Below are 72,089 nucleotides of genomic sequence, written 5' to 3'. Positions count from 1 at the left end.
CAGATAACAAATTATAGTATTCTTATTTGAAAGATTAACTGCAGTCAGTAATCTATTAAATTCAGCCTGGTAAGCCTTAACACTACTAGTTTACCTGAGGTTTTTCAATGCTTCTATTAGATCCTCAAATCCATCCCAAAACCTCTCATTCAAGGCTAAAACATACTCAGTCCATAAGATATCATTAAAGGAGGGCCGAGAATTCATATATATTCTATGCCAAGCAATAACATCACCATCTAATAATGAATTGAGGCTACTTTAACCCTTTATTCAAAGAGAATTTCTTCCATAGGAAAAACTTGATCAACTTTATACAACTAAGTACGTAAATCACACCCAGAAAAATGAGGTAATTCCAGCTTAGAATATCGAGTAAATAATTGTTCATTACCTCCAATTGGATTGCCAATTCCATGGAATTCCTTATTCCTTTCTTCTGGCTGCATACCTACTGGGCAACTTCTGATGGTTGAAGATTCAGCTCTTCCTTGATCCTTATCTTATTCCTTCGATACCATGGATCTAAGGGTTTTCTTGATCCCTAAAAGCTCCTTATCAGCTTGGATGTTTCTCTCATAAATGCTCGACATTCCCTCTATTAACTTCTGCAATTGATCCTGGATCATAGAAAGCTTGCCTTCCATTTCGTCATTCGATTTATCTAGTTTTTTTTATCGCGAACTACCATGATTGATTGAGCCAAGAACCTGGCTTTGATACCAATTGGTACAATAGCAAGTAATTGAAGTGAGACTTGTTAATCTAGGAGTAAAATACTCGAAGAAGATGAAAGTTGAAATCAGGGCTTTAGCCGAGAAAAATCAGAGAAGAAGAATTTAGGGAGAAATTGAATGAATTGTATTATCTGAATGAATGTTACAAATGAATACATCACATTTATAGTGCTCATTTAGCTTAGATCAGTTACACTTAACAGCTTAATAACTAACTGTCTAACAACTAAGTAACTAACTTTGTGAGCAGAATAGTAGTAACTAATTTTTTAACTGCATAGTAATAACTGATTTTCAATTTCTCTGCACTGCTGCAACTGCTTCTTGTTACTCTATCACTCTTTTCTTCTCATCATTGTATCACACAAAATTTAAGGCCGCTGGTGACTGAGGATTAAGTATTGTTAAAATTTCTCATAATTAAAAACATAAAATTTAATAAATATAAAATATAGAAAGTACCCATAGTATTTTCTTCGTGCACCTTCAGTTTGCTTTTAGGTTTAAGAGCCTAAATAGAAAAAGAATTAAAGTGAGAATATATTTAGAGCTTCAGGGATGAATCCTAGGAGGTATCATATAGTACCACATTATGAACAGAAATTGGGAATATTTGTATAAATTTTATGTGTTCTTTTTTGATGGAACTGTAGACTCAAATGATTTCTATTTTAAAAAGAGCTGCATGCATAATACAAGGACAAAATATAAGAAGTGTCCACCAAGAAAAATTTGTATACACTATAACTATTTAATTTAGGAAAAAATGGAAACAATAAAAATAAAGAACTGAAAGAGTTGAACTTTTTTAGAGTTAAGAACCGTATAAAGTAATTTAAAGCTAAGAATTGTAGTACGTACAGGAATCAAGTCACATAAAAGAATTACAACAGTAAAAACTAAAATTATATGATAATATGTGAAAAAAATATTGAATCATCTTTCATTTTTGATAAATAAATAATTTTATTTCCAAAAGTGAACATTTCAAGTACAAACTTTGTTAAAATCTGAAAGTTGAACAAAATCTCTAATTTCTAATATGTTAAAAACTAATCAATAATCTATATCTATATTTATAATCTATATTTATAATTTATGATTTATAATTATAATATAGTAAAAGTATGAAGGACATATTTCCCAAAACATAGTTTTTGGTGGCATAGGTTCATGGATATGTATGCTCGAAAATAACACTAATTTTGGCATGATGACAAGGTAAAATGCAGGAAAAATCCATCGTCAGACCCCTTAAGTATGCACGATCTTTCATTTAGGCACCTCAAGTGGACGTCGCTTACTTTTGGCACCTCAAGTGGTCATAAAGTGTGTCATTTTGACACCTTTTGCTGAATCAGCAATGGATGTGTGACACACGCATTGAAAGCGCGTTTGAGAGGCATTTTCATAATTTTTTTTTATCTTTCTTCTCTTTTCTTCTTCTTCTTCTTTCAATCCATTAACTTTCCACCATTTTTTTCCTTTTCTTAACACATCCTTATGCTAAAATGGTTAAATCAAAAAATAAGAATGCTTAATTTTTTCTTGTATTGATTTTAACCAATTCTTGTTTCTTAAAATGAAGATGATTGAGATAATGATGATGTTAGCTGATGTTAGTGGTGTTATTGTTGGCTTGAAAAAAACGTGCTTGAAAAGATTAATGGTGTTAACTGGTGTTATTAATGGTGTTATTATTTGCTTGAAAAAAAATGTTATTAATGGTGTACAAAAATGGAGGGGTAGCAAGGGTGTTTTGGAGAAGATGAATTTGTACGTGGGGTGGAAAGGTTGTAGTTTTTGGAGAAGATGAATTTGGTGCCTGCCATGAATCATCACAATGAGGAGACGATAAATTTTGTGTGTGTTTAGTGAAGGTCCATTATTGACTTCCTTGTTGAAATTTGAAATTTCAAGAATTTAGAATTTTAGAGGGTGGAGGTGGGTTAGAGAAACAATGTTGGGGGTGGGGTATGGAGGTGGGAGGGGAGCCACTTCTTCCTTTAGAAGATGATTTTGGGGAGGGTGGGGGTTAGGGGGTAGGGGCGGCATTGTTGCAGGACATTTTGGAAAAGATGATGTTGGGGTGGGGGAGGGAAGGGGGGAGGGGTGATTATTGATTTTTTTAAAAAAATTAAATTAATGATTTAAAAATTACTTTTTAGAAAAATTACACATGTCGGCATATTATTTGTCACTTTTCACATCATCAGGCGTGTGTAATACACGTACACAATATAAATTTATTGATTCAACAAAAGGTGACAAAATAACACACTTTATGACCACTTGAGGTGCCAAAAGTGAGCGATGTCCACTTGAGGTGCCTAAGTGAAAGATCGTGCTTACTTAAGGGGTCTGGCAATGGATTTTGCCTACAATATATAGGTGAATCTGGGGGTTTTGTCGGCTTTCAACTCGAACTACATTATTTGGAATGGTCATGCTCATTCTAAACTTAGTGAATTTAAAGTCCGAATTTGCATTTTTTATTGTGTAAACTAAAATTTTCACCCTTCTCAAATTTTATCCAACTAATTTAGGGTACATGTGTTGCATGTGAATTTTAAATTTATAAAACAATATACATAAAAAATAAAAATAAATTAAGTGTATTATCAATTGACATTGAGATAGATGCAATAAAAAAATATAAATATTATGATACTACATTGACGTATTTTGTAGCGTTTTGTGCACAATTGAACAGGACAAACTTACACAAGGAATAAGTTCTGTTGGATTTTTGTTTAAATTAAATTAATAATTATAATATTTGTTATTTTAATGAGGTGTCTTTTAATGAAAAGGTGTGTCCTTTCAATTTTATGCCTGTTGAAAGAAAGGGTGTGTCCTTTCATTGTATGGTTTTCATCTATTCTATTTAAATCCAACCTCCTCCTATTTTTAACTTAACTATGCTGAGAAACTTTTTACAAAGAAAGCTTTACAACATTCTTCGTAAAAAATCTATTTTCTTTACAAAAGATCAAGTTCAATAGATCTTGCTTTCCAGAAGAATCTTTTCACTATTTGTTTAGTGCAGAATTCAATAGGCTTGTCATATTCAGGGGCGGATCAATAGTGTCCAGTGGGGGTTTCGGAGTACCCCCACCCGCTATCGTAGATCCCATAAATATATTTAAAAATAATAAAAGTCAAGAATATTTATAGATGGGAACTCACACACAAATTAAAGGTTGGATTGACGTCGTAGAAGGGGCCCTTGAATTGCTTATGTTACCTTGTGAACATGGGAACGATCCTTGATGGGGGAGGGGTGTCATTTTATTATTATTCATAGTATCTTATTTTATCAGGAACCCACTAGTTTAAAATTTTAGATCTGCCTCTTGTTATATCCACTAAAACTGTTTACATATAATCTCATTGTAATCTCACAAAGGAGAGGGAGAAAATATCATTTCTAGAAAAGCGTTTCTTGCATGTTTCAAGTCATTTACTCTGTTTTTGTGTTCAGATTATTAAGTCTTCATCTTTATATTCTTCTTCATATATTTTGTATGTGTTCATGGAACATATTTTTCATCAATCTAAAAGTGAGATTTGTTATTAATGGAATTGTGATGAAGATTTTTTAAAGATTGACTTATGATTGAAGAAAAAAAAATGGAAGTTGTGGTCCTAGTGAGCCATTATGGCCGTAGAGAGAGAAAGACCCACCTCTCTCTAATTCACTATAATGCCCCAAGATCCCATCCCGAGATGTCACACAGTGCTTATGACTCTGAAGGGCCACAAGCTAACCCTTTACTGATATCTGTACCTGTATGCTGCATAATATTTGAAATAAATGTGGAAACTAGCCATAAGGTTCAGCACATCTATGAATACTCATAATACAGAAAAGCTGAATACTAATACATCCGTCTAAAAAGCCTCTAAACTATCTGAACTATAGAGTTGAAGGGACAGGTCCCCAACTAACTCCCTCAACTGAAAAGAAACAAAGTTTGAAGCAATAATAGTAAACTGAGATTCGTCTTCAAAAGAAAAAGACTCACTGCTACTGCTGCTGACTAGGACTAAACTGCTGAGGATACTCTGGATCCTGTTCCTCTGAACTTATGGTGTCAAATAAAACACCATAGCGCAAATGCATCAGTACAGGAATGTACCGAGTATGTAGACGAGGTAGGCTAATGCAAGGGCTCATGCATTCACAATATCTAAACTGAATAATCATAAAGATGCCTCACGAGAGCACATAAATGAATACAGAGACCATGAACACAATCACTGTAACTCTAGCTACTAAAACTCGGATACCACTTTACTGCAGACTGAACTCACTACTAACACTGAGCTACTGAATCATTGACTCATTTGATACTGATAACTGAGATTCTAGATTTACTTACATCAAGGACTGAATTCTGAGCTTACTGCTTTTGACTGACAGAATTAGAGATCAACTTTTTTAACAAATTATTCTGAAAGCGATTATCAATGATAAGAAGTATAATCAAGTCCAAATATGATAACAAGAATAATCAATAGAATCTGAGATGGAGATCACGCCTATCTGACAAGAGATCTCTAAATATGATAATAAGAATACTAAACATGGTCTGAGATTGAGATCAAGCCTCTCTGATGGGAGATCTATAGATATAATAATAAGAATCTGTATAAGAGACCAAGCCTATCTGGCGGGATGGTCCATGAATCAATGGAACTATCTGAATTCCTCACTGAGATAGACGTCTGCACCACACAATCCTAATTTTTGAAGATTGATACTGAAACTGCAACTGTGGGAAGTAGTTACTTAATCGATATTCCCCAACCTACTACAGGTGAGGTCTAACCTGTACCCCAGCTAGAAGGGTGTCAATACCGTGCCACGGGTAAAGACCTATATGACCGGATGGCCCTCGCAGGAAGTCGGCCTAAGGAAATATAATAGTCAAACCTCTCTGACGGTGCCAGCCTCTACTGATGGGGACTCCTGCATCCTGCGCTGGCTACGCAGTTCTGGAGTTCAGGGATTGCTCCTAGCGACTCAGCCTCTCTGACAGGAGAGCCGTCATCCCATCCCTAGCTTCCATTCCCAACTGAAAGACTCTGAACTGAATTCTCAATTAAACACAACTGAACTGAATCTGATACTGATCATGTTTCTCAAAAGATCTGGCTGAGTTATACTGAGATTACTTAGTTCTGTATCTGACAAAAAAGGTATCGAATCATGGTATATGAATGAAGATACAGAGCTTGAATAGATTACTCGAATTGCTTTTGAGATTAGAATTGAATCACTTGAATAATATTAGATCTGAGCTGATTACAGGGCTGAGGCTAGATTACTAGCGATACAGAGATTATAGAGATAACTGAGATTATTGAGCTTTCTTAAGTTCTGCACTTGTCTAAGGATACAGAGTTCTATAGTTCACCTGAGTTCTGAGAATCATAGCTCAACTGGAATTATCGAGAAACTGACATAGGATCTAGACAACAGCTCTATTTTGGGGTATAAATACCCCTAAGACTCGATAGCATAAAGGAAAAGCATAATCATTCATTCATCATCATGATCGTTCATATATCATCATAATCATTGAGGCATCATCATAATAATTCATTCATCATCATAATTATTCAAGACATCACCTCAAGCATTTAACTATCAAAAACATCTTATTCATCATTACAGTTGCCAAGGGGTCACTTTAAGCATCTCAGAAACATAACCATATAATAACATAGGGGAAATCTGCTACTCGATTGTACTCCATTCAACAATGTTTTACCTCAACTATTTCATAACTATATCAATCTTGACATGCGTTTGGATATCACATGGCTTGAGGAAACTTCATACTATCATGGAATAATTCATTCGCTTAGGCATTTTATCAAACACGAAGCACGCATAAACTAACTCACAATTTGGGGTTTCATCTTCAACATGCTACAATGGCCCTTATGCTTCACCTAAGCTCTTTATTAAACCTAGGGGAAACATTCTTCGCTTATTCAACCATTTCTACACCCATTTGACATGAACACATTACATAGAAAGCAACATAAGGAAAATTCATCACAAATATCACATGGATTCCACCTACTAGGGTTAAGGCTCATGAATCTTGTAAAAAAACATGAATCAAAACTCAAAAACACATTGAACATTAATTTTAACTCATACAAATCATTAACATCTCATAAACATAAAAATCTTTGAGTTTTGAAAAGGGTTATTGAGCTTCTTGGATGAAAGGGAACCAAGAATCAACATCTATATACATTTATCTTTGAAATTGGATGAATTTTAATGCTTGAGACTCTATACGCTCTTGTAATAAATAATTCTTAAAGACCACACTATGAGGAACTTGATTCTTGAAGAAATCCTAAAGAATTAAGGATGATTTTTGGAAGTTTAGGATTATTGAATGAAACCGTAGTTATATCTTTTTATGAGAATTGAGAGAGATGATGGAGAAATTAGGGTTTAGAGGTGGATGCTCAAATTTATAGAGACCTCTAAAAGTTGAGAAATGACCAAAATACCCTTGCAAAAATATCCTTAAATTGCTAAAAAAATTAGCCGACGACATCCGTGACAAGACGTCAAGTTGGTGATAGGCTATCACGAATTGTCGTCACAAAAAGGTGAAATTTTGAGTTTCTAGTTAAGGTTGATAACATTGATGATAGGCCATCACAGGCGTGATGGCTTGTCACAAATGCCTTCACTAGGGTCAAAAATCTGCCCAAGTCTGACGACATTGGTGATAGGCCGTCACGGGGGTGACGGCTTGTCACAATTGTCTTCACCAATTTCTCAGCCAGACATGCTGGAGTAAAATGGGCATAAATATTTGCTCCAATATCGGTTTTTGACGAAATTGGTATCGTTGGAAGATAATTCAAAGTGATTTCATTTAATATATAGTAGGTCCTCTAATTTGATATACACAAGGAGTTATGGTTGATTGAAGTTGACCTAAATTTTGATGGTCACTAAAACTTGAACGATAGGAAAGATTTCAACTCGTCCTTGAGTTAGGGGACCTCTATGATCTTAATCCATGCTCAAATAGATTCCCACAATATTCAAAGTATTTCATACTTGGAAAGATATTTCTAAAATATTTAGACTCAGATTTTTGCTTTACCAAATATGATCTAAGGCTCAGACTAGAAGAGGATTTTGCGGGGCATTACGTTATCTCCTCCTTGGGAGAATTCGTCCTTGAATATTGCTTGATAGACTGAAAATATGGATCAATAGAACTTACTCAAGAAATGGAAACATTTCAAGGAATGCTTACACAACTCGAATAACTGACATACTGAGTTCTCATACTGGGCATGATTCATATCTGGAGCATGTAATACTCGACTGATGATACTCATAGCTTAATTCTCATAACACGCATGCATATCTAATACATGGACTCATAACTGGGTTGATCTCAAGAATGCATGACTGATCACACACTAACAAGCTGAACTCATTTCTACTAAATGCGCATATCTAATGCATGAATATCCGGCTAAGCTGACTTTCGAAAGCACGACTTGACAATGCAATAACGACTGATGCTAACTTCATAAATAAAATCTGAACATTCATCGGGATGAATCTAATGGCATGCAATATCATAATACTATAGGGTATCTCCCCCTTGGAACTCTATGTCCCTCTAAACACACTTTGCTGAAATACTGGGGTGGTGCACGAGGCACCTACAGACTAGGTCATGATTGATCGATCAAGATCTGAAACTCATGCCTGACTCATGCTAACATATAATCTCAAAATGAGAGAAAAGGATCTATCAATGCACGTCATAAAGAGGAAGGGCTCATAACATACCTGAGTCTATTTTAGGAAATCCTTCCCAATCAAAGCGAGCCTGAAATACATGGAGTCTACCCCTCTGAGTCAGCACTCTACATTCTTGCTTTCTATGGCCTGGCTCACGACAACAAAAATACACATCACTACCGGCTCTACACACACCTTGGTGGCGTCTGCCACACTCTCCACAATGCAGATGGGTATAAACACCACCTGTACTACTTTGGGCTTTGGAGCTTAGCACTCTCTCAGATCTAACACCCCCAAACATAGGTGCGGGTACACTAGTTGAAGACGAAGCTGGAACTAAAAATCTCTGACCATACTGAGAATTATTACCACCTTGAGACCCTGACTGCGAGAAACCACAACTACCTATCTTGGCTCTCTTACTTATTCTCTCTCTCTCTTCTTTATCTTATCTGGCTTAATCTGTTGCGCATGAATCATTAGTATAAAAAGATTCATATCTCTATTGAGCATAGAAACTCTACACTCTTTCAATACTAACCCAGATACACTAGTCATAAACTTACTCATACTCGCTCTAGGGTCAGCTATCAAGTCAGGATCATACTTAGCTAATTGGTTAAGCATAAGACAATACTCTTTCACGGTCATGGAACCTTGCCTTAGGTTCATGAACTCTTCTACCTTAGCCTCTCTCATCTCTAGTGGGAAAAACCTATTTAGAAAGGCAGTCTTAAATTTTAGCCAAGTCACATGAGCTGCATTCTCTCCTCTACTTTTTCCCACATCACTACCCAATTATAAACGACATCCTTCAACCTATAAGATGCTAAATCAACACTCTCCTTATATAAAACATGCATAATCTGGGTGATCTTCTTCACCTCTTCTAGATAAAACTGTGGGTCCTCACTTACTACTGACCTAAAGAATTCTGGCGGGTTCATTTTAATAAAACTTCTGATTCTGACTGTGGCTGAGTCCCTATCTTGCTGAGGTGGAACTGCTGCCTGATGGTTCCCCCGAACATTAGTCACAGCTTGGGATAGCACCTGAAAATCTGCCCAAAACTCTACATGTGACACACTCTTATTCTCGGGATCTACTAGTTGTGGGGGCTAGTCATCTACCCTATGGACAAAATCACCGCGAGGAGGCATACTCTGTAATTGGAAAAAACAAGTGGATTAGACTGAGAACCAACTCGTGCTCATGCTCACTCACATGAAATGATTACTAAAAAAAGGGAAACTGCTCCTAAGAACATCCTGTAGCCTCTTGTACATAAATTTGGTGCACTACACACCCATGCACAAGACTCTACTAGATGTGGCTTTTCAGACTCCCAAGGACACTCTTGAACCTTAGGCTTTGATACCAAGTCTGTAACACCCCGAGATCCCATCTCGAGATGTCACACGGTGCTTATGATCTCGAAGGACCACAATCTAACCCTTTACTAATCTCTGTACCTGTACACCGTATAATATCTGAAATAAATGCGAAAACTAGCCATAAGGTTCAACACATCTATAAATACTCATAATATAGAAATACTGAATATTACTACATCCATCTAAAAAGCCTCTAAACTTTCTGAACTGCAGAGTTGAAAGGACAGGTCCCCAACTAACTCGCTCAACTAAAAATAAACAAAGTCTGAAGTAATAATAGTAAACTGAGATTCGTCCTCGAAAGAAGAGGACTCACTGCTAATGTTGTTGACTGGGACTGAACTGCTGAGAATACTCTGGATCCTGTGCCTCTGAACCTATGGTGTTAAATAAAACACCATAGCACAAAATACGTCAGTATAGGAATATACCGAGTATGTAGACGAGGTAGGCTAATGGAAGGGCTCATACATGTACAATATCTAAACTGAATAATCATAAAGATGCCGTATGAGAGCACATACAAGAATGCACAAACCATGAACAGAATCACCATAATTCTAGATACTGAAACTCAAATACCACTTTACTGCAGACTGAACTCACTACTGACACTGAGATACTGAATCACTGACTCATCTGATACTAATAAATGAGAGTCTGGATGTACTTATAACAAGGACTGAATTATGAGCTTACTACTTTTGACTGACAGAATTAGAGATAAACTTTTCTAACAGATTATTCCAGAAGCGATTATCAATGATAAGAAGTATGATCATGTCCGAATCTAACAACAAGAATACTCAACAGAATCTAAGATAGAGATCAAGCTAATCTAACGGGAGATCTCTAGATATGATAATAAGAATACTCAACATGTTCTGATACTGAGATCAAGCCTCTCTGATGGGAGATCTCTAGATATGATAATAAGAATCTGTATATAAGACCAAGCCTATCTGGCGGGATGGTCCATGAATCAATGGAACTATCTAAATTCCTCACTGAGATAGATGACTGTACCACACAATCCTGATTTCTAAAGATTGATACTGAAACTGCAACTGTAGGAAGTCGTTACTTAATCGACATACCCCAACCTACCATAGGTGGGGTCCAACCTGTTACCCCAGCTGAAAAGGTGTCAATATCGTGCCATGGGTAAAGACCTCTCTGGATAAGCCTCTCTAATGGGATGACCCTCGTAGGAAGTCGGCTTGAGGCTATATAATAGTCAAACCTCTTTGATGGTGACATCCTCTATGATGGGGACTCCTACCTCCTGCACTGGCTGCGCAATTCTTGAGTTCAGGGATTGCTCCTAGAGACTCGGCCTCTCTGACGGGAGAGTCTCCATCCCTTACCTTGCTTGGTGCTAGTTCCTACTCCAAACTGAAAGATTCTAAACTGAATTCTCAATTGAACGCAACTGAACCGAATCTGATACTGATCATATTTCTCAAAAGATCTGACTGAGTTACGCTGAGATTACTTAGTTCCATATCTGATGGAAAAGGTATCGAATTATAGTATCTGACTGACGATATAGAGCTTGAATAGATTACTCGAATCTTTTCTGAGATTAGAATTGAATCACTTGAATACTATTAGATGTGAGATGATTACAGGGCTGAGGCTAGATTACTAGTGATATAGAGATTACAGAGATAACTGAGATTATTGAGCTTTTTTAAGTTCTGTACTTGTCTAAGGATACAGAGTTCTATAGTTCACTGAGTTCGAAGAATCATGGCTTGACTGGAATTATCAAGAAACTGACATGATATCTAAACAACAACTCTATTATTGGGTATAAATACCCCCAGGACTCGATAGTATAAAAGTAAAGCATAATCATTCATTCATCATCACGGTTGTTCATATATCATCACAATTATTCATGCATTATCATAATCATTCATTCATCATCATAATCATTCAAGACATTACCTCAAGCATTTAACGATCATAAATATCTTATTCATTATTATAGTTGCCAAGGGGTCACTTTAAACATCTCAAAAACATAATCATATAATAACGTAGGGGAAACATGCTACTAGATTATACTCCATTCAACTAGGTTTTACCTCAACTATTTCATACCTATATCATTCTTGACATGCGTTTGGATATCACATGGCTTGAGGATACTTCATACTATCATGGAATAATTCATTCACTTGGGCATCTTATCAAACACTAGGCATGCATAAACTAACTCATAATTTGGGGTTTCATCTTCAACATGCTACAATGCCCCTTATGCTTCACCTAAGCTCTTTATCAAGCGTAGGGGAAACATGCTTCACTTATTCAACCATTTCTACACCTATTTGACATGAACACATCACATAGAAAGCAACATCAGGAAAATTCATCACAAATATCACATGGATTCCACCTACTAGGGTTAAGGCTCATGAATCTTGGAAACAAACATGAATTAAAACTCAAAAATACATTGATCATCAATTTCAACTTGTAAAAATCATTAACATCTTATAAACATAAAAATCCTTAAGTTTTGAAAAGGGTTCTTGAGCTTCTTGGATGAAAGGAACCCAAGAATCAACATCTACATACCTTAATCTTTGAAATTTGATGAATTCTAATGCTTGAGACTCTATCTGTACTTGTAATAAATAATTCTTAAATCCTATACTATGAGAAACTTGATTCTTGAAGAAATCTTGAAGAATTATGGATGATTTTTGGAAGTTTAGGGTTCTTGAATGAAACCCTAGTTATATCTTCTTAAGAGAATTGAGAGAGAAGATGGAGAAACTAGGGTTTAGAGGTTAATGCTCATATTTATAAAGACCTTCAAAAGGTGGGAAATGACCAAAATACCCTTATAAAAATGTCCTTAAATTGTTGAAAAAAATAGCTGATGACATCCATGAAAAGTCATCAAGTTGGTGATAGGCCGTCACGAATTGTCATCACAAAAGGGTAAAATTTTGAGTTTCTGGTTAAGGTTGACGACATTGGTGATAGGCCATCACTGGCGTGATGGATTATCACAAAATGTCATCATCAGGGTCAGAAATCTACCCAGGTCTGATGACATTGGTGATAGGCCGCCACGGGCCTGACAGTTTGTCACAATTATAGTCACCAGTTTCCCAGCCAGACATGCTGGAGTAAAATGGGCATAACTCTTTTCTCTAATATCGGTTTTTGAAGAAATTGGTATTGTTGGAAAGATAATTCAAAGATATTTCATTTGATAAATAGTAGGTCCTCTAATTCGATATATACTAGGAGTTATGGTCAATTAAAGTTGACCCAAATTTTGATAGTCACTAAAACTTAAACGATAGGAAAGATTTCAACTCGTCCTTGAGTTAGGGGTCCTCTATGATCTTAATTCATGCTCTAATAGATTACCACACGATTAAAAGTATTTCATACTTGGGAAGATATGTCTAAAATATTTAGATGCAGATTTTTGCTTTACCAAATACGCTCTAAGGCTCAGACTGGAAGAGGATTTTGTGAGGCATTACATTCACCCCTTGAATTTTCACAATGAACTCTGACCCTAATCTTGCAGAAGCTGACCCTTTCAACAAACCATATGTCCCTATGGACAGTATTCAAATGGCGGTGGCGAAAGCCTCCTATAGAGATGTTACCTCTAATGAAATGTCTCCTTCTATCCCTAATCCCATAGAGTTCTAGATGGATAATACCATGACAAATAATTTAAGTGAGGGGGCTTTAAGATTGTCTATTGATGATAAATAACAAATTTATGCCCCTTGGTGGTACTCAGTTATAATCAAGTTGATGACAAGAAAATTCAATCATTACTACCTAAAAACTACACTGGAAGTCGCATAGAAGCCAATCAAGCAACTCTATTTATTTGATTTTGGATCTGACTTCTACACGATTAAATTTTAGAGTCAGAAAAGTCAAGATAATTTCCTCCAAGGAGGTCCATGGTTCATTATTGTAAGTTTTCTCAGTAAAGAGCTGGGATCCAAATTTTTCTTTGTCTGAAGCATGAATCCTCCCTACAGCGATCTAGATCCTCCTAAACCAACTCCTTACAAGCCCTACAATGATCTTATCCTAGAAAGAGTGGGTATAACCCTAGGGAAACTCATTATGGTTGATGTATGTACCCCAGCAACCCAAAGAGGGAGATATATGTGAATATGTGTGCAAATCCCCTTTGGGCTACCAGTTAAATCCATTATGATCATCAGCGTACACAAACAAGAATAGGTCTATGAAGGATGGGGAATCATCTACAAGACCTGCGGTCACCTTGTCCACATAATATCATTCTGTACATCCTACAAAGGGAAATTATGACACCCTACATTTTTAGGCTTGAATTCAAACAGTTATTATTATATGTATAAATTTGAAACCAATGATTTTTATACAAGTATAAGTCTCATGATCATTTACCTAGTGTGTAAAGTACTTTTGAGGTGAAGAATTTTCATAGGAATCACTTAGAGAGAAGTTGAGTTCAGAACTTTTGCTATCAACTAAATTTTGGTATTTGATCCTACCAGGGTCAACTTTGAATGTGTATAAATCCTAAAATATATGGAATTTTGGAGCTCATGACCTACCAAATTAATGATAATTGATTCCTCTTTCCAATGCCACTGATTTTGCCATAATTCGATACACGAGCAAGAAAAAAAAAGTATTTTTGTGAGCAACTAGAGAGGGTGTGTGATAAGAGTGTGGCACACCCTTTGTACTCCATGATAAGAGCGTGGCACACCCTGTACACTTTGCATTAATGGCTTGACATGCCCCAATTCCCAGAGACACTAAACCCCATATTTCTCTTCAGTTTTTCAAGGGTAAACTAGTTATTTACATCCTATAACTAATACTAACGTGATTTCATCATCCCATAACCTCAAATACATCCCCCCCTCCTTCCAAATTCTCAAGAACACCAAATAAGGGTTCTTCTCCAAAAATTCAACTTTCAGGGCTTCAAATTCAAGTTCTTCGCAATGTTTTTTCACTAATTTCTTCATCAAGGGTATCGAAAACAAATTCAAGTATTCATATCAATTCCAAGATAGGGTTCAAGTTTCAAAATTAAGGATTCAAGCTTTTATCCAAATTTCTTCCATCAAAAAGACATTTATCTCTTTTTGAAATTGATTTTATGTAAAAGTATATATTTAATTGTTATCTATGTGATTTAAATTGCTGGATTTTAAATATGGGTTGAGGGGTTTGGAATAGTTATTACATGAATTGAATCCCCATGGTTTTGAATTCACTATTTATGCTTTATTCATATGATTTTGAACTAAATAAATGCATGGGTGTGAGAATTGGAATAGGGAACATGGATTTCACTAAATTTTATGGTTCAATGGCTTGAAATTAACTTTAACCTCAATCTAGCTGGTGAAATTGGTTTAAACCATGGAATATATGCAAATTACTTCACTTTTGAAACCTTGCATTGCATAAATGGTTAATGAAACATAAATAATATTTGAAAGGCCTCAGAGGCCATGGATTGATTTTAAATGGGATCTTAGGAGTCAAATAGGGGTCGTAGATTCCCCTAACTTAGTTGTACAGATGGGGGTCATAGATTCTACTATTTTACATAGATTAGCTTACAAACCTAATTGATATGATGATACCAAAATGTTAATGCCTTGATTAATGACTCCTTAGTTAAATAGATGGGTTTATGTGCAAGTGTTTTAATTTGGTTTGAAGGAGATTGTGTAGCTCACCGTGGAAGGTAAAGGTCCTAGAGGGAACGATACTAGAAACCATATTTGTCGGTGTGGGGCTCTTCATAACCGTGTGCATAGTTCACACTTGATACATATATATACCTTAGATTGGCGTAAGGTCATGGATTCCCTGGCCTTTCCTTGGAATTTCCTAGTTTGTGTGACTAACACGCACTGGGGCCCTTCAGGTGGGGAGAGTTGGACCCATATAGCCCGTGGGTATTTTTACGATGGTTAGAGCTACACAGTCCAAGTTAATAATTTTAAAATATCATGCTTAAACTTTGTTTCCTATCCTGACATATTATATATATGTATATGAATGTGTCCATATAGTTTTTAGATTTATTTGTACTTGGCATTATTTTATCACTCTCCTATGTTACATGCTAGTGCTCACCTCACTAACCGTCCTAGGATGCTACATATTTCATGATGTAGGGTCTGAAGACATTTGTTTTACTCCTGTGCAGTGTTAGGTAGATTAATACATTTGTCGAGTTGCTTTGAAGTGGTGAGCTTCTATTTTCTGGAAGATCTTTCATTTTGTAGTTTATCTTTTCTTATATTTTAGACAATCTTTTTGGATTCTTTTGGTCATGGGTGGGGGCATGACCGACCGATTTGGTATTCTTATTTTAGAGGCTATTGTGGACAAGTGTAGGTTGGGGTATTGTTTGACTCTTAATTCATCTCTTTGTTATATTTTGAGTTGGCTTCCGCATTATTATTACTATTATTATTATTATTATTATTATTATTATTATTATTATTATTTTTCTCTTGAGGTTAGGCTAAGGGGGGAGTCTCTGATCTAGGGTGGGATTGAGATACCCGTCATGACTAGGCGCTAGTTTGGCCAGCGACAAGATTGGTATTAGAGCACGGTTCTAGGTCATTGGTTGTCTACAAAGTCATGTCTAGTAGAGCCTTGCTTATTTGTGTGTCGTGCACCGAACTTATAATCAGGAGGCTATAGAGCATTTAGGAAATATTTCTCATTCTTTCATACTCTAGATCGTGCAATTGTGTTATACATATTGAAGTTATCCAAATTCCTTTCTTTCTTTAATTTTTTTGAATATGTCTTATCCCCGAGGCAATAAAATGAAAATGCTTAGCTTCTTAATAGTGTGGTCCTTTCCGAATGAGTTATCAAAAGTTATAAAATGGATCAAGGATTTGAAAGAAGTCCATTAGTGCACCAAGGTGTATTGTTTCAAGTGTATACTTCTAACTTCATGAATCATACTTTTCAACCTGAGGTAATGTGCAGTTTGTCCCTTTCAAGAACTTTATTGTAGACGTCTCACTTAAGAGTAGGATACGTATTTGAATATTGATATAGTATTTCTATCTTAGAGGTAGTATAAATTGGATTGTTATGACCTACGAGTAGTAAGATTATTCCGAGGTTAGTGGTATGATGTCTTATATTTAGAAGTCGGGGTGAGGGTAACTTTTTAGTAAAAAAAAGATAGTTGTAACTGCATGACCTTTAAGTGAGTGTTGGGGTTGGTATAATCTTATAGTGTTGATTAAGGTGCACCAAAAGAATTAGAAAACTTATGGTAGTCTGTAATACCCTGTTCTTTCAAGGCCACTGTGGAACCTACGACTCATTTCTTAAGTCGTAAAGACTCATCATGAGTCGTATGATGTAGTTGTAACCAAGACAATGTGAAATGATTAAAGTTCTGCCTTGGGTATGACTCGACCCTAAGAGTCGTAAGGAGACTATACAAATCTTACTGTTCTGTAGTGAATAGCTCAGTGGAAAGGCCTATTAATGGTAATATTACGACTACGAGTCGTATAGTTAGAGTTGTAATATCAGTAGTGTAAGTCTCTTAAGCTTCTGTCCAGTTTACGAGTGGTGTCTATGTCAAAATAAATTGTTACAAGTCTTAAGATATGAGTCGTATTTAGACCAGTGCATGCTTGTAACGCCCTGAGACTACCCTCTGGATGCCACATAGTGCTCAGGACCACAAGTTATCCCAAGCTAATTCTTATACTAGCATAACTCATGAAAAACTGATTTAAATACATATAATTAAAAGAAATAAGCGGAAGATAAGTCTTTAGCTTAATATGTTCAAAACAAAACTAGTAAAACGATTACAACTCTGGTTATACAAATATAGCTGAAATAAAATACACTACTCTACTGACTGTCTATGAAGCCTCTACTAGTATTGACTATCGGTATCCAGGACATGACCCCCAGATATCCTGAATCAATACAACTGAATGAAGAAAAATAAGGTGCTACTCAAACTAAAGTTGACTCGAGTCCTTGAATCAAAAGACAATGTAGCCCATAGACATATATGTGGATCAGTACTTTTGAAATGTACTGAGCATGTGGGGGTGAATGCATAAGTAAAAAAGTAACTCAGTATTTGTATAAACTTTTAAATGATGCATGCCAAGTATAAATGACTCACCTTGAGCTTGAATAATTGAAACTAAAAATCATAAATCATGAATAATAAAGCACACTGTGTAAATATTTAAGCCACAACACTTAGTTTCTGAAAGTTGTACTTTTACTCTTTCTATTGGGAAGTTCTTCTAACCGATATAAACCATGTGAGCTATCATGTACGTAGGGCTTAAAACCCATGATTTAAACTCATGGTCATTCATAGCCAAACATCATGCTCAATATAAATCTTAAAATACTTCTACAGATAATATTAATTTATAAGTTTAAACATAAAAGAGCACTTCTTGATATACTTAAAACTTTAAATCGCATGAAAATCACATGCTTCAAGAATATACATACTTGGGTATGAACCCTACTTCAAAAAAATTAAATAAAATCTTAAAATCATGCAATTTGGGCATAAGGGTGATACCCTTGTTCATAACCCCACATACCTTAATTTTTCTTGGCTTGTGAAGAAATCTTGAATCTTGGGACTTGAATGATGAACTTGTGAAGGAAACCCTATTCTTGATGTTTCTTAAAGATTTTCTTGAACTAGGATGCATGAATTCTTGGATTCTTGGGGAAATAAAACTTGTGTTTCTTGTTCTTGGGAAGAAACCTTAATCCTATTATTCTTGAGAGTGGTAGAAGAAATTGTGTGTTAATTACTTGAATATGAGGGAAAATAATGCCTTATGATGCTTTAAGTAGTGGAAGGGGTAGGGTTTGAGGTAAGGAAAAGATCAAAATACCCCTACAAAATTAAAGAAGAATTCTTGAAATTTTTAGTTGATAACTTAGTTGAAAGCTTATCAACTAGTTGATGGATTATCAACTTAAGTCATCAACCCATAGATTGATTTGGGCCCTTGCTATTTAAGGGTGACGACTTGGTTGATAATTCGTCACATAGTTGATGGCTTATGAACTCAAGTTGTCACTTTGTAGCTGAGGTTGATCATATTCTGATTATGGGTGACGACTCGATTGATAAGTCATCACTTAGGCAACGGCTTATAACCTTAAGTTGTCACTTTGTAGCTGGAATTGATAACATTCTGGTTAAGGTTAAAGACTTGGTTAATAAGTCATCACTTAGTTGATGGCTTATCACCTCAAGTCGTCACCTTGTTGACAGACGGACATGCTGAGGAAAAATGATCATAACTTTCCACTCCGTTATCGGATTAAGGTGAAACTAGATGCGTTGGAAATATGTGTAATGCCTCGCAAAATCCTCTTCAAGTCTAAGACTTAGATCGTATTTGATAAATTAAAAATACGAGTTAAAATATTTTAGAAATATCCTCCCAAGTATGAAATACTTTGAATCATGTGGTAATCTATTAGAGCATGAATTAAGATCATTGAGGTCCCCTAACTCATGAACGAGTTGAAAACTTTCCTATCGTTCAAGTTTCAGTGACCGTCAAAATTTGGGTAAATTTAAATCGACCATAACTAGTTGTATATGAATAACTAGGTGGCTTTCCATATATTAAATCAAAAAGATCTTTGAATTATCTTTCCAACAATACCAATTTCGCTTAAATCTGATATCAGAGCAAAGAGTTATGCCCATTTTACTCCAGCATGTTAAGCTGGAAAATGGTGACGATGTTGCTGACGGGCTATCATGTTTCTGACAACATTTTTGATGAGGTCATCGCATTCTGACAATATTTCTAATGACGTCATCAGCCCTGGGTAGAAAATCAAGAATTTGGACCCCTTTTGTGATGACCATTCGTGACGGCCTATCACGGACCTGACGGCCTGCTACGGATGGCGTCAAGTATATTTTTCCAACAATTCAAAGGCATTTTTGAAAGGATATTTTTATCATTTTCCACCTTTTTTAGCCTCTATTCAAATCCTAATTCCATCATTTTCTTTTCCAATTCTCTCAATAATATCAGTATTTCATTCAAAAACCCTAATCTTCCAAAATTCATCCATAAATTCTTCAAGGTTTCTTCAAGAATCAAGTTTCTCATAGTGTGGGCCTCAAGAATTTATTTATTTCAAGTGTGGATAAAGTTTCAAGCACTAAATTTTATCCAATTTCAAAGATTAAGGTATGTAGATGTTGATTCTTGGGCCCCTTTCATCCAAGAAGCTCAAGAACCCTTTTTAAAACTAAAAGATTTTTATGTTTATGAATTGCAAATAATTTGTATGCGTTAAAATAAATGTTTAATGTGTTGCTGAGTTTTAATTTATGTTTGCCTATAAAATTTATGAGCTTTGACCCTAGTATGTGGAATTCATGTGATGTTTGTGATAGACCCTCTTGAAGTTATTTTTTCATGTGATGTGTTCATGACATTTGGGTGTAAAAATGGCTGAATAAGTGAAGAACGTTCCCCATAGGTTTGATAAAGAGCTTAGGTGAAGCGTAAGGGCCACTATAGTTTGTTGAATAGGAAACCCCAAATTATGAGCTAGTCCATGCATGCCTAGTGTTTGATAAAATGCCTTAGTGAGTGAAATGTGCCAAGATAACATGAAATCCCCAAGTAGGTGTAAAATTGGTCGTGTCTAGTGGTTGTTGAAAGACCCTAGTGAACAAGTCGAGATATGATGGTTGTAAATTCCCCGATTTTGTGCTCTTTGATATATGCTAAGCTTTTAATACATGTCAAGTGGTTAGCAAGTAAATAGTGACGTGTTAGTATGATGTTTCCACCAAATCAAGTAATATCCAAATACATGACAAGACCGATATAGGTATGAAGTACTTTATGTAAGATCTCGTTGAATGGGTTATAATCTAATAGCATGTCTTTCCTAGGCTAGTATATGATGGTGAACCAATGTTAATAATTCTTAAAGGTTTGGAGTGACACTTTTGCGATTGTGATGATGAATAGAGGTCTATGTTTCCTAAATTCTTAATGTGATATCCTAAGGATCTTGAGAGGGAAAGTATGTTATGAGTCCCAACTGCTTGAAGTGATTCTTTAATGATTGTGATGATACATGAATGATTGTAATGATGAATAAATGCTTGAAATGATGAATGAATGATTGTAGTGATGAATAGATGACCATGATGATGCATGAATAATTTGTGATGAAGAATGATTATGTCTTACTTTTATGTTATCGAGTCCTGGGGGTATTTATACCTAAAAATAAAGCTATTGTCTAGAGCCCGTGTCAGTTTCTTGATAATTCAAATTGAGCCATGATTCTCATAACTTAGTAAACTATAGAACTCTGTATCCTCAGACAAGTGCGAAGCTTAATAAAGCTTAGTAATCTTAGTTATCTCTGTAATATCTATATCACTAGTAATCTAGCCTCAGACCTGTAATCAGCTCAGTTCTAATGGTATTCAAGTGATTCAATCCTAATCTCAGAAGAGATTCGAGTAATCTATTCAAGCTCTGTATCATAAATCAGATACCATAATTCGATATCTTTTCCCTCAGATATAGAACCAAGTGATCTCAGTGTAACTCAGTCAGAATTTTTGAGTAATATGATCAGTGTCAGATTTAATTTAGCCATTGTTCAGTTAAGAATTCAGTTCTGAGTCTTTCAGTTGGGAGTAGAAACTAGCACCGAGCAAGCTCAAGGATGGGAACTCACCTACTAGTAGAGGGTATGATTCTTAGAATCAATCCTTGTGCTCCATAACTACGTAGCCAGCGTAGGTTGAGACATCACACCTGTTAGTTAAGGGTGGATGAGAGACATCATACATTCTAGATGAGGGTATATGAGGTGGCTTGACCTGCTAGATGAGGGCTTCACCATTCTCATTTGAGGACCTGCTAGATGAGGGTCACATAGAGTTATCTTTAATAGTGATGGGGTAATGACACCCTTCTAACTGGGGTACAGTTGGACCCCGCATGTGGTTGGTCGAGGCATGTCAGTTAAGTGACTACTTCCCACAGTTTTAGTTTTATATTCAGTCTCAGTTTCAGAATTAGTCTTCAAAAATTAGGACTGTTAGATACAATCATCTATTATTATGAGGAACTCAGATAGTTCTATTAATTTATTGGCCATCCCATCAGATAGATTTGGTCTCACATACAGTTATTTGATATTATATTCAGAGATATGCTGTCAGACAGGCTTGATCACAGTAGCAGATTACTATTGAGTATTCTTGTTGTCAGGTTCAGATATAATCATATTTCTTATCATTGATAAAGCTTCTGAAATCATCTGTTAGAAAGGTTGATATCTAATCCTGTCAGTCGAAAGCAGTAAGTCTAAGAATTTAGTCATTGATGTAAGCACATCTAGATCCTCAGATATCAGTATCAAATGAGTCAGTGATTCAGTATCTCAGTTTAAGTAGTGAGTTCAGTCTGCAGTAAAGTAGTATCTGAGTTTCAGTATCTAGAGTTATGATAATTGTGTACATGTTCTATGCATTCATGTATGTGTTCTCATGCGGCGTTTTCATGATTATTCAGTTTAGATATTGTGAATACATGAATCCTTGCATTGGCCTACCCCATCTACATACTTGATACATTTTTGTACTGATACATTTGCGCTATGGTGTTTACTTTACACCATAGGTTCTGAGGCATAGGATCCATTTTATCCTCAGCAGTTTGGTCCCAGTCAGCAGCAGTAGCAGTGAGTCCTCTTCTTTCAAGGACGAGTCTCAGTTTACTACTATTGTTTCAGACTTTGTTTATTTTCTGTTGACGGAGTTATTTGGGGACATGTGCCATCAACTCCACAATTCAGACAGTTAGAGGCTTTTCAGACGGATGTATTAGTATTCAATTTTCAGTTTGGAGTATGTATAGATCTGTTGGACTTTATGGAAAGTTTCCATATTTTTTCAGATATTATGCAGTGTATAGGTATAGATATCAGAAAAGTGTTAGCTTGTGGTCCTTCTGGTCCATAAGCACTGTGTAACATCTCAGGATGGAATCTCGAGGCGTTACAAACTTGGTATCAGAGCCTAAGGTTCAAGAGTATCCTAGGGAGTCTGAAAAGCTGCATCTAGTAGAGTCTTGTACATGGGTGTGTAGCGTGCCACATTTATGTACAGGAGGCTACAGAATGTTCTTAGGAGCAGTTCCTATTCTTTCAGTGATCATTTTATACGAGTGAGCATGAGCTCAATTTGATCATCAGTCTAATCCACTTCACTCTTTCATTTACAGAGTATTCCTCCTTGCAGAGACTTTGTCCATAAGGTTGATAATCAGCCCCCTCAGCCAGTAGATCCTAAAAATGAGAGTGTGTCATATGTAGAGTTTCGAGTAGCTTTCTAGGCGCTAGCCCAGGTGGTGACTAATGTTTATAGCAATTGTTAGGATGCAGTCCCACCTCAGCATGATAGGAATTCTATTGCAGCCAGGATTAGAAGCTTCATGAAAATGAACCTGCTCGAATTCTTTGGGTCAGTAGTGGTGAGGATCCACAGTTGTTTCTTGAGGAGGTAAAGAAGATCATCCAGATTATGCATGTGTTAGAGCAGGAGAGTGTTGAGTTAGCATCTTATATTTTAAAAAATATTGCTCATGATTGGGTAATGATATGGGAGAAAAGTAAAGGGGAGAATGCAGCTCCCGTGACTTGGCTAGAGTTTTAGAGTGCCTTTCTAGATAGGTTTTTCCCACTAGAAATGATAGAAGCTAAGGTAGAAGAGTTTATGAACCTAAGGAAAGGCTCCATGATAGTGAAAAAGTATTTTCTTAAGTTTAACCAATTAGCTAAGTATGCTCCCGACTTGATAGCTGACCCTAAAGTGGGTATGAGTAAGTTTTTGACTGGTGTATGAAGTGATGTGTTGAAAGAGTGTAGAGCTGCCATGCTTAATAGAGATATAGATATTTCTAGGATAATGATTCATGCGCAATAGATTGAGACAGATAAGATGAAGGAGAGAGGGAGAATGAGTAAGAAAGCCAAAACAGATAGTCGTGGTTTCTCACAATCAGGGTCTCAAGGTGGTAGTAGTTCTCAGTATAGTCAGAGATTTTTAGTTCCAGCTCCATCTTCAGCTAGTGTACTCGCACCTACATTTTGGGGTGTCAGATTTGAGGGAGAGCCAAGCTCCAAAGCCCAGAGTAGTCCTAGTGGTGTTCGTACCTACTCGTTGTGTGAAGAATGTGGTAAGAATAATAAGGGTGTATGTAGAGCCGATAGTGATGTGTACTTTAGATGTGGCAAGCCCGGTCACAAATTTTGAGACTTTCCTAAACTAGGTCCCCAAAATCAGCATAGTCTTCCTTCAGCTCATAATAGATTGTATGCACTTCAAGTTCGCCTTGATTAGGAAAGATCCCCTGAAATTAACCCAGGTATGTTATGAGCCTTTCATCTTTATGTTATGCATTGATAGATTCTTTGCTCTCATTTTGAACTTAAATGTTAGCATGAGTCATGTATAAGTTTCAGATCTTGATTGGTCAATTATGACCCAGTCTGTACGTGCCCCGTGCACCGCTCCAGTATTTTAGCGAAGTGTGTTTAGAGGGACATAGAGTCCCAAGGGGGAGATACCCCATGGTATTATGATGTTGCATGCCATTAGATTCGTCTCGATGCATGTTTGTAGTTTTCTTATAAAGTTAGCATCAATCATTGTTTCATTGTCAAGTCATGCTTTCAAAAGTCAGCTTAGCCAAACATTTATGCATTAGATATGCGTATTTAGTAGAAAGAGTTCATCTTGTCAGTGTGTGTTCAGTCTTGTATTCATGAGATCATCCTAGTTGTGAGTCCATGCATCATATATGCATGTGTATTATGAGAATTCAGCTATGAGTATTATCAGTCGAGTATTCCATGCATCATATATGCATGCCAAGTGTGAGAACTCTATATGTCAGTCATTCCAGTTGCGTAGTCCTAATTTGATGTGTTTCTATTTATTGAGTAAGTTTTTCTGATCCTTATTCTCAGTCTATCAAATGACATTCGAGGACTAATGTTCTCAAGAGGAATATAATGTAATGCCTCGCAAAATCCTCTTCCAGTCTGAGCCTTAGAGCGTATTTGGTAAATCAAAAATCCAAGTCAAAATGTTTTAAAAATATCCTCCTAAGTGTGAAATACTTTGAATTGTGTGGGAATCTATTTGAGCATGAATTAAGATCATAGAGGTCCCCTAACCCATGAATGAGTTAAAAACTTTTCTATCGTTCAAGTTTTAGTGACCATCAAAATTTAGGTCAACTTAAATCGACCATAACTCTTTGTATATGAATAACTAGGTGGATTTCCATATATAAAATGATATATATTTGAATTATCTTTCCAATGATACCAATTTCGCCTAAATTCGATATCGGAGCAAAGAGTTATGCCTATTTTACTCCAGCATGTCAAGCTAGAAAATGGTCACGACGTTACTGATGGGCTATCACGTTTCTGACGGCCTTTCTGGCGACGTCGTCACATTCTGATGACATTTCTGACAACATCGTCAGCCCTGGGCATAAAATCAAGAGTTTGGACCCCTTTTGTGACGACCATTCGTGACGGTCTATCACGGACCTGACGGCCTGTCACGAATGGTGTCAAGTATATTTTTCCAGCAATTCAAGGACATTTTTGCAAGGGTGTTTTGGTCATTTTCCACCTTTTTCAGCCTCTATAAATATGAGAAACCCTCATTCAAAACCTAATTCCATCATTTTCTTTTCCAATTCTCTCAACAATATCTAGGGTTTCATTCAAGAATCCTAATCTTCCAAAATTCATCCATAAATTCTTCAAGGTTTCTTCAAGAATCAAGTTCATCATAGTGTGGGCTTGAAGAATTTATTTATTTTAAGCGTGGATAAAGTTTTGGGAACTAAAGTTCATCCAATTTCAAAGGTTAAGGTATGTAGATGTTGATTCTTGGGTCCCTTTCATCCAAGAAGCTCAAGAACCCTTCTTAAAATGGAAAGATTTTTATGTTTATGAGTTGTAAATGATTTGTAGGAGTTGAAATGCATGTTTAATGTGTTGTTGAGTTTTAATTTATGTTGCCTACAAAATTTATGAGCTTTGACCCTAGTATATGGAATTCATGTGATGTTTGTGATACACCCTCTTGAAGTTGTTTTTCCATGTGATGTGTTCATGACTTTTGGGTGTAAAAATGGTTGAATAAGTGAAGAACGTTCCCCATAGGTTTGATAAAGAGCTTAGGTAAAGCATAAGGGCCACTATAGTATATTGAATAGGAAACCCCAAATTATAAGCTAGTCCATGCATGCCTAGCGTTTGATAAAATGCCTTAGTGAGTGAAATGTGCCAAGATAGCATGAAATCCCCAAGTAGGTGTAAAATCGGTCATGTCTAGTACTTGTTGAAAGACCCTAGTGAACAAGTCGAGATATGGTGGTTGTAAATTCCCCGATTTTGTGCTCTTTGATATATGCTAAGCTTTTAATACATGTCAAGTGGTTGGAAAGTAAATAGTGACATGTTAGTATGAAGTTTCTCCCAAATCAGGTGATATCCAAATACATGACAAGACCGATATAGGTATGAAGTACTTGATGTAAGATCTCGTTGAATGGGGTATAATCTAATAGCATGTCTTCCCTAGGCTAGTATATGATGGTGAACCAATGTTGATGATCCTTAAAGGTTTGGAGTGACCCTTTTGCGGTTGTGATGATGAATAGAGGTCTAAGTTTCCTAAATGCTTAATACGATGTCCTAAGGATCTTGAGATAAAAAGTATGTTATGATTCCCAACTACTTGAAGTGATGCTTTAACGATTGTGATGATACATGAATGATTGTAATGATGAATGAATGCTTGTAATGATGAATGAATGATTGTAGTGATGAATGGATGACCGTGATAATGCATGAATGATTTGTGATGAATAATGATCATGTCTTACTTTTATGTTATCGAGTCCTAGGGGTATTTATACCCGAAGATAAAGCTATTGTCTAGAGCCCATGTCAGTTTCTCGATAATTCCAATTGAGCCATGATTTTCAGCACTTAGGGAACTATAGAACTCTATATCCTCAGACAAGTGCGAAGCTTAATAAAGCTCAGTAATCTCAGTTATGTTTGTAATCTCTATATCGCTATTAATCTAGACTCAGACCTATAATCATCTCAGTTCTAATAGTATTCAAGTGATTCAATCCTAATCTCAGAAGCAATTTGAGTGATCTATTCATGCTCTGTATCTTCAGTAAGATACTATGATTCTATATCTTTTCCATCAGATATGGAACTAAGTGATCTCAGCGTAACTCAATTAGACCATTTGAGTAATATAATCAGTGTTAGATTCAGTTCAGCCAGTGTTCAGTTGAGAATACAGTTTTGAGTCTTTCAGTTGGGAGTAGAAACTAGCACCGAGCGAGCTCAAGGATGGGAACTCACCTACTTGTAGAGGGTGTGATTCTTAGAAGCAATCCTTGTGCTTTAGAACTACATAGCCTGTGTAGGTTGAGACATCACACCTATTAGTTGAGGATGGATTAGAGACATCATACCTGCTAGATGAGGGTAGATGAAGTTACTTGACCTGCTAGATGAGGGCTCCACTGTTCTTGTTTGAGGACCTGCTAGATAAGGGTCCTATAGAGTTATCTTTACTAGTGACGTGGTAATGACACCCTTTCAACTGGGGAACAGGTTGGACCCCATATGTGGTAGGTTGGGGCATGTCGTTTAAGTGACTACTTCCCACAGTTTTAGTTTCAGATTCAGACTCAATTTGAAAATCAGTCTTCAGAAACCAGGACTGTTAGATACAGTCATCTATCATTATGAGGAACTCAGATAGTTCTATTGATTTATGGGCCAACCCATCAGATAGACTTGGTCTCACATATAGTTATTTGATATTATATTCAGAGATATGCTGTCAGATAGGCTTGATCACAGTATCAGATTACTATTGAGTATTCTTGTTATCAGATTCAAATATAATCATATTTCTTATCATTGATAAAGCTTCCAAAAATCATCTGATAGAAAGTTGATCTCTAATCCTGTCAGTCAAAAGCAGTAAGTCCAAGAATTTAGTCATTGATGTGAGCACATCCAGATCCTCAGTTATCAGTATCAGATAAGTCAGTGATTCAGTATCTCAGTATCAGTAGTGAGTTCAGTCTGCAGTAAAGTGGTATCTGAGTTTCAGTATCTAGAGTTGTAATAATTGTGTTCATGTTTTGTGCATTCATATATGTGTTTTTATGCGGCATTTTCATGATTATTCGATTTACATATTATGCATGCATAAACCCTTGCATTACCCTACCCCTCTACATACTCGGTACATTTTTGTACAGACGCATTTACGCTATGGTGTTTTATTTAACACCATAGGTTCAGAGGCACAGGATCCAGTTTATCCCCAATAGTTTGGTCCCATTCAGTAGCAGTAGCAGTGAGTCCTCTTCTTTTGAGAACGAGTCTCAGTTTACTACTATTGTTTCAGACTTTGTTTATTTTCTGTTGATGGAGTTAGTTGGAGACATATCCCATCAACTCCACAGTTCAGATAGTTAGATGCATTTCAGATGGATGTATTAGTATTCAGTTTTCAGTTTTGAGTATGTATAGATATGTTGAACCTTATGGCAAGTTTCCGTATTTTTTCAGATATTATGCAGTGTACAGGTACAGATATCAAAAAAGGGTTAGCTTGTGGTCCTTCGGGTCCATAAGCACCGTGTGACATCTCGAGATAGGATCTCAGGGCGTTACAATATGACTCTAAGATCTTTCATTTGATATATAGTCAGACATCCGAATCAATATATTATGGTAGATACACTCGTTTAATGTTGACCCTTATAGGATCGAATACAAAAACTCATATCTTTAAAAACGTTCTCGACTCAACTTTGCTCTAAGTTCTTTCTATGAATATTTTTCACCTTATAAGCACTTTTCTTACTAGGATAATGATTATGACACATATATTCAAATGTAAATCACGTTAGTGTTTATATACGTAGGAACGACGGTTAAAATTTTAGCACAAAAATACGGGGTGTTACAATTCAATATTTTCCCCCCGTCAATATGCCATCATTATTACCTATATTCAATACATTTGCACCTGGTACCTGGTCCCTACCACATGAATTCAATATTCCCTCTTTTGGCATCATTCGAAAGTGATAACAGTAAACCAAGAGCAAAATAAGCACAAGTTAGTTAACTCATGGACACTAGGCAACACTATCATGAAGAACAAACATTGTAAATAAAGAAGAGACAGATGAAACACACAATCAAAAGTATTCATTCATTTTCAAGTGAGATCAGTACGTTTACAAGCATACCAAAATAGATATAAAAATTCTAATTCATCAAAAGCCACTGTAGAAACAAGAACTGGAAACTGATATAGGTATGACAAACTGATGCAGAGATGATAGGACGTAGGTAGAGGAGGGCTTATGGGAGAAGGACTTCATTAACATCTTTATTCTAGAACTCTATGGAGCATGAACATTTATCAATTGCTTAGTGAGGTCTTTAACATTTGTATTCAGACCTTGGACCTCCTGAGTGAGTTCTGCAACCTTGTTCTGGAGGTTTGTATTTTCTGCTGCAAGTGCTTTTGTGGCACCAGTTCCCTTTGAGGATAACTTCTAATTCTGCATCTTCAAGTGCACTATCTCAGCATCCTTAGCAGCCAACTTACTCCTCATCTTCTTTATTTCCTTGTATAGATTTTCCTGAGCATCCAATAGCTCTGACACTTGGGACACAATTCCCATTTTTCCTTCTATACATTCATTTTCCACCAATGTTTCCAAACTAAACTTTTGTTTGACTGATCCAAGTATTTATTTAGTCCCAATCACTCTAAAGTGATCAAATACCTTGTTCAAAAAGTAACGATACAATATCCCATGTCTTTGTTCCTTCTCATTAATCACTTTATTCACCTGCTTTATTATAAAAGCAGACAGACTTATCAGCTCAAATTTGCTCAAACTCTCTTTAGAAATAGATCAACAACAGATGCATTGGTCCTTTTCTCTGACCTGGGCAAAAGGCCTTATTCACAAATTCAAACACTAATTCGAACTCACTTGTGAGAAATTTCTTTCTCACACCATCTATTTATGTTCCTCCTACCTTAGAAACATCAATCATGAACTCAGTTGAGGCTTGTTGCTTTGCAACAGTCCTCGCCCCTATAACAGCAAAATATAGTATTTTTCCTAGTGACTCTTCATCCAGTTTGATTTGTTTTCCTTGCACTTGGGCAGTCAAGCTTAATCCATCATTTGAGAAATCCATTATATAATAAAATTATATTACTTCCTCTTCAAAAAACCATGGGAGTTAGTTCCTCGAAGAGGTGTATCCATCCTTAGTGTTTAATATATTCCACCAACTCTACCATACCAGGTTTCTCATAAATCCTGGGATCAAAAATTCTGCCTAATAGTAATTTCAGGGTTTTCAAGATCGCATTCCTTGCTTATCTAGATGCTAACTTCTTTTCTTCTCATTTTTTCTTCTTTTGGAATCACTACTTGGTTCCACTTCAATAACTTTTCTCTTCTTAGGACTGGGTACCTCATATATTTTCATTTTTTGCACAGCAAACTCTTTTTGCTCCATTCCTAAAGGGCTACCAAACTTTGAATAGAAGGACCTAGTCCTTCATGAGATATGAATTTCTTGTCTTCTTTTCTCAGTTGCAGCAGTAACATCATGATCAATGACATCATCCTCTCTAACCTCTACAACTTCAACATTCTCCTCCTCCACTACAGTAGCTTTCTTTAGTCTTCTTCTCTTAGTAGTAGAAGACTTTCTAGCCTTCACAGAATCAACTAACAGCTTCATATTAGATTCCCTAGTAGAATACGATCTAGCAACCTTTGAACCTATATCAACCACTTTTTCTTTGCCTTTGCTTCCCCTTTATTTTTTCATATACCACCTCAAGGGTAGTTTATCTTTATCTGCCTTCCTTTCCTCATTCGAAGGCAGCATAAATTCTCCTTTCTTTGAACTATCATCTATTTTACTTACTACCCATTCTTCTATGCCAAGAGGATCACTCACAAGTAGAAGTATGTTTTCAGTTATCCAATTTACACTGCTGTAAAGATCAGATCTTTTTACAAGTATTTCTTCATTCCACAGCTGAGCAAAAATAGGGTTTAACTTTGAGGGAGTAGGAGAACCAAGTACTTGTAGAGTTTTTGAGAGTTTTATTTTTTTGGTTCTCAGACAAAATAGGAGTTTGAGAGTCTTCAGGTCATTTTGGTTCTTCTAAGTAAGAAAGAACTTCTAATTGAGGGATTTCTTGTTTAATTGCTAAACCAAAACCTAGATTCAAATCCTTTACCATGGTTGACTTAACAAAAATTTTAATGGTTGAGGTAGTTTCAACGGGGATAGACTCTTTTTAGAGGTTCTAGAATTTCTAAAGATGATTCAGTAGGTAGAGATAACGTAGGTTATTGTTGAGGATTTAATGTATCGCCTCAGAAGTACACCCTAGATTCCACACGGTGCTAGGAAACACAAGTGATCCCAAGATAACCCATTAACTGGTATACTATTAAGCAACTAGATTATAATACATTAAATAACAAGTTCTGCTGTACGGAAACATAATCCTACAGAAAATCTAAAATAGTATGCAACTGATAAAGTTTTACAATCTGATAAATCTGAAGGAAGAAACAAAAATTACATGACTGACTCTAGTTGACATCTATGAAGCCTCTATTATACTGACTATAGATAGCTGGGACATGCCTCCAGCTACCACTAATCAATACACATGAATAATAATAATAAAGTACATGAATAACATCTGACTGGAGTCCTCAAAATAGGAGAACTCATCACCGGCTAGCTAGAAACTACAATTGTATGATCATAATATGTGGGCTACAGCTGGTACCTACATTATGAAACAATGTAGCCACATAGACGTATATGTGGATCAGTACTTTTGGAATGTACTGAGTAAGCAGGGGTGAATGCAATAAGTAAAACTAGCTTCATACGTAATCTTAAAACATGCCTGACTAGGTGTAAGTAGACTCGCCAAGAGACTGAAGTTGAAATATCTTAAAAAATAAGAAAAAAACATAGTCTAATAAGATGGTGAATCACTACACTTAGTTTCTTAAAACTTTACTTCTATAATATAAGTAGAATTGAAGCTGGGATATAGAAAAACATGGATACTTTATGAATATTGGGTCTGAAACTATGTTTTGGAAACTGACATATACTAAGCTTATCTAATTAACTGAATGACTGATAACTGAATACTGGTCATGTAAGACTAGGTTGTACTTAGTCTGAATAATTGTACAAAAACTGTGGAGTACTATGTATATAGGTAAGGACTAACTGAACAACATGATATAATTGAGCATGAATGCATGAAACCTATAAAAATTTGAGAATGTAGTACTAAGTGTATATCTAGTATGTCACTGAGATAATTTGTAATCTAAAAGAATGAAAGCTATAAAACCAAATATCTGAAAGGTTGTACACTTAGTCAAGAAAACCTAAACTGAAAAGACACTGAATACTATACTGAGACTATGGGAGGTATCATCTAAGCGACATACCTCAATCTGAGCTAATCGAGGTCCATGTTGTAACCCAAGTTAGAAGGGTGTCAGTACCGTGCCACGGATACTAACACTGGGTTACAGTACCGTGCCACGGATACTAACACTGGCTATGTGGAATCCCCTAAAGTAAAGTATCGAAGAACTAAAGAGTCACCATATACTGGCAGGTGCTCTATTGAGATATGTGTCAACCCTCAACTGGCATCTTAACATCTCAAACAAAAGCGAACTATAACATATAGATACAAGTGCGAACTATAAAACAAAAATACAAATGAAAAGTATAACACACAAATACAAGTGCGAACTATAAAATAGAACTATAAATGTGAACTATAACATACACATACAAGTGCGAACTATAAAATATAAATGTTAACTATTATTTGTATTTTTTTTAATTACTGAAAAGAAACTATATCATTTGTATTTTTTTTAATTACTGAAAAGGAACTGTTGATTTTCTTTCTATGAATACTTTTATGTATTTATTAATATGAGTTGTATTTATTGAGACAAATAAACACAATTCAAATTTTTATACAAATATAATATATACAAATACATATTGTATTTGTATTTGTAAAATTATTTGTTTGTAATTGCATTTGTATCAAGTGATATTTTGTTTATTTACAAATACGAATGACAATTTTCGCATACAAATATAAAACGGTATATTTTTATCAAACGATACATTACATATTTATATATTTTAGAATAAAGAAAATACAATTGATGCATTTACTTATCTGTATACAAATACAAATGATAAATTGTACATGGTCATGGTTAAATAAAGTATGCAATAAACTTACAAATATAAATATAAAATAATTCTTTAACAATAAAAAGGCATCGACAAAAATAGAATACAAATCCAAATATAACCTAAATATACAAAAACAATAAAATCATAATACAAATATAATCCATTATAATATATAGTCAATTATAAAATACAAATACAAAATAGTTTGTAATGCCCCGAGTGTGCACCCCAAATGCCATGCAGTAATTACGACCCCAAAGGACCACAAGCTAACCCATGACTGGTACCTACTGTAAACACTGAATAATAATACTGAAATAAATACGGAGGTTAGGCTGAAGTTGTTGTAAGGTTCATAACTTAAAACAAAAACTGAATACTGATATTAAATATTGTAAACTGAACATCTGTCTGAAATAATCTAGCTTGAAAGCCTTTAACTGTCTGAACATGGAGTTGATGGGACAAGTCCCCAACTAACTTCGACTGCTAAATATACTGAATACTGAAATACTAAAATGATAACTCTGTCCTCCAACTATGAGGGCTTACCACTAAATCTGTTTTTGATAGTCTAGGCTGCTAAGTATGGTCAGGAACCCATGTGTCTGAACCTATAATATAAGACATCAAGCGTAAAATAAAGTGTATGAGTCAGTACTTTGAATGTACCGGTATGCTAAGTGGGGTGAGATGATATACAAGGGTTCATATGAATGAACAATAACTGACTGAGTAACATGATTATAACTGAATGAGAGTACATGTATATCTAAAACTACTGTAATTATTGATTATGAAATGCTTCATGTGAAATTACTTTACTGTAACTGAGATTACGGATAACTGAATTACTGATAACTAGGTGAATGTTTCTGGCAGTTCTGATTCTGTGGAACCGAACTTAGTTCCATACTGAGTTGGGTGACTTTAAATAATAGTCCTAATTCTAAAAATTGATCTAAGGTTTTATACTGAGTCTAAAACTGAAACTGTAATTATACCTATGGGATTGTTCACCTAACCGACATACCCAGATTATAAACTGAGTTGGGGTATAACCTGTGACCCTAGTTGGAAGGGTGTTAGCACCTTGCCAAGGGATACTAACAACAGATGTGAGTTAACACTATTGGTGTTGATTCTTACTCCTAACTAAATAGACACTGAACTGATTCTATACTGTACTAGGCTTGACTGAACTGTTATTGATCGTGTTGTCTAACTGAACTGTACTGAGTTCATTGAGTTCTGTTAACTGACTGAATACACTGAGTTTTGTAACTGACTGAGTACTAATGCATGTGACATCACTAAGCTATTCTGTAGCTACAAAAATTCTAAGTAAATAGCTAGATTTCAAGTATTAAATACCCCCATAACTCGATAGCATTGAAAGTAAAACATGGCATGGTTATAATAGCATAACAATAGTAGCTTGTTAACAATGCTTCCATTTAGACCTTTTGTCAAACACTTGGGAGGCATAAATTTATGCATATACTATTATATCATGATGTCACCCTTCAACTCAAAAATTCAAGGTATTTTTAGCACTTGAGAGACATGAATTTATGCACTTAATAATAACCAATATGCAAGCATCATGATCACAATCCTAACTCATATATTCAAGGGGTTTTTAACCTAAATCCACATAACCCTACACACATGGAAATTACTTAACATGAAACTTGTAATAATTCATGGATTAAAACCCAAATAACATCATATTCATGAATAAAATAAAATTCAACCTGAAATCCATGAAAGCAATCAACTTGTAGTATTAAAAAGAGGTTCTTGAACTCTAAGGGTGGAAGGAAACTCAAGGATGAATAGCTAACATACCTTAATTGTTAATTCTTTGAAAGTTGTGGTCAATTTCTTGGGACTTGAATCTTGAATTTAATGGGTTAGGGTTTGTTCTTGAGAGGATTTGTGAATAATGAGTGAATTATGCCTTTAGAAAGGCTAAATATCGTGTTTAGGGGCTGATATAAGGTAGGAAAAATGACCTAATTACTCCTTTGGATATGGATTTTTAATTACTAAAAATCTTCCCAACAATGCGCAGACCGATGCACCACATCGATGGGGTCGATGCGATGGATGACGTGATGCATCGATATTACGTTGGCTCACTAGAATTTGCACGAATTCTAGGGAAAGTATTCATCAACACAATGGGTGATGTGACACATCGAGATCGCATTGGCCCACTACTTTGATCACCCAAACATGCTTTAAACGAGGTTAGAAAAATCCAAAACTCACCCAAAGTGACCTATTGATACACCTGATCATGATTTAGTCCAAAAATCAACATTTTAAGGTCATAAGAGTTGTAAAATCAGATCGCCAAAATAATAAGGCTAAAAATAATTCTAAATATAACCACTTAGCTGAAATCTCTAAGTCTGGGACATTTTTTCACGCTCTAGAGGACTGGTTTAATCTAGGATTTTGCAGGGTCTTATAATATCTCCCTCTTGGAAATATCTGTCCTCAAATGAGATTGACCAAGCTGCAAATACTAATAGACTGAGTTTACATATTGAACATGCATAACTGAAGCATGATTTCATGATTGAAATTACTTAAATACTGAGTTTTCATATTGAAAATACATGACTGAATTCTGAAGGCATGAAACATGACTGAGTTATTTCATGAAGGTATGAATAATATGAGAATGTTATGTAACTGGAATCGATATAGTGTTTTTAAAGGTAATCTAAGCATGGAATTGAGTAAATTTAAAAAAAAAATTACCTTGAGCTGGTTCTAAGTTGACGGTGAAGAGGTAAGGATACGTGGTCTGTATTTATTTTTCTTCTTCCTAAGTAGCTCCCTCAACGGACTGATTCTGCCAAAGAACTTTGACTAGAGAAACTTCTTTGTTCCTTAGTTTGTGAACCTGATGATCAAGAATTTTGACTGAAACTTCTTCATATGAGATACTATTCTGAACATCTATACCCTCTATAGAGACTACAAATGTTGGGTCACCTATGTACTTATTTAGTAAGGAGACATGAAACACTAGGTGCACTAAAGCTAAGTTTGAAGGCAACTCAACCTTGTAGGCTACCTTTCTAAAGTGGTTGAGAATTTGGTTAGGACCGACATATCGGGGAATGAGCTTCCCCTTCTTTCCAAACCTCTTTACTCCGCTTATAGGAGAGATTTTGAAATACATAAAATCACTAATCTTAAACTTGAGATCCTTTCTTCGTACATCTGTATACGATTTCTGTCGGCTCTGAGCTGTCTCAAGCCTTTCCCTGATCAACCAAACTTCTTCTAAGGTATCAAATACCAAGTCAGGCTCTTCCAGTAGCCTCACCCACTTTAAACCAACCAATGAAAGACCTACACCTTCTCCCATATAGCGCCTCAAACGGAGCCATCTAAATGCTGGAATGATCGTTGCTATTATACGCAAACTCAATCAAAGGAAAGTGGTCATCTTAACCACCTTTAAAGTCAATGGCACATGATCTTAAAATCTTCTAGAGTTTGAATAATCCTTTCTGCTTGACCATCTATCTGAGGATGAAAGGCTTTACTGAGGTGAACTTGGGTACTAAGAACCTTCTGGAAAGCTTTCTAGAAATAAGAGGTGAACTATGTACCTCTATCTGAAATAATGGACAACAAAACTCTGTGCAGTCTAACCAACTCTCTAACGTAGAGCTTGGCATAATCCTTGGCTAAATAAGAGGTATGAACTGGAAAGAAACAAGGTGATTTGGTCATCCTATCCATAATGACCCAAATCGAATCATGGTGATGACGACTACGGGGTAAGCTCATCACAAAATTCATGTTCACCTCCTCCCACTTCTAAGTGGGAATACTAAACTCCTACATAGATCTACTAGGCTTCTGATGTTCGATCTTTACTTGCTGACATGTTGAGAACTTAGCTACAAACTCTGCAATGTCTCTCTTCATTCCACTTTACCAATAGACTTTCCACAAGTCGCAGTACATCTTGGTGGCCCCTAGGTGAATCAAGAAGCGCATACCATGCACTTTTGCAAGAATTCGTTGTCTCACACTATCCACACATGGCACACATAGTCAACCCTAATAGTGTAACACACCATCTTCCCCTTGGGAGAAAACCTTAATTTTCTGATCTCTGACTAACTCTTTTGGTTTAACTAGACTGGGATCTCTATCCTGGTTTTCTTTAACTTCAAAAACCAGTGATGATTTCAAACTATTCTGCACCTATACACTACCCTCTGTTGAATCGACTAAGCGGACACCTAGTTGGGTAAGTTGATGAACTTCCTAAACTAACTTTTTCTTATCATCCTCTACGTGAGCAACACTACCTATAGACACCCTACTAAGAGCATCAGCCACTACATTGGCCTTGACCAGATGACACAGAACACTCAAGTCGTAGTCTGTCAACAACTCTAACCACCTTCTTTGATGTAGGTTCAAGTCTTTCTGAGAAAATACATACTACAGGCTTTTATGATCTGTGAACACATCAACATGTACCCCATACAAATAATGCCTCCAAATCTTAAAGGTAAACACTACATCTACTAATTCAAGATCATGAAAGGGATAATTCTTTTCATGGGGCTTAAGTTGTCTAGAGGCAGACGCTATGACCTTACCTCTCTGCATTAAGACACACTCTAAACCAACTCTAGAAGCATCACAATATACCACAACCCCATCTAAACCATCTGGTAAAGTCAGAACTGGAGCTATAGTGAGTTGAATCTTTAACTCCCAAAAAATCTTCTTACAAGTATCTAACCACTGGAACTTGACCACTTTCTGAGCCAATCTGAACATGGGAGATGCAATAGCTGGAAACCATGCAATAACAACTTTCTTTGCTTGAATTTACTGAAATATATTCCTTGGAAATCATCAATAGTAATGCAAGCATTATATATCTCATAAACCATTATACTCAACTCAAACTCTTTAACTCATGACTTAGAGTGACTCGGTAACTCATGAAACTTGAACTCTTATGGACTTGGGAGTTTCTTATAACCGACATAAACTATGTGAGCTTAAATAGAGTCCAACATCTTTCCCACGTTGGGGAGATTTGTTCTATCCTTGCCATCAGAGTAGAACCTTAAATTTAGTGACCACTGTCTTGGCCTTTGGCCCTTAATCTTAATCCTACGGTGGCACGTAGTTCTGGAAAAGTAGGATGCGCTGAACTCACACTTTTCGCTCGGTGCTAAATACTACTCCCAGACTTAAGCTTAGAACGCGTTAGGAAATCCACCTTAATCAACTCAAGGTTCTATAATGAGGACCAAAATATAAATATATATCTCATTTATAAATCATGATCAACTTGTGGACTCCTAACTAGACTCAATCTCAAAATAATCTTTCTCATCATCAAGTACACTTGCTTATCAAATCATATCAAGTATGAAAATCTTCAAGAAAATATCATAGAACTCATTCTTGACTCTCAAGACCAATATCAATACATATTCAATAGACAAACTTCTCATAGAAAAACGTAAATCATGACACTTATCATAAATCACTTAGAAATCTTCATTTCATGATAACAATATACAACTCATGGCATAAATTCTTAATTTAAGAAATAAAATGATGAAAGTCATATGTATCAATCTTGAATAGCTCAAATATCATAAATCATTAATAAAGTAATTTGGGTGTAAACCCACTTTGCAAAATTATGAATTTCAATAGTAGAAATTAAATCTTTGAGCACAAGAATGAAAGAAGTGTTCTTGTTCAAACCCCACATACCTTGGATTATGATTTTAAGATGAACAAGCTTGATTGGAAACTCTTCTTCACACTTTTGAGCTAAGTTCTTGATGCCTTTGACTTGGAGAACTTGATTCTTGAACAACTTGGTGAAATATTTGGAAGATTCTTGAATTTTCTTGTAGAATATTTGATTTAGGATTTTGGAAGAAACCCTAGTTCTAGATCTTTCTTGGAAGAGAAATGAGAGAAAATGAACTTCTCTTCTCTTCTTAGATATAAATAGGACCAAAATGGGTAGAAATGACCAAAATGCCCTTGTAAAAACGTCCCTTAATTGCTAAAAAAAATAGCTAACAACATCCGTGATAAGCCGCCAGGCCCGTGATATGCCGTCATGAATTGTCGTCACAAAAAGGGTGGATTTTATGATTTTTGGCTTAAGGTTGAAGACATTTTGTGACAAGCTGTCACAAAAGGTTGGATTTTGTGACTTTCTGTCTTAAGGTGACGACATTTTGTGACAAGCTATCAGGCTTGTGACAAGTCGTCACAAAAGGTCATCATGAAGTTTCCAGGCTGACACGCTAGAGTAAAATAAGCATAACTCTTTGCTCCGATATTGGATTTTGACAAAATTGGTATCGTTGGAAAGATAATTCAATTATATATCTTGTTTTAGGTTAGGAGATCAATGATTCATAGTATAACAAGAGATATGATCATTTAAAGTTGGATATATAAAAATCCTTCCCAAGAATTCAATTGGTAACGAATGTTTTTATTCACCTAATCGGTAGGACATCTTTGAGGCCTTAATAAACATCACCCTTTATTATAAAACAACTAAAGTACTATAATTTATTTCAAATGATCTTGATTCATGGTTGCACTATTGGTTAGAGTCTCGGGTTATTACAAAATGGCTCTAACTCCCTCACCGGGTGTCTGATTTGGGTGAATCTTATGTCGATGGAAAGTTTATACAATTCTACACATGATAGAAAGTGGAATTTAGGGAAATAAAATACAATATAAATAACAATCACTTTGGAAGTTATCCATATTCACTCAAAAGATGGATTTAGGCTTAAGAAACGATCGGGGTATTACAAATTTTTTCACCGCCTAAGTTGTTTGTATACTATGATTAATCTATTTATCAATATTTAAGGCTTCTTGAGTTTTTTTCGTGTAGTTATTTAATAGGTTAAAATCGAATCAAATAAGAATTTTCTTCTAGACCTAAAATGTATGTTAAAATATTTTTAATTACTGGATTGACAGAAAGAAATTAAAACTTTAATATTATTTGAATTTTTATGTTTTATATCAAACTTTGTGAAGGACACATTTGAGTTGTTTCATTTTTATTGCGATCCTTTGTGTTGTCAAGAATAATTTATATTTTGGTTTAAGAATTAATTTCAAATTTTCTTTATATTTTAGGGAGTCTGACTGCACTTTATGGTTAGATGTCGTAAGAAGTGGCATTTTATTTTCTAAACTAAGAAGTGAATAGAATAATAAATGGAGTTTTATATTTTGAATTAACAAAAGATACTTATATATCTAGGGGTAAAAATATAATTATAATAACTCTTAATAGGTTAACGGTTTACCCGATAAGAAAGTTGAGTAATTCATCCCCGCACCAATAAGCCATTAATTATAAAAAATTTATCCGTTCTCCAACCATTAATCCAATAACTCATTACCAATTAGCCAATAAGCTAATTTTGCAGTTGGGTTAACGGTTACAGTTTAGTTTTGAACAACCCTACCTTGAGGTCTTGCATTCTGTGTCTGAGCTAGTTTCCCCAACAGTGTCTCTAAGTTCTTTTGAGCAAGTTGCTGATTTTATCTCAACATCTATTTGTTATTGATTGACCAAAATCTTCTTTAAGGTCTCTTCAATTTTGTTTTCTGTTATTGAAACTTATGAGTCTGAATCTGATTGTTGCCCCATAAATAGTTGGGTGACTTTGCCACTTGTGATTGTAAGCATTATCACGAGGCAGATCACCCTTTTGTGCATGACCTTCAAAGTTATCTGGATTTGCTCCATACAAATCTACAGAGTGAACATTAATACTATAAATCTCATATGAAGAAGGTGTCTGCTAAACTGCATTTACTTAAGCCTGAGGTTGGTTCACACCCAACATATTAAACTATGTCATTTATTTGGTTTTGCAAGTCTGGCAATTTAGCAGCCAAAGTTATGACGTATCCACTTCAATCATAACTGCAGATTTTTTCACCGCACTTCTAGAAATATCACCATACCAATCAGGATTAACTTGTATAATTCTATTCGGAAGAGTGTAAAGCTCATTATACATTTTTACCAAAGCTTTCCTACCTATAGATGAATCTAATGAAAATGTTTGTTATGCTCAAGAGCTTCAATAAAAGTATGAGCTAATACCTCATTGGTCTATTGGTGATGTGGAAAATCTCTGAGAAGAGATTTGAACCTCTTCCAAGCATGATATAATTTTTCATCTCTAAGAAGAGATTTGAACCACTCCCAAGAATGATATAAGTTTTCATTTGGCTTCTGCTTAAAACTCTATATCTCACTTCTTAACTTTGCAGTCTTGCCAGATGGGAAGAATCGGATGATGAACTTTTTTTCTAGATCATCCCATTTAGTGATAGAATTTGAAGGTTCTGCCTTTAACCATTTCTTTACTTCCCCAAAAAGTGAGAAGGGGAAGAGAATGAGTCTCCCATAGTCAGTGGAGACTCTAGTAGGGATGAAAGTATCACTGATATCCAAGAATTTTTGTAGATGAACTTGAGGATCCTCATGTGATAAGCTTTTGAATTGCCCGCTACTAGGCAGTAACTGAACCATATTTTGTTTAAGCTTGAATCTACCTCCAGGTTTCGATCTGCGGATGGAAGAGGAAACATTAGTTGTGAGTGGGATTGCCACTTTGTGTATTGTCCTGCGGGCTGGTTAATCTCTAGTCATTGGTGCAAGAACAGATTTTTCTTGCTGAATTTAACGTATTTGATAGTGAAGTACTATTTCTCTCCTCAACTAATGTAAGCCACTACTAAGGTTCATGATATGGGTCAATCAAATCCCTTTCCCTTGCCAGCGTACTTAAGTTTTAAACTTTAACCAACAAATTTAGAAGCTAAGATCAATTCATTAGCACTTATAAATTAAATAGCAAAATTAAAACTAAGACAGTTGCCAATTTTTACGTCTCCGGTAATGGCGCCAAAAATTTGTCGCATCCTAGTGCACATGCAAGTGTACATGATCACCCAAGTTGTAAAGTGGCCTTTAAAATCAAAATATCAATCCCACAGGGAGTTGTGCTCAGCAATAATCGAATCATAGCATTACTAAAAAGGATTAAATAAGTGTTAATGGTAACCAAAAGAGTTTGAGGTTTTAAATTAAAATAAATAGTAATAATTACAATAATGTAAAGTGTTAGAGACAATAATAGGGAGAAATTTAGGGTCAAGGCACTACAAACAATCCTACTTAGACATACAATCTCATTAGTATAGTTAATTACCTTGGTTGTTAATTCACGGAGTTAATAACATAATTAGAAAATGGTCATCCTTTAATTGTATATCTAACTTAGTCCCACAACTACATCCTTGAGTGAAAATGTGAGAACTAAGTTAAATACATTTATATTTTATTTGATATATGATCCAAGTAAGGCAAATTAGGTATATTCCTATCCTAAACACAAATCTTAACTTCAATCCCTCTCTATTTAAAAGACTACTCCATATATCTCATATTCTAATCATTATTCCTACTTTTGGGTTCATAATAGAAATATAAGTTTGTCCTAAGGGTCATGAATCCAAGAATAATAAGCATAACAACATATTAATAACCAAACAATGATAATCAACTTTAAAAAACTCAAATGAAAGCATAAGTAATTATGTTCTTGGCCTCAACCATAGAATTAAGGTGGTTAGCCACTCAAAGTCTTACAAAGAATCGCCATAAATTAGTTCATAATGAAAAAATACCAGAATGTAAAGTTTGAGAACAGAGAACCCTAATTTGTGCCCATTGTTTGCTTGCTTTCTCTCCAATTTGTTTATAGCACCAAAGGTATGTTAAAATTATGATTAAGTTATGATTTTATAGTGTTTTAGGTCTTAGTTAAGTGCCCCAACATGAAATATATCAAATAACATCAATTTTCCTCACTTAGGAGACTTAAAAACATATTTTGGACGTTCCAGAGGTAGCCATGTGCCCCGAGGCCTCTAACTTACGTTAGGGGACAAATAGCACACCCAAGAGAGGACAAACCAGTGAGGGGAACACAAAAGGTAGCCTAATAGCATATTTTCTATAACACCCCAAATCTGGTACCTAGAATGATACACGGTGCTGATAACTTCAAAGGACCACAAGCTAATCCATGACTGATATCTATAATTGAGCACTGAATAATCTACTGTAAATATGCAGAATATAAGCTATAAAGCCATAAGGTTTAAAACTAAACTAATACTAAATATAAAACAATATTTGTATTGGGGTATAACAATACCCAAAATTGAAATAAACTGTCTGAAACATGCTGTAGTCTAAAAGCCTCTAAACTGTCTGACAAATAGTAGAGTTGATGGGATATGTCCCCAACTAACTCCGAACTACTGAAATAATAAAGTAATAAAATAATCATTCTATCCTTGAATGATGAGGACTCACTGCTAGTCTGACTGCTGAACGTCTGATCTACTAAGGATGCTCGGCAGCTCGTGCTTCTAAACCTATGGTATTAAAAACCATAGCGCAAATATGTCAGTACGTTGAATGCACTTGTATACAAGTGAAGTAGGCTAAATGCAAGGGTTCATATGCATGAACAATAATAACTGACTGTATAACATAAACATGAGAATACATGCATGAATACGTAACTATAACTAAGATTATGATAACGTTAACTCATGAATTCTGATAACGTGGATTTATTGATATCTGAGTACTAATACTGGGATACAGAATGACTGAATCTACTGAATACTGAGGAACTAATGTCATATTACTAATAAAAGAATGACTATTTTTTACAGTTCTAATTATGAAGAACTGGTCTGATTGACTGTATCTGTCAGTCCTGAAATTGAATACTGATAACATAGGTTTCGTATAATTAATATACTATTAACTGAGTTCGTGATAACATGATTACTGAGTTTGAATACTGAAAATATAAGTGATTATACATGATAGTCTAGATACTAATGGAACTAGCTGGGTTCCTCACTATAGTGATTTGACTGTATCTGACAGTCCTGGATTTCTATAGAACTGAACTGAGTTCTATTACTGAAACTGGATCTGAAATTGGGACTGTGGGAGGTAACCATCTAACTGACATGCCCCAAAATAGAAATAGTATGGTCCAACCTGTAACCCCAGCTGGAAGTGTGTCAGAACTGTGCCACGGGTAAAGACAAGCTGTGAGTATACCCTCTCTGACAGGGAGCTCTTCCATCAACCCCTCTTAGTATAAAACTCAAATAATATGTATAAATCCCTAAACGCGTAGGGTGCATCTCAACCCATGCTGTCTATGTAGTTCTGGAACACAAGGATTGCTTCTAAGGATCACACTCTCCACTGAATAACAGGTGAGTCCCCATCCTTGGGTTTACTCGGTGCTGAATCCTACTCCCAACTAAATAGACACTGAACTGATTAACTAAACTGAACTGATACTAATGGTATTATTTAGTGGAGCTAAACTGAGATCACTGAGTTTCGTTGACTGGTGGAATACTACTGAGATCTGAGGACTGATGGAGAGGATTGAAGTTATTAAGATTTATGGGAATACTGAGGTTACCGAGATTACTAAGTACTGATGTTACTAAGACCACTGAGGTCACTAAGATTAATGAGTAAGACTAGACTGATATTGAATTTACTGAGTTTTCCTGAGTCATGAGACTGACAGAATTCTAAGGATCATGGCTTGACTGAGAGTATCGTGAAAACATGACACTGGCTCTATACACAGAGCTAAATTATCAGGTACAAGTACCCCCAGGACTCGATAGCATAAAACTGACAAGACATGACACTTCTTGAACACATGACCAATATCAACAATTCATAATACATTAATTTAGGGATTTCTAGGATGATTTTAAGCTAGGTAGAAGTATGTGGTATTACAATATCTCTCCCTTGGAAATATTCTTCCTCGAATGAGACTGATTAGATGGGAGAAGCAATAACCTGAAGTACATACTGAACATGAACAGCTGAAACATGACTACCTGACTAATATTATTGAGATTGATACTGAGCATGCATATCTGATGCATGATTTTATGAATGAGCTGATACATGAATGCATAACTGAGAGTACTGATAAGCTGATCACGCATATCTGATGCGTGAATACATGACTAAACTGACTCATGAACATGCGACTGAACAGGTAGGGGTAACGATACCAAGTTTGAAATAAAAATTGAACATGGAACTGAATACCACATTTATAACTAAAACCTGAACATGAAACTGGATAAGCTTAAGAAAAGCTATTACCTTGGGTTGAGTCTAACCTTAATTACTAAATATGCATGAGCGGAAACATGGGAACGAATGTGATACATGAGCTGAATATTGTGATCTGAACTAAGTACCTTGAATATGTGGCATACGACCAGGATTGGAGCTAGAGGATCAACCTATGGGTACCCACTACTCCAAACTAGATTCGTTACGAGAAGAGAGCAACATGTTTATGTCATGAAAGTTTCAGGGAACTAAAGTGTATATCCTCCTTGGGACACTTGGTCCCTAGAAGAATACTGACTTGACTGTGATTCTATGAAACTAAGGCATGATACATGAACCAAGTTGAACACGCAACTACCTAGTTGGTCCATCTTAGAATAATCACATTCATGAGATTCCAAATAGTTCGATTAGGTGGAAAGATGAGGAAACCACACCATCTGAACTTGTCCGTTCTGACTGCTAAAGTAAAGTACTAGCTTTGCGAACTAACTTATGCTGAAAACTCATACTCAATCGAAGTATTTCTATTACAATTTTTTTATAGGGTTCTAATGACTGTAGAGAGAAAATGAATCTTATCCTGGTCTACATAGGACATCTGAATGGGAGATCGCTACATGGTTGGGGTTCTTGTATTAGGAGGCAAAGCCTATGAAACATCATCTAAGATAAAGTGACCAAACCTTATGCACTGCAACTGAGACTGCTGAAAAGGTTCAAATGGTGTTAAGCATGAATGCATAAATTTACTAATTTATATGATTAACTGAATGACTTATAGATAAATGTTGGCATATAAGACTGAACTGTACTTAGTCTGAATGGATAGCCTGAGGTTGTAGAGTATTATGAATAGAAGGTAAGGAATGACTGAGTGACATGAGGTGATTGGGCATGAATTTATGAAAACAGTATTACTTGAAATTGCGACACCAAGCGTATGACATGATTCAGAAATATTTTGTAACTGAGGTACTGAAATACTAATGACTGAGTAACTGATAGATATATGTTATGGTTGGTTAATCCTGAAAGTGAACTGATTTTTTTTATTTGGTTGAACTAGGACTAGGATTGAGATTGTAGCTAAGACGGTAATTGATACTGTAACCATAACTAAGACTGTAACTGGGACTGAATACTGGTTTTCTATAACAGAGGTTTAGACTGGTATGGGAGCACTAAATTCTGATGGCTAAATAACTGATAGCTGAAAGCCATGGTTCTGTAGGACTATCTAAGTCCTTTACTAGATACTGACTACTGAATAATATTGTAACTGAGGCCTGCAGAACAAAACATTAACACTACAAATTCACCAAGGTATCTAAACTGAGAGTATACATGACATAATCTGAGTTTGACTAAACCCTAAGAGTGAATTCATAAATCGTGTAGGCTAAGCATACTGTAAAGAATGACATGAGTGCATGAGTCATGAGCTGCATGACATGAGTCTGATGTTTCTGTACTCATGGAACTTTACTCGTAACACAGAGTAAGCTTAAACTCCTTATACTAGGAACTTAAATCACACACTAATTTTATGGAAAATGCGAGAATATAAGTTGGGTGCATGGAATTGTGACATGAAGCATGCATAAGTATCAGGAGGGTTAAAGTATAAAACTTCACATTGTGATAGGAATAGGTCGGGAATCACCTACCCTTATTGATTTACTACTCATACTGGTATTACTACTAGAACCTGAAGGCCTGGATTTCTGAGATATCATAACCAAACAGTTACTATATGCTTGTCAGGCTGTGTTAGACCGACTCACTGAGGTAGAGACTGAAAAATGTCCTATAAACATTTGGTATGACCTTAAAGTTAACTGATATACAAGGAGTTACAAAAGAAAGAGAAGCTCCAAAATCGAAAGAAGCGAGAATATATAAATAAACGATCTATAACATACCAGTGGCTGCATTAGGAGGACTTTCTTGATCCTATCAGGACTGAAGTGCATAGAGTCTATTTAGGCATTTCCCACTGATAGCATTAGAATTGGCACCCTGCTGATTTGGGCGATCGGACTAAGCTGAAGGACGACCATGTTGACTTTGAAGATCGGGTTTAGGATAGTCTCGAACCTTCTGACCTGACTCGTCATATCTGAAACACACATTACTGCCAGCTCTACACACACTCTTATGATGCTTACCACACTCTTCACAAAGTGGATGAGTAAAAACCCAACTCTCACTACCTTGGGCCTTGGAGCCTGGCGCCTCATCTCTACGGTTATTTCTAAACTTTAGTGATGGTGTACTACCTAAAAATAGAACTGGGGTTGGAAAATTCTGTCTATGCTAAGAAAGGTTAACACCCTGCGACCCTGGCTGAGAAAAACTATAACTACCAGTTTTCGCCCTCTTATTTTCCCTCTCCTTCTTCTTAAGTTTTTGCTCGTCAATCTGCTGAGCATGGACCATAAACCTAGATATTTCTATCTCCTTAATCAACATCGCAGTTCTGCACTCTTAACCACTCTACCTAATATCCCAAACAGAAACTTACTCATTTTTTATCTACTGTCTACTACTACTTGGGGAGCGTACCTGGCTAACTAAGTAAACTTGAGGGAATACTCTTTTACGCTCATGCTACCTTGTATGAGGTTGATGAACTCTAATACTTTGGCTTCTTTTTTCTCTAGGGGAAAGAATCTATCTAAGAAGGCTGTAGCAAACTTTTCCTACTCTACGGGCTCCACATCTATACCCCAGTCTACCTTTCACTACTTGAACCACGTATGGGATATATCTTATAGCTGATAAGCATTTAACTTTGAACTCTCAGCAAAAGTTACTCCCATGATGTCTGTGACTTTCTGAACCTGGTCAAGGAATTCCTGTGGATCCTCTTCGGACTTACAACTTAAGAATAAGGAAGGATTCATTTGGGTGAACTCTCGAATCCTGGTTGCAGCTAAATTGGACACTAGGTTGGCCGAAAAAGCAGCTGGTCATTCATTTTGAGTTGTGACTGAATTGGCTAGAGTAGTGAATACAGTCCTGAATTCTGCATGAGCGACATGCTCATCTAGAGGATCTGCCTGAACAGGCTGAGGTGCAGACTGATTTCCCGTTCTCTTTTCATTAGTCCGTTTGGGAGGCATGTTCTGTAAATGAAAGGGAGAATGGATTAGACTGAGAGAAAATTTTGAGCTTATGCTCACTGGCACGACATGAATATTAAAAGAAAGGAAATTGTTCCTAAAACATCTCATAGCCTCCTGCACATAAGTGTGGTGCACAACACACCCATGTACAAGACTTTACTAGATGTGGCTTTTCAGATTTCCTAGGATACTGTTGAACCTTAGGCTTTGATGCTAAGTTTGTAACGCCCCGAACCTGGTACCCGAAATGATACACGGTGCTCATGACCCCGAAGGACATCTAGCTAACCCATGACTAATATCTATAACTAAGCACTGAATAATATACTGTAAATATGTGGAATATAAGCTATAAGACCATAAGGTTCAAAACTAAACTAATACTAAATATAAAACAATGTCTATAATGGGGTATAACAATACCCTAAACTGAAATAAACTGTCTGAAACATATTGTAGTCTAAAAGCCTCTAAACTATCTGACAAACTATGGAGTTGATGGAATATGTCTCCAACTAACTCCGAACTAGTGAAATAATAAAGTAATAAAATAATCATGCTATCCTCGAATAATGAGGACTCACTGCTAGTCTGGATTTTGAACATCTGATCTACTAAGTATGCTCGAGATCTCGTGCTTCTAAACCTATGGTATAAAATACCATAGCGCAAATGCGTTAGTACATTGAATATACTGGTATGAAAGTGAGGTAGGCTAAATGCAAGGGATCATATGCATAAACAATAATAACTGACTGTATAACATGAACATGAGAATACATACATGAATACATAACTGTAATTGAGATCGTGATAACGCTGACTCATGAATTTTGATAATGTGGATTTACTGATATCTAAGTACTGATACTGGGATACTGAATGACTGAGTCTACTGAATACTAAGGAACTAATGTCATATTTCTAATAAAGGAATGACTGTTTCTGATAGTTCTGATTATGAAGAACTGGTCTGATTGACTTTATCTGATAGTCCTAAAATTAAATACTGATAAAATGGGTTTCGTATAATTAATATACTATTAACTGAGTTCGTGATAACATGATTACTGAGTCTAAATATTGATAACATGAGTGACTGAATCTGACAGTCCTGATACTAATGAAACTAGCTGGGCTCCACACTATACTGATTTTACTGTATCTGACAGTCCTGGATTTTTGTAGAACAAAAATAAGTTCTATTATTGAAATTGGATCTGAAATTGATATTGTGAGGGGTAACCATCTGACATCCCCCAAAAATAAACTAGTGGGGTCCAACCTGTAACCCCAGCTAGAAGGGTGTCAGTACCATGCCAAGGGTAAAGACAAGTTGTGAGTATACCTTCTCTGACAGGGAGCTCTTTCGTCTACCCCTCCTAGTAGGAAACTCAAATAAGATGTATAAATCCCTAAATACATAAGGTGCATCCCAACCTACGCTGGATACATAGTTCTGAAACATAAGGATTGCTTCTAAGGATCACACCCTCTACTGAATAACAGGTGAATCCCCATCCTTGGGATCACTCGGTGCTGAATCCTACTCCCAACTGAATAGACACTGAACTGATACTAATGGTAGTTTTTAACAGAGCTAAATTGAGTTCACTGAGTTTCGTTGACTGATGAAATGCTATTGAGATCTAAGGACTGGTGGAGAGTACTGAAGTTAATAAGATTTTTAGGAATACTGAGTTTACCGAGATTACTGAGTATTAATGTTACTGAGACCACTGAGGTCTTTGAGATTACTGAGTAGGACTAGACTGATAGTAAATTTACTGAGTTTTCCTGAGTCATGAGATTGACTGGATTCTAAGAATCATGGCTTGACTGAGAATATCGTGAAAACATGACACTGGCTCTAGTCACACAGCTAAATTATCGGGTACAAGTACCCGCAGGACTCGATGGCATAAAACTAATAGTACATGACACTTCTTGAACATATGACCAATATCAATAATTCATAATACATTAATTTAGGGATTTTATGAAGTACATGGTTATCACAAACTTATACATGAATAGGATTGCATGTAAACATGGTACAATTTCATAAGGCTAATTCATGAGCAATCCAACAAACATTTTCAAGGCACATTTATAGTATGGGAGTTCTTTGACCACAAGGATAAAACATGAATTCACCACTTAAGTCATATTTGAACCTATATTACATGATTTCTAGTCTTCTAGGCATTTTATCAAACACCTTACATGCACTACTTAGGGAATAGGTATAATTATCAATTAACACATCATAAACCACTTAATTCATGAATTTAAACTCATATACTAACGTAATTTCATAAAAAATCATTAAGATTCCAACTTGGGAATCATACAACAACAACAACAACCACATGAATATAATTAACACATAGTATGAATATCATAATTCAAAGTTTAAAACTTGATTCTTGGGCTTCATGGACGAAAGGAATCTATGAATAAATACTATGCATACCTTAGTTCTTAATTCTACGAAGATTGATGGAGAGATTCTTGAATTTGAGTTTTGGATTCGAATCCCCAATTGAAAACCCTAGTTTGTTCTTGAGAGAAAATTGAGAGAAACAATATATTTTGGGTGAATTATGGATAAATCACGTGTTATTGGGTATATATAGGGGGTGAAAAATTGACCCTTTTAACCCATGGATGCGTATTTTAATTCTATGAAAATTCCCCGACCTGGACCCCTGGCTCGAGCGACGCTGTCGTGAAATTTGACAACCCTGAATTGAGCCTTGGTGCGATGTGTCATAATCACGGAGGTTCACTGGATTTTGATGATTACCATTTTGGCTAGCTCCGAAACACGTTGATGGCTTAGGTGGAATACTGTCTTACTAAAATGGCTCTAACTCTTCGCCCAGGTATCGAATTTAGGCAAATTTGGTATTGATAAAAAGATTATTCAATTTTCCACATGATAAAAAGTGAAAATATTAAAAATACCACATGTATAAAAGTGGATTCATCTTTAAAACAAGTCTTTAACATTTCTAGGACGATTTTAAGCTAGGTAGAAGTACGGGATAATATATTTTCCAAGAAGACAAGCTTCACACAACTGATTTGAAATATTAAAATATAATGGGCCAGGAAACATAATCATTTAATGCAAAGAATAATTGGACATTCCCAATATGAAATGTATAATGGCAAACATAATCATTATCAAATGATTCCTTTTAAAACATATGTATGTTGAAAGTGCATGCGATCCGATACATAAATTAATTCGATCTAAATTCAATTTGATGGTACTTCGAGATTCGTCTTCTGTTTAAATAAATTAATACTTCGATAAGCCTTGAAGTAAGGGGAAATTTGTGAGCAATTAAATTGAAATCATTATCAAATGATTCCTTTTAAAACATATGTATGTTGAAAGTGCATGCGATCCGATACATAAATTAATTCGATCTAAATTCAATTTGATGGTACTTCGAGATTCGTCTTCTGTTTAAATAAATTAATACTTCGATAATCCTTGAAGTAAGGGGAAATTTGTGAGCAATTAAATTGAAATCCATACAAAATTTGAATTATATTAAATTTAAAAATATATTAGTCCCAAATAAATATTAGAAATTAATATAATTAAATTAATTTAAGTCCAAACATGCAAGGATTTAATTAAAGTTTAAATGTTATTGGGCTAGTCCATTAATTTGGGCTACAAATGACTAAGCTCACTTTATAAAGCCCAAGATGTTATCATGTTCTAGATGTCCAATTTGGTATCACATGTCAAATGACGTGACATTCCAAATCAAGTGAAGAGCCAATGGGACCATGTCACATGTCAAAATGATGTAGAAAATTAAAAGCTCATAAGAAGTGTCATGTCACTTGAATCTGATTGGTCAAAGAAAGTTCATATTTATCAAGACCATGTCACTTAAATTTGATTGGTCAAAGGAAGTTCATATTTATCATGACTCTTCATTTCTTACAACTATAAATAGGGGCTTCATAATTCAGAAAAGGCACCAACAAGTCTAGCAAGAAGCAAGAGAGAACTCGTGGATCAAAAGCAGCAAAATTTCTCTACAAATTCAAGATCAAGAGTTCACGGTTCAAGAACAAGCTCAAGATTTCAAGATCAAGAGTTCAAGATTCAAGAACAAGTTCAAGCTTCAAGATCAAGACTACAACATTCAAGAACAAGCTCAAAGACCCTTGAATTCAAGTACAAGTCGAGATTAAGTTCATCAAGTCCTCAAATCAAGTTCAAGATCAAGACCGCAAGATTCAAGAACAAGCTACAAAGTCCCTGGATTCAAGCACAAGTCAAAGATCAAATCCGTCAAGTTCAAGTTCAAGTTTAAGTTCAAGATCAAGCTCGAAACCCTTAAATTTTTAGTTGAAAAGGCGAATCAGGGGATTCATAAAGATTGTAATACTCATGTTGAAATCAATAAATCGATTGTTGCAGTATTTTTCTTGTTTCGATTATTATTTTTGGTCTCAAAAAATTTATTGTCCAATAATATCATTTGACAAATATTGCATTAGACCTTAGTAGTTCCTTCTAGTTCAGAAAAAAAATTTCACACAATACTAGTTTTTCTCTAGATCTTATAGGGAGACAGGAAGAAAGATTAATCGATTCAGATCTAACATTAGTATTACCGACTTTGGGTGTATATATCATCAATAGCATCATCATCTATGTTTAAATCAACTACGTCTTATTTATTCTCTTCTTCTATATCATAATTTTCTTGAGCTTCTAAATAATGCATATCGTGAACACCTACACCTATTCATTATCAAAGAGTTCATTAATTGATACCAGAGGCACATGGGTATATCTAGTATTTGAACTACCTTTACCGAAATCGATACGAATTTATTTTTACTACACCTATCACTTTCGGGATAAAAAATTCTAATACTTTTACCGACTTTTCTTAATTTATTCATATTACAAATTAAACTAATAAATATTTTAAAAAATATAAAAACAATAAAAATAACATTCAATAAATAATGCACTAATTAAAAATTAAAAGTAAGAGATAATACCACAATATTAAATTTTTGAAGTATTCAAAAGTTGAGAATTTATAAAACTTTTACTTATATTTGTACATACTTATCCTAATCATTCTCCAATGCATTACTAAAATCAAAATTTACACGAATCAGAATTGTGGTAATATGAATAGGATCATCTACTTTTGACTTGAAACTAGATTCCAGTTCAAGCCCTCAGTATGATACACGTCATAATCATCGGGCTTGTGGATACTAAGCACCAAGCAAAAACCAAAATTTAACTTTTCAACTTACAAGTACAAACCTTGAATTTAGTGGGTACTCAATCAATTCAAATTAATAGGGAAACATTATCACAACCTTAGGAAGAAACAACAAAATTCAAGCAAATCATCCAAGAATTCCTAATATAATATGAGGAGATTGATAACAGCCCTTTAGAGTTAAATTAATTAACTGGAAAACTGATCAAAGTAAAAGGAAGAACTAACAATTTAGCGTTCATAGATTCCCAATAAACAAAAATCATCAAAACTTTGAATGAATTAAGTACTGATCAAGAAACCAATACAGGAAATTTGAAAAAAACAATGGATAATCCTAAGAACCTTTCAATGCTTTAACCCTGTACACCAAATTCTTCAATTCCTCTACCTACAAAGATACAAATTGATATCTACAACACTAGCAAATCAATTTACAAAATATAACCCTTTATCTGAGAAAATATATTCATATCCTCACAAAGAAAATACTCAATTCAGGTTCACTTTTAATAACTGGGCTCAACATATATAAGGTTTCTGAGTCCTTTGATCCCACTACTCTTTCAAAATGTGCCCTCATGTACGACATCTCATCATCCGCGTGTCCTTCCACGTCGGATTTTGGGGGCAGGACGCCTGCTCCCATAGACACCGCCTTAAGTACTTCCATGAGATAGAGATCTTCCTCCGTGGCATCTCTTTTCGCACAATAGCCACTTTTCTTCCCATTTACGAACATAGTCCAACATGGCTCCTCTAGAAGCTTCGTGTTACTATCAGGTCTTTTTTCGCATTCCAACGTGATGCGCACCATTCCAAGGTTCATTTCCTTTTGTAATGTGTTGGTTTGCATGGATAGGTCGATGACCAAGGTAGGCAGAGTTCCTGGGTTTTCCTGAATCGAAAGGCTGACACGGCCTTTTCGGTATCCGAATAATGTGCCAGACACACCAATTTTTATTTCGGGTAAACAGCCACCGGGAAGAGAAGGGAGTTTACATACGGGCATAATAATTGGGAAGGACCGGATCACATTTTGAAAGGCTCTAACTATTTTTACGGGGCATTTTTTATCATTTTTTGAGGAAGGCTTGACGAGGGATAAGGGAGTTGTGGGCAGAGTAGGTGGTGGTGGTGTTGATTGTGGCTCTTCCATTGCTGGTTTATTAATCCACCTTTTTTAAAAAAATTAAGGCAGGAGATTTAGAACCAGCAATGGAAGAATGGCCATTAAAGAAAGATAATTAGGATTGTTTGAATCGATATTAGGGTTGTATAGAGGAACAAAATAATATTGATTTAATTTGTGTATCTATATGTATTTGATACTTGAAAATAATGATGGTTTTTGCTTTTGGGGGGTTGAGTTTACTTCCACGATCCATAGTATTCGGCAGCTGAATTTGTGGAGTTGGATAAAATATTAATGGTTATCTATTTTTCATTGGATAAATAGAAGGAAAAATTACATAAATAGGTATGTGATAATCTTACATTGTAAATTATCACCAATTTTTTATGCTCTTATCAAAAATGATTCAGTATCTATGGAAAAAGAAAGTTATTTTACATCTTTAATTATTTTACATCTTTAATTAAATTATTACTTTCCCTCTCACACACACCTCTCCAATCCTCATCTTCATTGTTAAGGTATTTTGAAATGTACCGAAAACTTCTGATAAGCTTTTGAATTTGCATAGTTGAATAATCTCTTCGGATAGTGTTTTGGACTCGAACAGTTTGAAAACTAACCTTAGATGTTTATTACAATTTCATAGTTGTAGACAATATTTTAAAAGACAGTTACGTGACTCGCATCAGGGTGAGGCATAGTAAAAAATGCCTCGAGGCATCTTGGGAGGCAAAAATATCGAAAGGTGAAACGCCCTAAAATTTGAGGTATTCGTTAAGCATTAGGGCAATCGCCTAAGCGTTAGGTGTAAATTAGGTATAAGCCTAGAAAAGCTTACATAGTAAAAAGATTTGTTCCAATTAAATATCTAATTTCGAGTTAATACTAAAATATAATTGGTAAATACTTAAATACACAAATCAAAAGTAAACTTAAAACCCTCACTTTTAAATGTATTTGTCGGTGGTTGCCGACGGCATCGCTACTCAAGAAGGTATTGGATGTTCTTTCTTCTTCCTAGTTCATTTATTTTCGTTTAGTTCTTTTCAAGTCTCAAAGTGACAAGCTTTTAAGTTATTTAATTTTTTGGCTCTCTTACTTAAAATAAAATACATGATTAATGTGTGTGTAAATATATTGATCGGGTAATAAAGGTGGGGGCTGATTAATTATGTCCTATTTTTTTACACAAACTTGTGTGTTTAAGGAAATATAATAGTTTATATATGAAAATTGACTTTATATATTAGTTGTATCATATGGTTTTGATTATTTTTCTTTTGCTGAAGAAGTTTTAGATACATATTTCACTTAATTTTTATAATTTTGATATTTTTTGTGTAATTTATCTCTTTTTAAAATAAATATATTAATTTATATATATTAAAATTAAAGAATTTGTGGGGCTTACGTCCTACTGCATCGGGGCTTACGCATCGCCTTGTACCAGGTAAAACGCCTCGTCTTATGTCTCTGCCTTTAAAAATACTGATTGTATCACAAAATTTCATTATAATTCATGAAATTTGTTACAAATGGTGAAACCTGATCATTTTATATTACAATTTCACAGTTATACCACAAAATTTTTGAATTTTCAGCTATTATTGAAGCTCCAAACTTCAAAATATGACAATTAAATTTTTGTAAATAAGCTTTGTTTTAGGTGGATATGATTGTAAAAGATCGATTATGTATTAAGGAGCCCAAATGTAAAATTTTAGACGATTTAGTGTAGTTTTGATGTGTTTTTGGTTGAATTTAGTGATTGGATTCGAGGAGGAAGACGTAATCCCTTTTATATAATAATGTATATATTTGTATATTGTATTGTATATTTTTGAATATTCCATACAACTTTTTTTATTTTAGAGATTTTCTTCTTCTTCTTCTTTATTTTTTTTCTTTTCATAATTTTAGTTTTAAATTTATGTGTAATGTATTTGAAATTTGATTGATTTAAGAAACTCTATTGTAGAGTTGAAGCTTTGAGTATGAACTAGATCCAGATTTTGAGTATAAAAGTCAAATTAACATATGAAATTTGAGATTAATTTTGAAATAAGTGTTGTTGAGTTTGTTATGGATACATTATTGGATGTGGTTTCAAGTGATCGGAAACATCAATAGGACCTCAAGACTTAAAGTTTGATGTCATTTAGAGAATACCTGAATTAAATTTCAAAAAATACTCCAGAAAAAAGAAAAACGAGTAAAGTTTCACTGTTTTCGTAATGAGCTCCACTTTGAGTGAGTATTGCTACAAATGAACGGTCACATATAGAGGAAATTAAATCTAAAGTTTTGGGTGATTTGTTGTAGTTTTTAGTGCGTTTTTGACTGAATCTGATGCTTGAAATTAAGGAAGGGACGAAGTCGATATTTTGTATACTAGTGTATGATATAGACTGATATTGTATATGAATGCATCCTCTTATAATTTTGCATAATATCGTATATTGTGTGTATATATACAATTGTGCAATAATATACATAACTATATAAATATGTATGTATATGTATATAATGTTTAACCAATGTATCAACATTGTATATGTGTGTACTAAATGAAAAGGAAGAAGAAAATAACCGAATAAAAAGACTTTATTGTATATGCCACAATATACAATACAATGTACAATGCTAAGAGGTGGAGCCAGCCTAGTAATAGGGGGTTCTTCCGAACCCCATTTGGCGAAAGATTATACTATTAATACATAATTAAAATAATTTTTGTGTACAAATTGTAAATCTTGAACCCCCTTAGGTGGGTTTTTCTTTAGATTTTGAACCCTCAGCAAAAATCCTTGCTCCGCCACTATGAAATGCGTACAATATTATAAAAAAAAGTTACTTTACATTTATGGGCCAAATTCAGGTTTGTGTTATAAAATGCAATGCACTTTTAGGCTAAGAAATTGCAATGTATATTTGCTGTGTATTTTTTTTTTTTTTTTTAATTTTATTAAATAAAATACCTCAAGATTTTATCATGTTAAAATAAAAATAATTAAATCTATAATTTATTAAAAGTGTGAAGGGACTTAGAAATGTTGTTTGAACTTTTTGCCCTTCATTAAAAGTCATTGCTTTAGACAAAATTGTCTTATCACTTTTTTTTTCCTAATATTTATGAGTTGAAAATTAATTAAATATATTTATGGAAAACCTTTTCTTATTAGAAGTCATCAGAAGTAATGACAATTAATATTTATTTCATTAATTTAAGAATTCTAAATCAACGTAATAAGAATGTAATCAATTATTTTGTAAAGATTTAACTTTAAAAACAAGAAAAAAAATTAAATATAGAAAAAAAGAAAAATAATTGTACCACAAATATGATTTAAATTGATGCGTCTTTCTTATCCTCTGACAGCAAAGAAAAAAGGTACTACATGACAAACACAAAAGTGATGATCTATCAATCACTTGAAACTTCTGGTGGTATATATATATATATATATATATGCTTACATTAAAATATGTGTTTTTGTTTACATTATTATATTAAAGTGGTCTATCGGAAACAGCTTTTCTACTTCATCAGAGGTAGAGGTATGGACTGCGTACATCTTACCCCCCCAGACCCCACTAGGTGGGAATACACTGGGTTTGTTGTTGTTGTTGTTGTTGTTGTTATTATATTAAAGTGTGAAAAATCTTTGAAAAGTGATTTGACCTTTTTATACTTCATTAAAAATCTCTACTATAGACAAAATTATTTAATTTTAAATAATTAAACGTTACACGCGCGAGACATGTGTGATTAAACTAGTATATAAAACGTGGGTTTTCGAGTTTAGATCTAAATGGAATATTTGAATATTATATTAGGTTGGCTACGATGAAAATTTAGAAATTGGGGTAAAAGAAAATCAACCGTGGCACTTACATCATTTAACACTTTTTGATGGTGGTTTCCATGGTATGGTAATTTGATTATTATTTCTTAAAATGTATGGCATGATATGGTTTGAATTCATGGTATGGTAATCATGAAAACCATCACTTTATGTAACCATCAATTTGGTGGTATCTCATTATTTCCTTATTCTTTTATAATTATGTCCTTATTTAATATTACATAATTCTATTTTATTTTTTATATTATCTGTTAGTTGTTGCTTTCTCAGTTTAAGCCCCCTACCTCGTATCTTGACCCCCCCCCCCTCCCATTTTTTTTAGAAAATTTCCGAAAAAAATTCTTACCCCCTACCAAACCTCTACCCTAAAAAAATATTCTTTTTTTTTTTAAAATTAAAACTTTTTCTTAGCCCACCCTCACCTCTTTACTCCTCACCCCAATCTACCAACCCTCTCCCTCCCTTAACCAAATTTTTAAAAATTATTTTTAAAAAAATTCTTAAAAAATATTCTTACCCGATCGCACCCTTGCCATAGCTTCACACCCCCTCACAAAAATAAATAAATTAAATTAATATTTTTAAAAAAATTCAAAACTTTTTTTTCTTCCCCATCTCCTTACCCTACCCCCCACCCCTAAATTTTCCTCCACATCAAACTGTCATAGCATGTACAAAAAATACATTCAAACTTTGTACTTGTTGTTGGTGGTCACAACTAAAAACACAAAAGAAATGAAATTTATTGCTATCGAAAAATGAATCTTATTACATTTATTTTGATCTACTCTTTTTTTAATTTTGTTTGAATTTTACATGAATATAAAAACTTAAAATATCTATATGGAATAATTTGTGACATATTAGCAGGAAGAAAATTATTATTACGATCCAAAATTCAAAGAATCGTGATGGCACTTGTCGTGGCGAACCTTGACAAGTAAGCCTATCACCCAAACTAATACACAAAGAAAAAAGACAATAATAACCCCAAGGTAAGACTTTTAGAATGAAGTTGAACCATACAAGTATAATACATATGAAAAGAAACATAATAATTCAACCATAACTCCTAAAATCAGATGTCAACATTATAAGAACGTATCTAAATACAACTCGAATCCAAGAAAATACATAAGTTATCCAAATACAAGATAAACTCTGTCTCAAAATGAAAGTAAAGACATAATCTATAAAGAAAGGTAGCAAAATATATTCGAATGCTTGCAAATCATTAACTACCTTGAAAGCTCCAATAATCGCCCGAGTCAAGCAGTATGGGATGCACCCGAACCTGAATCTGCACCAGAAGGGCACAGTAGGAGTGAGTATGGTCCACTTGTACTCAGTAGGTATTATAGACCGACCAAGCAAAGTAGAAAATAAAGTACACAAAATACACACTAAGGCCATATCACCTGCAATCAGAAAACATCCCACAATGGTAGCCCACACCGCTTGCACTAACAGTTCCAATATATCACAAAAATAACAATAGCACACCAAGTAGAACACAAGTATATGTTATATCACAGGCAAGTAGAAACAGATAAGAAAATGTATATACAAGATGGTCAAGTATAAATAATAGGATATATAGTAAGTATACATATAACAAGTCAATATAGAAACTCAATTACAACATCAACACGATAAAGCAAGTGCAATGTATAAGATGTTGTTGCTACGGCTGCTAATGATGATGCACGAGGTTGTCACACAACCTTCGTATACACCCACGGAGGTAAGCCATCCTGATATGGGACCCATGAAGGGTTCATCAACCCACATACCACCCTGTATACATCTACGGAGGCAATCCTTCTTAGTGGGGGGTTCGTTAACTCATATACCACCAATATCTACGACTCTTCTCTGGCATAATCCTTTGAAAAAGGTTTATAAGATCCAATATCCAATACCAATATCCAGTGTTTCCAGTATTGCTAGTATTTCTAATATTTCTAATATTTTTCAGTATTTCCAGTGTTTTCAGTATCTACAGTGTTTCCATAGCACATACATAACACCAAATACAAATCTAATGCACATACGTGACAACAACTATATATAAAACAATATAACAAATAAGTGAAATGATGTGTGTGATCACATAAGGATGATGATGCAATATTCATGACCAATCACAATGAGTGTTTCCATAACCAATTCACATGATATATATATATATATATATATATATATATATATATATATATATATAACCACAATGTTATATTTTCACCACCACGTGAGCCAACATCCGATCATTATTTCTACCATCCATAGTTCATATGTCCTCCATAATTCATGTCCACAAAGTATTTATATATCACAATACACCAAAGGTACCACAATAGGCATTTTTTAACAACATAATATGATTATTCACATATATTCCAGGCTATTAATATCACATAAGACCCCACACGGTCACATATATCACATAATATCCCAAAATTCAATAATTACAACACATATAGGCCCCCACAAGGGCACAACATATAAATAGCCATTTTTCATGATTATTTTTCACCCTTAGCATAAATTTTGGTATACAAATTAACTACCTAGCTCAGTCTGCAGAGTTAAGCCATAACCTATCTTGAATGCCAAAATTGATCTGCTACGCTTTAAACCCACAATCTTACTTTTCACAAATGATCTGAAAGTTAATTAAAACAAAAAAATATAAAATCGACACATGAAAAAACAAAACCAACAATACCCATATTGCCTACTTTTTAATTCGGGGTCCAAACGAACCCCTGAAATGAGTTTCCAAAAAAAGGGCAAAATCAAAACTTTATTTCAAAAAATGTATTCCCCATATTTTTAGGAATCTATATGTCATGACCCAATCTCGAGCTTGGACATGACGGGTATCTCAAGTCCCATGTGTACGGAGATCACCCCTTGCACCAAACCAAACCAAACACAACAACTCCTAAGGTCAGATGAATTCTGAATATATAACAAGATACCATGCAATAAGCTTAAGAATATGCAATATATGTCTATAACCGACGATGGATAATCGGCCAAACAACCGACCAACATCACCCAATATCTATAGTAATCCAAACAAAGCCTTCTAACAAAGAACCAAAACCAGTCTTGGTCATGACAAGTCTCCATTTCTAAAAGATAACAATGAGAATGAAAATGATAATGTTAATGATAATGAAAGTAACTATCAACTCAAATCTAAGAATGAAAGCTAGTGAAATACCAAAGCCTTCCACGGGATAAAATCTCACCACTTCACCATAACGCAATGAACCGAGCTGACCGATCTAACTCTACTCAAGAAAGGTAGAATTAGCTCCGATGCCTACATTGCATGGAGATACTACGCCTGGAGATGGTTAGTGGGGTGAACGCTAGCATGTAACTTAAGGATAAGGATAACATAATGCCATGACCGACAGTTCAAAATCATTCAAAACCAATGCACATAATCAAATGCATATAGATACATATATATGTATGTATGTATATATTTATGTATATATATATTATCATATGCCGGGATAGGGAATAAGGCTTAACATGCTCTTTAAAACTTTAGCCTGGATTGTGTAGCTCAATCGTCATAACATATGAAGTCACCCACGGGATATATGGGCCTAACTCTCTGTAACGAACAGGGAGTACACCCTAGACGCCACATGGTGCTTACGGTCAGAAGTGAATATAACCTAACCTATAAGTTGGTACCTGCTGTTAGCACTGAATAAAACTGATAGCAAAAGATACACATATGCAAAAATAACTGAAGTCGCCATAAGGTTTTAAGTACTAAACCATTACTGAAGTATAAGTCTAAAATAACTTGTCTAAAAATTGATAAAAGCAATGACAAACTAACTTATTGTCCAAAATTATCTAAACGCCTCTAACTGACTGATTGTGGAGTTGATGGAACAAGTCCCCAACTAACTTTGGTTGACTATTAAACTGAAATGAAATACTGAAATAAACATAATTGATCCTCAAAATATGAGGACTTAGGGCTGCTATCACTTCTGATACGCTGGAATGTCTAGGTGCAGTTAGGAACCTGAGCGTCCCAAATCTATGATAAGAGACATCATAGCTCAAGAAACGAGTATGCGGTTAGTACTTTAAATATATTGGTATGCTAAATGAGGTTCGGCTGATATGCATGGGCTCATGTGCATAAATAATAACTGACTGGATGAATTATATGAGATAACTAATGCATATTATACGTGAAGGTGGTAAAATCTAAAAATTCATGACAAAGCATATAAAATGATACAAAAATAGTTTGTAAACTAAAATATTGAAATCAAAGTACTGATTTAACTGATAGACTATATGCTTCGGTCAATCAAACCTGAATTGACTTTTGAATAAGACTGGACTGAGACTGTGAGAGCTATCATCTAACTGACATGCCCTAATATGAGATAATTGGGATCCAACCTGTGACCTTAGTTGGAAGGTGTCCGTACTATGCCACAGGTACTAACACTGGCTGTGTGGATCCACTAAAGTGAAGTTCCGAAGGACTAAAGAGTCACTCTCTACTGGAAAGTGCTCTAGTGAGATATGTGCCAACCCTCAACTGGCAGGTTAATATCTTAACCTCATCTGGATACGTTATTCTTGAACACAGGGACTGCTACTAAAGGTCACACCCTCAACTGGAAGGTGAGCCCTCATCCTTGGGTAATCCTACTTCCAACTGGACTGAATCTGATTTCTGGACTGAACTAAGCTTACTAATATGGTCACTGAATGAACTGATAATACTCTAATGTATACGAAACCATTCTGAAAATACTAAGACTAAGTAAACAACTAAGTTTTAGGGTATTCATAACCCCCAGGACTCGATAACATTACTAGTAGAAACATACTAAATCTTTAAAAGCATGATAAGTAGTCATTGTTCAAAACTCACCTCTTAGGGGGTCATAAATTTAAAGCATGGGAATAGTTAAATCATGGCATGATAACAAAATTTCAATACAAAAATTATGGGTTAAGTATTTAACATGCAAATATCATTCTTCAAATATGTCAAAGGCTAATTTCAACAAAAACACATGTAAACATGATATAAAATTGGAATTCATGGAAGTTCATGGACAAAATTCATGAAATCATGTGAAATTCATGATTTTAAACTTTAAAATAGATTCTTCAACTTCATGGGTGAATGGACCCATGAATGAACATCTAACATACCTTAATGGAAGAATTTGTGAAAGTTCTTGGTAATTTCTTGAAGTTTGAGCTTGAATCTTTATGGGGATAGGGTTTGTTCTTGAGAGAAAGTGATTTTGTTTTGAGAGGTTTTGTGTAAAAGATTACCAAATGTGCTTTTAAGGGCTTCAAATCTCGTGTTTCTTATGGATTGGGATGATGGAAAAAGATGCAATTGCCCTTCTGAAACTAAAATTCATAACTGAAATGCTGATTGGACCTTTACCACGACTCAACAAGGACTCCATCACTATTCCACCACAATGCACTTTTATCATGGTGACGTACTATTTTCAAAATCCAAAAGTGTTCCAAACCTCGTCCGAAAAATCCAAAACTTACCCAAGACATGCTCTTAACACCCCTGAACATGAATTAACTCAGAAACCTATGTCTCAAGGTCGATAAGATTACTTTAAAAATCATCAAAATTAAGAGGCCAAAAATAAAACTAAGTCTCTAACACTTAGCCAAATTTTTAGGTTCTAAGCCTCTTGTGCATGTATTGGGGGACGAACTGAGCTAAGACTAATACGGGGTACTACAATATCCTCCCCTTGGGAACATTTATCCTCGAATAAGAGTGATTAAGCTGAGCAATACTGAGGTACTAAGATTATATACTAAATATGCATAACTAAAAACATGATTACATGACTGAGTCTATAACATGGTGACTGTCTGAACTGATTCATGAATGCATGCAATGACATTGAGATGACTATATGGTTGGAATTGAGAATGGAAAAGAGATAACCTAAGTAAAACTGTTACCTTGAGCTGAGTTTGAGTTTATGGAGAAACGGTGAGGGTACTTGGTACGTATGTCTGTTTTTGCTTCCCGATTAGCTCCCTCAAAGGATTGATTCTGCCAAAGAACTTTGATTAAGGGAACCTTTTTGTTCCTTAGTATGTAAATCTGACTATCTAGGGTTTAAACTGGGAGTTCTTCGTAAGAAAGGCTATCCTAAGAATCTATACTTTCTAAAGGAAAAACCATAGCTGGGTCACCAATACACTTCTTCAACGAGGACATATGAAACACTTGATGCACTGATGCTAAATCTGCAGGCAAATCAAGCTCGTAAGCTACTTTTCTAAAGAACTCAATATCCTGTAAGGGACTACATATTTGGGACTAAGTTTCCCCTTCTTACCAAATCTCTTTACTCCCTTCATGAGAGAGATTTTCAAATATACCAAATCTCCACCCTCAAATTCAAGATCTCTTCTTCTCACATCTACATAGGATTTCTGATGGCTTTAGACTGTCTTAAGCCTCTCCCTGATCAACTGAACTTTCTCCAAAGCATCAAACACTGAATCTAGACCTACTAAAGCAGTCTCACCTACCTCAAACCAACCAATAGAAGATCTATATCTCCTCCCATAGAGAGCCTTAAATAGATCCATCTAAATACTGGAATGATAGCTGTTATTGTAACCAAACTCAATCAATGGCAAGTGATCATCCTAACTACCGTCAAAGTTGATAACAAAAGCTCTCAACATGTCCTCTAAGGTCTAAATGGTCCTCTGACCATCTGTCTGAGGGTAAAAGGCTGTACTGAGATGAACTTGGGTACCAAGACCCTTCTAAGAATCTTTCCAAAAGTGAGAGGCAAACTGAGTACCACTATCTGAAATGATGGATAACAGAACTCTATGAAACCTAACCAACTCTCTAATACAGACCTTAGCATAGTCCTCGATTGAATAAAAGGTATTGATTGGCAAGAAATGAGCAGATTTGGTCATCTGTCTATAATAACCCAAATTGAATCATGCTAGAGATGTGAATGAGGCAACCCTATCATAAAATCTGTATTCACCTCTTCCTATTTCCAAGTGGGTATATTGAACTCTTGCATAGAGCCACTAGGCCTTTGGTGCTCAACCTTAACCTGCTGACAATTAGAACACTAGGCGACAAACTCACCAATAGCCTTCTTCATCCCACTCCACCAATAGATTTCCTACAAATCATGGTATATTTTAGTAGCCCCTGGGTGAATCGAGTTACACGCACCATGAACTTCTATGAAAATTAGCTGCCTCAAAAGATCGATACATGACACACACAGTCTACCCTGGAAATGCAACACATCATCTCTCCCTTGGGAGAAAACCTCTACTTTTTGATCTCTGACTGACTTCTTTAATTTAACTAGACTGGATCCCTATTTTGGTTTTCTTTCACTTCGACAACCAAAGAAGATTCTGAACTATTCTGAACCTACATACTACCCTCAACTAAGTCAACCAAATGAACGCCTAACCTAGCCAACTGATGTACCTCCTGAACCAACTTCTTTTTATCATTCTCAATATGAGCAACACTATCCATAGCCAATATACTAAGGGCATCTGCTACTGCATTGGCCTTGCCTAGATGATACAAAACACTCATATCATAATCTTTCAATAATTCTAACCACCCCTTCTGATGAAAAATACTCTCTCTATAAAAATACGTACTACAAACTTTGTGGTCCATGAACACATCAACATGTTCCCCATATAGATAATGCCTCTAAATTTTCAAGGCAAAAACAACAACTGCTAACTCAAAGTCATGGGTTGGATAATTCTTTGCATGAGGTTTAAGCTATCTAGAGAAATAGGCTATAATATTACCCCTATGCATCAAAACACAACCCAAGCCAACTCTGGAGGCATCACAATAAACAACAAATCCATCTAAAACATCGAGCAACATCAAAACCGGTGCTGAGGTGAGTCAAGCCTTCAACTCTTGAAAACTCTTCTCACAAGAATTTGACCACTGAAATTTGAATTTCTTCTGTGTTAATCTGGACACAAGGGACACCATAGACAAAAATCCTTCAACAAACCGTATGTAATAGCCAGCTAAACCCAAGAAACTCTAGATATCTAACAGAGAAATGGGTCAGGGCCAGTTTCTCATTGTTTTGGTCTTTAAAAGATTAATTCTAATGTCATCACCGGAAATAATATAGCCAAGGAAAGCTAATGATATTAGCCAAAACTCGTACTTATTGAATTTTTACAAGTAAATAATGGGCTCTAAGATTCTACAATACTATTTTGAGGTGATTTGCATGATCAGTTTCATTATGGAAATAGACAAGGATGTCATCTATGAAAACTATGATGAACATGTCTAAGTACTGCTTGAACACTCTATTCATCATGTCCATGAAAGCTTCTAGGGTATTTATTAGACCAAAGGACATGACTAGGAATTCAAAGTGACCATACTGAGTTCTGAAAGCTGTATTTGGTATATCATATTCCTTGACTCTAAGTTGATGATAGTTGGATCTGAGGTCTATCTTAGAGAAATAACTATCACCCTGAATTTTATTGAACAAGTCATCAATTCTGAGGAGTGGATACTTATTCTTGATAGTGACTTTGTTTAACTGATGGTAATCGATGCATATTCTAAGAGAATCTTCTTTCTTACGCACGAAGAGGACCAGAGCACCCTATGGGGAAACACTGGGCCTGATGAATCCTTTTTCTAAGTGGCCTTTCAACTGACCCTTTAACTCCCTAAGCTCAGCTGGAGCCATTTTATAGGGAAAAATAGAGATAGGCTGGGTGTCTGGTAGAAGGTTTATTCTGAAGTCAATTTCCCTTTTGAGAAGGACTTTGGGAAAATCTTTAGGGAACATATTGTTTCCCTCACTACTGAAACTAACTCGATACTAGGAGTCTCGGGATTGGAGTTTTTGACTCAAACAAAATGGTAGACACACCCCTTGGATATCATTTTTCTCAGTCTAAGGTACAAAATAAGCTAAACCCTAAGTGATAACATAATACCCCTCTATTTAAGGACTGCTTTATTCAGAAATTGAAAATGAACAACTCTATTTCTACAATCAATTAAAGCATAGAATGAGTGGAGCCAATCTGTACTGAGAATGGCATCAAGATTAACTGAGGTAACTTTCTAGGATATTGTAATCAGACAATTCCTGTATACATGCCTGGCTATAATAGAGACACCTACTGGGGTGCACTGAGAAGAGTTCTGCTAAAGTCTCATGACTGACACCAAATTAAATGTTATATAGGGGGTTACAAAAGAAAGAGAAGCTCTAGGATTTAACAAAGCATAAACATGTAAATGAAAAACCTGTAATGTACTAGTAACCACACTAGGAGAACTTTCGTGATCTTATCGGGACTGAAGTTCATACAATTTAATTGGACGTTGACCACTGGTTGGGATTTAAGCGATACCCTACTGAGTCAGGTGACCGGATGGAACTGGAAGACGACTAGACTGACTTTACTGACCACTATTTGGGCAATCCCTGAATTTATAGCCTGGATTGACACACCCAAAGCATACATCACTGCTAGCTCTACACACACCCTAATGGTTTCTACCATATTTCTGACAAGGAGGATTTGTATGACCATTATTCACACTTTCCTGGGGCTTAGAGCCTGGCGCCCTATCCCGATTATCATTATTGAACTTTGGCACTGGTGCACTAGCTAAAGACAGAGCTGGGGCTAAAGATTTCTAATGGAATTGAGGACGCTTACCACCCTCCAACCTCAACTAATCAAAATTAAAGCTACTTGTTCTAGCCTTTTTATTCTCCCTTTCTCTTTTTTTAAATTTCTGCTCCTCAATCTGTTGAGCATGGACCATCAAACTAGATAAGTCCATCTCCTTAATCAACATTGCGGTCCTAAACTCCTTGAACTTGCTATCAGCTACCCCAGAAACAAAGTTACTCATCCTTGACCTATCATCAGACACCATATTAGTAGCATACCTATCCAGTCGATTAAACTTAAGAGAATACTCTTTCACACTTATGTTCTTCTACTTCAAATTGATAAACTCCTGCACTTTAGATTATCTTAAATCCAAGGGAAAGAACCTATCTAAAAATTTTGTAGTGAATTCCTCCCATTCAACAGGCCCTACACTGTACCTCCATCCCCCTTTCACTTTTTATACCAGGTGATGTTAGGTGTATTTATGCATTCTAGTGTCACTATTCTAGTCCTTTTAGCGTTGTTTTGAGGATGATTCATGTTCTTAATGTGTTGGTAATGATATAAATGTGCATACAAGTGTTCAAGTATGTTTTTAAAATGTTTAATGGTGCTTTCACACAAGTTTTGATTTAAGTTGAGCTAGCGTTACTAGCTTGAGTTAGGTGGTTGTCTAGTCTATTGTGTTGGATTATAATGTGTTTTAATTAGTTACCAAGGTTGTTATTATGTTTTTATATGTGAAACAACTTGGTGATAATGTTCAAGGGTCAATTAGATAAAAAATAGAGTCAAAACAATAAGTTTAAGCTCAATATGAATTTAGCCTATGCTTAGCTCGTGTTTCCAGTTCATCATTGAGGATGTTGTATTGTTTTGAGCCCTAAATTATTGTTTTTAATTTTATATGATGATTACTGAATGGATTATTATGATATATGAAGGATATAAAAGCTTCAAATCAAGTGGAAACAACATAAAAAGGCTTGAAAATGACCACAGAAGTACAAGACACAAGCTAGATGCAATTTGGACACCTGAAATGTATGGGGCGAGTGTTTGCACATAGAGAATTAACTGGAATGTTCTACCCACCAATGGATTCATAAGGGGTAAAAAATAGTAAACCACTGCTCAAGAGTGATAGATCAAATCGCAATTTTCTAAAAATAGGAGCTCAATGCGATTACACCGTTCAGCGGTGTAATATCTATCAGCTTAATACCGCTCAGCGATGAGCACTCAAATCAGGATAAATTGGCCTTGCTGAACAAGAATAACGTGGAAACCTAATCCAAGTCAATTTGTGATGTGTCTACTATAAATATAGCATCTCAAAATATGTTTTGATCATCTTGGAACCCCTAGATCGCTTGGAGCAACATTGGATGCTACCAAAACTTCTTTTTAGGCTTTTATTTTTTTAATTTAGCTTTATTTATGGTTTTTATCATTCATACAATTATTCGGATATTTATTATGACTATGAGTGGCTAAAAACGCTCTGTCCGGGGTTAAAGCCAAGAACATGAGTACTATTGTTTAAAATTAAGTTCGTTTGATTTACTTATAATTATTAGTTGTTTGTTTATTATTGTTATAACTATTTTAAGGATTCATGACCCTTAGAATACATAAATTGTCTATCTTTTGATCTCGGGAGAGGGAATAGGGAGATAGAACATGGGAATAAACAAAGTATGGTTTGTATTTCTGTATGAAACAAGGAATTGAAATTAGTATCTAGGACAAGGATGTACTTAGAGGCCTTACTTGATTCAAACGTAGGATGATAGCTTAAAGAACTTAAGTGAACCATTACATCCCCGCTCAGCGATGAAATTATAAGGTTTAACTTAGGTAAAGGATTACTGGTTGGGAAACCATAATCATGAAATTAACCCTATGAATCAACAACCAAGATAAAAAAGTTAACGAATGAAGTACAATAACATAGTATGATTGTTTGAAGTGCTTTAACGCTGGGTTTTGTCCTATTGATTGTTCCAAGACTTTAATTCACACATTTTTACTTTTATTTAGATTAGAAAGCATAAACTTTCTTTTAGTTATGATAGCATCAATTGAATTGAAATTGTGAACTAGAACAGAATAGTTGTTAGATAAAGTCTTTGTGGGATCAATACTTGGCTTTAATTAGGCCACTCCACTTGATAAGACCACGTACACTTGCGCGTGTGCTGTCACCAGGTGTGAGCTACATCCTGCAACTGGTAAGAACCCAACTCTGCACTCTCGCTAGGGGTCACACCCATAATGTCAATTATATTCTGAACCATGTCAAGGAACTCCTACAGATACTCATCAGACTTTGATCTTTAAAACAGAGGAGGGTTTATTTAGGTGAAGTCCTGAATCCTAGATGCAACTGTATTAGCTATTGGAATACCTGGGACAGTATCCTGCTGATTAGTTTGAGCTGATACTGAGTGGGCTAAAGTAGTGAAGGCAGCTCTGAATTTGGCATAAGAGATATGCTCGTTCAGGGGATCATCCTTAATAGGCGAAGGTGCAGGCTGATTTTTGTTCCTTCTTCTGTTAGTCTTTTTGGGAAGCATATTCTATAGATGGAAAGAAGATTGAATTAAAAATAGGGTTTAAATTGAGCTCATGCTCATCTGCATGACATGAATACTTAAAGAAGGGGAACTTTTCCTAAAACGTCTTGTAGCCTCTTGCCCATAAGTGTGGCACGCTTTACACCTATGCAGAAGACTCTACTCAACACTGTTTTCAGACTCCCTAGGATATTTTAAAAACCTTAGGCTCTAATACTAAGTTTGTAGCATCCAAGGAGTACACCCTGGATGCCACATGGTGCTTACGGTCACAAGTGACCACAAGCTAACCCATGAGCTGGTACCTGTTGTGAGCACTGAATAAAACTGATAGCAAAAGATACTCATATGCGAAAATAACTAAATTTACCTTAAGTTTTTAAGTAATAAAACATTACTGAAGCATTAGTTTGAAACAACTTGTCTAAAAACTAATAAAAATAATGACAAACTGACTGACTGTGGAGTTGATGGGACAAGTCCCTAATTAACTCTGGTTGACTACTGAACTGAAATGCTGAAATAAACATAATCGATCTTCAAAATATGAGGACTCACCACTACTACCACTATTGAGGTGCTGGAATATCTAGGTGTGGTAGGAA

At 35.2% G+C, this 72,089-nt stretch overlaps 1 protein-coding gene across 1 annotated transcript; it reads right to left on the bottom strand.

The window, feature by feature from the left end:
• Positions 1-54,365: 54,365 nt before the first annotated feature.
• LOC107849841 (protein MIZU-KUSSEI 1-like) lies at positions 54,366-55,491 on the bottom strand. Its single transcript, XM_016694386.2, has one exon. It carries the CDS (start codon positions 55,311-55,313, stop codon positions 54,624-54,626), a length of 690 nt encoding a protein of 229 aa, XP_016549872.1. The 5' UTR covers positions 55,314-55,491; the 3' UTR covers positions 54,366-54,623.
• Between the last annotated feature and the right edge of the window lie 16,598 nt (positions 55,492-72,089).

The sequence above is a fragment of the Capsicum annuum genome, chromosome 12 (genome assembly GCF_002878395.1).
Source record: "Capsicum annuum cultivar UCD-10X-F1 chromosome 12, UCD10Xv1.1, whole genome shotgun sequence".
In the NCBI taxonomy this organism is placed as follows: Eukaryota; Viridiplantae; Streptophyta; class Magnoliopsida; order Solanales; family Solanaceae; genus Capsicum; species Capsicum annuum.
The sequence above is the reverse complement of the archived record's forward strand: the minus strand, read 5'-3'. Positions and strand labels throughout refer to the sequence as shown.

Coding starts and splice junctions, on each gene's coding strand:
- LOC107849841 (XM_016694386.2), bottom strand. CDS start 55,313: ATGGAAGAGCCACAATCAACACCACCACCACCTACTCTGCCCACAACT.